The 72,089-nt window shown below is 45.7% G+C and overlaps 1 protein-coding gene across 1 annotated transcript; it reads left to right on the top strand.

The window, feature by feature from the left end:
* Positions 1-16,336: 16,336 nt before the first annotated feature.
* Positions 16,337-71,079, top strand: LOC143990238 (ribonuclease H1-like). Its single transcript, XM_077490329.1, has 7 exons — positions 16,337-16,488; positions 31,407-31,519; positions 31,885-31,984; positions 39,587-39,641; positions 39,900-39,984; positions 59,237-59,361; positions 70,748-71,079. Exons 1-7 carry the CDS (start codon positions 16,439-16,441, stop codon positions 70,823-70,825), a joined length of 606 nt encoding a protein of 201 aa, XP_077346455.1. The 5' UTR covers positions 16,337-16,438; the 3' UTR covers positions 70,826-71,079.
* The last annotated feature ends 1,010 nt before the right edge of the window (positions 71,080-72,089 follow it).

Raw genomic sequence — 72,089 nt, 5'->3', positions numbered from 1 at the left:
TTAGCTATACTTCTCTTTTAAGTCACATGTCCAAGTTTCACTGGTGCATGCTAATAGATGGCGATCCAGAAAACGCATGAAAAATGCATATGAAGTTTTTAAGCTTACCACTGGGAAAGGGCTCTTACGCATTTTTCCCAAGCTGAAACTGAACTTAAAACTATGAGTGCATAATCGCTTGTAGTTTTCAGAGACATTATTGAGTAATTAGCTTATAATACACTCAGAGGATGAAAAAGGTTCCCAGAAACTATAATTAATTGCTGACAACTATTGGACCAGAGCAGGTCATTTCCTGCAGCCACCACATAATTAAATACAAAAGTATTTTTCTAGGCTTATGGCCTCTGGGATTTGTCCAGCCCTGGTGCTTTACAGATCTTATACACCTTATGGCATTTTTATTTCTTTGTTTATTAAAATCATGCAAATGCAGAAAAAAATCTATATCCCAATCATGAAAAGCCAGAATTATGGAATTTACTTTTTTCTCCCCCGGTGGAATCTGGCACTTCAATTCCTCATTACAAATACATTTCAGGGACAGGGCTACAAAATGCTATACCACTGGTACAGGGTCCCCGCTTCCCTATACAAAATCTATAATCAAATCTCAAAACTGTTGAAGATGTGAGCAATGCCCATGAATTATATTCCATATCTTCTGTGGGATATAAAAAGTCAGACCTTTTTGATCCACAATCAGAGATGTTGTCTGTTGAACATCTGTTTGATGAGTGATGATTCAGCTGCCTACTTCAATGATCTCCCATTCTTCACATAAATAAATCTGTAAAAATCAATTTACTTAATGCTGCTAGGCAGGGGTCAAGTCCTGGGGAAAAAAGTGTGGGAACTCCCACCCAAGATCCACTCCTGCACAACAAAAAAAGAAAAAAATAGGACATCGGGGCACATTAGGGCACGGAGCATATCAGGGCATGGGACACATCAGGCCACATGGCACATCAGGGCACGGGCACATTATGGCACATCAGGGCACATTATGGGGCATATCAGGGCACATTATGGGGCACATAGCACATCAGGGCATGGGGCACATTATGGCACATTATGGGGCACATCAGGGCACATTATGGGGCACATAGCACATCAGGGCACATTATGGCACATCAGGGCACATTATGGGGCACATAGCACATAAGGGCATGGGGCACATCAGGCCACATGGCACATCAGGGCACATTATGAGGCACAGTGGGGCACATAGGACATCAGGGCAGGGGGCACATTACGGCATGGGGCACATCAGGGCACATAATGGGGCACATAGGACATCAGGGCAGGGGGCACATTACGGCATGGGGCACATCAGAGCATATAATAGGGCACAGTGGGGCACATAGGACATCAGGGCAGGGGGCACATTATGGTATAGGGCACATAATGGGGCACATGGGACATCAGGGGGCACATTGTCATCTTACTAGCCAGTATGCAGAGTAGCGCAGGAAGCGTTTGGCTGTAGTAAGTTCTTCACTTCACACAGCACTGTTTTGCTCCCCCCAGCGGCCCCTCCTCTCTTCTCGTCTATCCCCATTGGCTTGTGACATCATCTGGCATAGACCATAGACGAGAAGAGAGGAGGGGCCGCCGGGGAGCGAAACAGTGCTGTGTGAAGTGAGGGAGAACTTAGTACAGCCAAACGCTTCCTGCGCTACTCTGCTTACATCTCATTCGGGCGGCTCGAGTCCTGCAAAGGGAACGGCGTTCCCGCTGTGAAAATAGTGCAGGGACACTGTTCCCACGCGTTCCCGCAGGACTCGAGCCCTGCTGCTAGGGCCTCCTTTGGAAGCACACCATTTCTCATTCAGTAGCCCTTTGGTTAGAGATAGTACAGGAGATTAAAAAACTTGAGGAACTCACTACATCCCTCAAAAACAGAGAAGATAAATTCTGAATAATATGGTCTACCTGGATCCACTTTATGGGTATGGCATAAGTTCCTCTAAACCTCCTCTAAAGTACTTTTTTTCCCCATGTTCATTTTTAATCAACAGATGGCATGGCCTGCAAGTTTTGTGTGCTTTTCAGCCCCCTTTTCTCACATCCTCTCCCCCAATTTTGTAGCCTCCTGCCCATACTATGCCTTTCCCTTTTGACCCTCTACTGCCTCGGTCTAGCTCCGGGTTTCATTTCACTTTAAATAGTTTGTATGTGCCAAACACTCCAGAAATAACATTTTGCATTACTAATACATGTGGTTGTTGTCAGCACTGTATAATCTGTAAGTAACATCAGCTCCATATAGCATGCGGCGCTGTATTCCAGCAGTGGTACATGGACTACCTGTCCAGTTCCTGGAATAAAATTGTCAGGCTGAGCACTGCTTTGCCATTCACAAGACACTTTGTATTTTATAAATGAATACTGAATAAATGGATTGGCTGAGGTGGAGAGGCTGGTGTTTGATGTCACCACCTCAGCCAATCAGAGACTGCCTCGTATTCATTCATAAAAATACAAACCTTTCTGTGAATGGTTGAGTAGCACTTGATTTTGTCACAGGAATGGCATAGAAAGACCCTGTACCAGGGTGGATTTTATTTAAACCGAGTTGATTTAAATCCTGATTTAAATCACTAGTAAAAAGGCTTGATTTAAATCAACTTGATTTAAATCATAATTTTTAAAGAGGAACTGTCATCTCTGTCCCACAGCGGCTCCTCCTCTGACCCGCTGTTGACTCACCGACAGTCCCATTCACTTTGATGGGACGGCTGGTGATATGGCAGTGACACAAAAAGGTGAGGAACGTGGTGGTAGCAGGTGAGTGGATGCCTGCTAATTGGCGCTGCCATGATGGATCTAAAATGACAGGTGCTCTTTAAATGTAAGGACTTATTCTTGTTGGTAGTTAGAATCTTTAATATTTGCAAAATGAAGGTTTCCTATTTAGAATAATAAGCTGTCAGGTTAGTAAAACAGCGATATCAGAACTGATTCAATCATACAGTTTGAAGTGTACATAGATTTTCAAAACAATGGGATAAAGAAATGCGTTTGATAAAAATAAATAAAAAATCAGATTTAAATAAAAAAAAATCTTATTTAAATAAAAACAAAATCAGATTTTTTTTATTTTTTTTATTTTTAATTATTGATTTTTTATCCACCCTGCCCTGTACTGATTGAGCACAGTACTGTATAATGTAGGTAACTAATGCTATAAACTGTAAGTCACCCTACGTTCACACCTATGGGTTTTTTAGTGCGTTTTGCAGTTTGCAGAAACGCACTACAGTCCACTTAACCTGGTTTCCTATGGTACTAGTTCACATCTTTGCGTTTTGCAGCTGGTGCATTTTTGGAAAGGGTCAAGGACTTAGCAACCAATGAGTCATCAGCTGAAAGCTGAATGTAAAAAAAAAATTGCCTGCAAAAAAATTGCAAAAAAAACAGTGTGGGCTCCCCCCTGGTCCATACCAGTGTACATACTAGTACATTATGGCATAAAGCTCCTAGGGGCCATTTTTTTTTTCTTTGGGCTTACCGTGTCGTAGAGCTGCACAATTTTGGCCAAAATGAGAATCACAATTTTTTCTCTTAGAATAAAAAGCTCATGATTCTCATGGCATAAAATCTTTAACATTATACAAAAAAAAAAAAAAAAAAAAAGGGCTAACGTTACTGGTTAGTTTTTTTTTATTTATTATTTATTATTTATTCATTAAAGTAATTTTTTCCCCAAAAAATGCATTTGAAAGACCGCTGCTCTACTGCTCTACTAAAATTATATATATATATATATATATATATATATATATATATATATATATATATATATATATATATATATATGTTTGGGGGTTCTAAGTAATTTTCTAGAATAAAAAAACAAACATTTGGGGAATTTCGATCCCCCGCATCTCTGGACCCTGGGATAGGTAAGTGTCCGATTATTAAAAGTTCAACTGATAAAGAATGTTTTTATTCTTGGCAGACTGCCCAGTTTTTCTTTTCCTTTCTTTTGAGGGCTGTGGCTTCAGAAGAGCAGAGAGAATTCTTTGCATAGAAAGAATTGTGAAACACTTTAGTCAATGCGATAACAATTCTTGACAAATAATTTTGAAGCTCTACCGTGTGGTTTTACTGTCTCTAAACCTCTCATGTGAACAGACCACCCTTGGTTCACATCTGTGCAGCTGCCTGCTGTGCACAGGGCAGAAAATGCATTTTAGTGGGCTGGCCCACAGATACACAGGGAAAAAAATACTTTTTAAGGGCACGCTGATTGTAAAAAGGTTGAGGAACACTGATATAGGGGAACTGATTTCTCCATTTTCTCCTGCAGCCGCTGAATGCCTGCGAGTAGGAGAGGAGGAAAAGCGGGGGCAAAATGGAGAGATCGGTTTCTCTATATGCAGCCGCCCCTGCCGCCTCTTACTGTGCCCTCAATCTAATTTCTCTGTCTCTAAGGTGGAACATTGGAGGTCTGTTTAGACCCCTGATATCTCACCAAAGCCCCCCAATGGGGCTCCTATAAAAATATGTAAAAAATAATAAAAAAAATCTTGTAAAAATAAATAAAACAAATGGTTAAAAAAAATAAAAGCCACTGACACCAGTTGCAGAACTACCAGGGACACAAACATTGCACTTGCGACTGGGCCCTGGCATTCCGCCACCAAGCTCAGAGGAAAGAGGGGGCGCTTCATGGTTTCTTGCACCGGTCCCCTGAAGATTCTAGTTATGCCATTGCATACCTTTACTGCACCTACAGTATACTGAATGTAGGCTACCTGGGACTGTCGTTAGCTGCAGAAGCGCTCTTAAAGGGCCCCAACCGTAGCCAGCAGAAGAACAACTCAAAGGACTGCCCATCCCATAATATCTCTATCTCTATCATCTTCATTTTCTTTTAAACAGTGCATACCCAGTTAGTCTAGGATCAGCATCACCACCATAAATGTAGTCTGGCAGTATAGTCAGCACTCGGTTTTCACTTGGTTCGGGGTTCCCCATGCCATTTTTATCAATGAATGAACTTTTATGTGTATTGCGGACCGACAATTCATTGTAGCCTCAAGTACTTTTAAATTACTTTTTTCCTTTAGAAATTTCATTTTCCTGTCAGACTGTTCTAAACACAGGAAACATGCGCCCCTTTACAGGCATACTATAGATACCCTCCAGGTACAAAATTTAAAGGAATATTACACTTTTATTGTTTCACTTTAAGCATTATTAAAATCACTGCTCCTGAAAAAACGGCAGGTTTTTAAAACTTTTTTTGCATTGATACATGTCCCCTGGGGCAGGACCCGGGTCCCCAAACACTTTTTATGACAATACCATGTATATAAGCCTTTAAAATTAGCACTTTTGATTTCTCCCATAGACTTTTAAAGGGTGTTCCGCAGCTTTCAAATTTGCTGCGGCGAACTGGCGAACAGCCAATGTTCGAGTCAAACTCATGTTCAACTCGAACATAAAGCCCATCCCTACTTACCAACCATATTGGGTGACAATATATTAAAGTTATTGTAAAGGTAATAACAAACGTGTCTATACTTACCTGCTTTGTGCAATGGAGGGGGGATACGGACACCTAAACATTTTAAGTTTGCCTTTTAACCTGATTTGGTGCCTGTCTTCTTTGATGTAGTGCTAGTACTGGGGACCAGGGGGGGCCCGTCCATTAAGGGCGCACGGGTGGCGCCTCCCCTATCCTTGCTGCCGCCACCCCTTATCCAATGCGTCCGGCCCCTTTCAGGACACCAGGCGCATTAATTACAATGACGGGGTTGTTTTTTTTGAAGCACCCATTAGAACCAGAGGCTCTAATAGGCTTAAAAATAGGGTGGACTCCGGGCACAGAGCATTGCACTTGCAGCCCACCCAGGTATGTTAGAATAGAGAATGAATATTCACTATTCTCACACTGAATCGCCTCTCTGCCAATCAGGAACTGTGGGTCTGAGACACGTTTCCCGATTGGCCGAAAGGAGAAGCATTCCAATTGGCCTAGGAGGAGGGAGGAAACGCATGGTGGAAGTCGCTATGATACTGAGAAGGAGAGCAGGGGAAGATGCCTTTAGTCAGGAAGTGCTGCCCTCCATAGAGGGGAAGGAGAAGCCGCTGTGATGCCAAAGAAGAGAGTAGGGGAAGAGGAAGCACTGCCTGCCATAGATGGGTTAAGTGCCAGGCTCCTTTGTTCGTACACTTAACCTGGTGTGTTAGAGGGGTTATGGTGTTGAGAAAAGGTTGAGGCAAAGAACAGAGTACCCATCCAAAAAGCAAAAATGTGCATTAATTTTTTTGCATTTGAGCCTGAAAAGCATTGCAACTATGATCAGTGAATTGTAGGAGCAATACTTTGGCTCCTGCAAACTATTCCTCCACCGTCTGGTCCGTACTGAGCTTACAGACCTTCAGTTATGCAAGAAATATCACTGTACTCAAAGTATGGTGGTGCACTTGTGCTACATTGAGAACTATGAGTCCCTCTGCCGCAGTGGAAGATAGGACTTGTAATTTTTTCATTAACAGCTTTCTGTGAATAAATCACATGGCTGTGCAGGCTGAGACTTGCACATCTGTGCTAAACTCATTTTTTGACAGCCAGGGAAGAGAAGAACTCCCAGATTCTGTAATGGAAGGATGGTGTTATGGTGTGGCTGTGGACTCTGACCATGTTTCATGTTAGCTCCCGCATATGTGTGTAAGGCAATTTTCACACGATTGGTCCGATTTTTCAGGCGGATCTGAGTAGGCCACCTATTGACTTGTATGGGCAGGTGGATATCGGTGGAGATATGTCCGCTGACACCCGCCTGCCATTCGATTCGACAAGATCTTCTGAAAACAGACGGATGGTGATATGTTTGCCATCCGTCCAGCAGATCGGATGAAATCAGAAGAAAACAGACATGCTGTCCATTTTCATGCGATCTTCCCATAGAGGGCTCTGACAGGTCCGTCCCTGCACAATGAGCGCAGACAGATCTGTCATCATCTAAATTAGTGAGCTGAGCGGATCCACCATCCACCTAACAAGAAACAAGGTCGAAAAGGTGGAGTTAACTGTGGGCAAAGGTGGCATATACAGTCCAAAGCCAGGTCAAAATCAGTGACAGGCTGAAATTCACGGCAGCTGTATGCTGAACAAGAGAAACACAAAAATTGTGTACCAATAACTAACTAGAGTCTAAAAACTGTAAAGCTTAGTTATATAAGCAAATGCAGTGTCCTAAGTGATTGCTGACTCACCTACATAAGTGTGATCCAGGTAAATCATAGAAGCATAAAACTGGTTGGTGATAGATGATTCCACTCCAACACCATGTGAGAAATAAAATCCGTGTTCCAAATAATATTTGTGACTTTTCCCCCCGAAGTGATAACAAATTGCGCTCACCAGATGGCCCTGTCCAGCAAATGACCATGAAGTACCTCCTTGAATCCTGGAAACCATTCAATGATCTTTTTCCAATAAATCATCAATCAAGAAATCTGACCAGTGGTGTATACTATGCATTAGGCTACCCCCCATAACAAAGATTTGATCTGGCTGTTCCTGGGCTCATTCGACCAAGTTCACCATACAGGTGAATGATTGATTGGAAAAAGATCGTTGAATGGTTTCCAGGATCCAAAGAGGTACTTCATGTCTTATGGTCATTTGCTGTCCATGGCCATCTGGTGAGCGCAATTTGTTGTCACTTTGGGTGAAAAGTCACGAATATTAATTGGAACGCGGATTTTATTTCTCACATGGTGTTGGAGTGGAATCATCTATAAAGAACTTTGGAGCTGTTTTGAACTTTTCATGATATATTTGTTTGAGTAGTCAGAAATATATGAATTACAATTTTTTTCCTGAAATATTTGTGCACATGTATAAAGCGAAGCCATTCACTAATACACGTTTATACATGGTTTTGAATGTATACATACTATTTGTATAAATCACTTTTTGTATTTTTAATGATTGCATTGGGAGCACCCTTTATCACAGCATTCATTCCTTATTAGTCTTCACTAATTTCAGGTGCAGCAACCCTTCTTTCCTTTTTGTTTCATTATTGGCGCTAGTTCCATTTATTTATTATTGGTTGGGGATAGAGGCCCCTGTAACAATAGGACCATGCACCTTATTCACTGCATATTCAAAAATTATTATAATACAAAGGACTGGATAAAAAGTTCCACCACCTTTACCCCTGTTGTGTTAAAAGACAACGTTGTCCTGGATGGTGCAGCTGCAGGCACATGTATACACAGGTCACACATATACCCTGATATGTCTATCTGAACTTCTGGTATTTGGGGAATAAATATAAGTATTAGGCAAAAATGTATGTAGGTAATAGACTACAATTCCCCAATCCGGCTCAAAAAGTAGAAAAATAAAGTCATCAGATAGATCTGCATATCTTCAATTGCTGAGAAATAAAAAGTTCCTCTGGTTAGGTTCAAGGTAGAGTTGCTAGTGTGACTAGGTAGATAAACCGATTGAAGGACTTAATTGCATGTCAATGGAGTCTCAGGGAGCAAGCATCTTAATCACTTCAGCCCCGGAAGGATTTACCCCCTTAATGACCAGGCCATTTTTTTGCGATACGTCACTGCATTGCTTTAACTGACAATTGCGTGGTCGTGCGGCTTATACCCAAACAAAATGTATGTCCTTTTTTCCCACAAATAGAGCTTTCTTTAGGTGGTATTTGATCTCCTCTGCGGGTTTTAAAAATGTTTCCTTATACACAAAAAAAAACAATATTTTTTAATTTTTGCTATAATAAATATCCCCCAGAAAAATAAAAATAAAAACAAATTTCTTCATCTACAAATCACAATAAGCATGTATTTATTGGTTTGCACAAAAGTTATAGCATCTACAAAAAAGGGGATATATCTATGGCATTTATATTATAATTTATTTTTATTTTTTCACTAGTAATGGATGTGATCAGCAACTTTTAGCAGGACTGCAACATTGTGGCGGACAGATCAGACACTTTTGACACTTTTTTGGGACCAGTGACATTTATACAGCGATCAGTGCTAAAAATAGCCACTGATTACTGTATAAATAACACTGGCAGGCAAGGGGTTAACACTAGGGGGCAATCAAGGGGTTAAGTGTTCCCCAGGGAGGTGTTTATAACTGGGGGGGGGGGGGTGTACTGACAGGGAGTACAGAGAGATTACTGTTCATGATCACTAGAAAAAGATAATCTCTCTCCACTTCCCTGTCAGAACGGGGATCTGAACAGCATACATTGACAGATCCCCATTCTGGCTCTCTGAGGAGCAATCGCGGGTGGCCGCGGACATTGCGGCTGCTGGCGACGCTAATCGGCTCTGGTGCGGTGGGCGCGTGTGTGGTTGCTAGTGTTCTTAAAGCGTCTGACGTAACCTACGCCAATTCACGCAGCCGTGCCAACCTGCCGCAGTATAATGACGGTGGCTGGTTGGCACCTGGTTAATGTTACAGGGGGTTTGCCATATGTTTCTTATATGAAGCAAGGAGAACTGTTATAAACCAGATCATTCACAAATTTGTGTGATGAATATAAAGTGCACTAGCAATGTAAACAAAATTGGAGACTGACAGGTCCACTCACCCGACTGTTGTAGAATGACCCATTTCCTGGATTGCCCCAAATTCAGGGAGGCTGTATGCTATTCTGAGTACTCACATGCAGGGCAGTGTGTGTTGAGGGAGGTATGCCCGGAATTTCTGTTTCTGAGGCATACATGCCTGAACACATATGGTCCTGAATATGATCACCACTCAGAACAGTGTATAGCTGCTCTGTAAATTTCAGCCTGTCATTGATTTTTATCTGACGTTCTGTATGTGCCACTTGTGCCTCTCAGGGTCCAGAATATGCCCAATTTTTATGCCACACCAGCAAAATAACCCATGTTCTGGAGCCCTAAATACACTTGCCTGTATGTGCATTTATATGAGATTAGACATGTTCAGCATATCTAATGTGCCCCTGGATATACAGAATTCTATTTTCTCTGAATGCACTTGTAGCGCCAGCTCCTGAAGAGCACGTGCTATGTGTTTTTGAAATTTAATATTTAACCTAAACAGCAGTTTGGTTTGGGCAGGATTACTCCAAATTTTGACCTCAGCATCAGTCTGACTAGACTACAAGGTGTTCTGCCTGGCCATGGGGAGGCACTGTCACTTCTGGCAGGCATGGTAACACAGTCTGGTTGGGTGCTTTAAGGTTGCTTTCTCTCGGAGTCAGCCCAGTGGGAGTGTCACTCTCGCTGTGCCTTCTGGGAGAGGGTACTTAAGATGCGGACGTCACGTGTTTCGGTGTTCCGGTCCAGAAGTATGTTCTGACTGCATGGTCCTGGTCCTCCTGACCAGCCCCCAGGACGCCTATGGCCTGGGGTGTGGAGCCATCCGACTTTGCATCTCGGGCTGGCTAGCCCGAGCCGAGGAAACTAAAGGAGGGATTCGGAGGTGGTCCGGTGCTGTCTCAGGTTGTAGAGAGGCCCAGCAACTTCAAAGTTATCCAGAGGAGGACTCTTCGGGAGAAGGCCACGCAAGGTTTGGCTTCTCAACAAGAGCCTGGTAAAGCTGAAGGACCTAAACAAATCCAATTTCGTGCGGTATCGCCAGACCGGCTGCAAGATCCTGGTACCAAACAAGTGTTCTACAAGTTTTAAAGTTTCCTTACACGTCTCCTATCATAAAGTCTGTGGCAGAGACTTGTTCCTGACTCAAGCACCCTGTTGGCTGCTAGGCCTGGTGAGAGAAGGACTATCCAATTAGGGTAAAGATCCAGCTGTGAATGGCTATTCTCTGGATTTATTCAAAGTAAGAGAGTTCTCCTATACCAGTGATGGCGAACCTATGGCACGCGTGCCACAGCTGGCACGCAGAGCCATCTCTGTGGGCACGCGAGAGGGTCCTGTTTCACGGTGGGGAGAACATGGCAGCAAACTAACTAACATGGCAGGAAATTAACTGCAGGAGTGAGTGGGTGGCTCCGCAGCCTCCGCGCGGAAGGCTACAGACCTGAGAGCACGTGAGGGAGAGAAGCAAGCAGCGGCGAGGTGCAGGAAACTATCTGCATGAGTGAGTGGGCGGCTCCACATTCTCCGTGTGGTAGGCTACAGGTCTGACAGCACGCACGGGAGGGAGAGAAGCGCTTCACTGCTTCATTGTATGGCTGAAGAGGGGCGCAGCATCCCTGGCGCCTTCCGGAGCTTGGACTCCTCAAACCTCCTTCAACAGTGAGGCCCAGAGAACAGACTAACCGTGGGCCCAGAAGACAAGGACAGGCGAGAGGCGCAGGCTGTGAGGGAGCCGCTGGATGGAACAGGGATGGAGACAGGTACCGGGCACAATTATACACTGAATACCTGCAGACAAAGACTGGGGCAGGGAGGCAGAGCAGGGATTGCAGATAAGGACAGAGCTAGAGGTCTCCCTTTCTCTCAGCTCTCCTCTTTTTCGGCCCCCATGCCCCCCTCTCTCTCTGTCCCCTCTCTCTCTCTGTCCCCTCTCTCTCTCTGTCCCCTCTCTCTCTCTGTCCCCTCTCTCTCTGTCCCCCCTCTCTCTCTCTGTCCCCCCTCTCTCTCTCTGTCCCCCCCCTCTCTCTCTCTGTCCCCCCTCTCTCTCTCTCTCTGTCCCCCCTATCTCTTTCTCTGTGCCCTCCCCTTTATCTCTGTCCCATATCTCTCTCTCTGTCCCCCCTCTCTCTCTGTGTCCCCTCTCTCTCTTTCTCTGTGCCCTCCCCTTTATCTCTGTCCCATATCTCTCTCTCTCTATCCCATCTCTCTCTCTCTGTGCCCTCTCTCTCTCTCTCTCAGCATCTCTCACACTCCTCCCCCTCTGTGTCCCCCCTCTCTCTGCCCCCCGTGTGTCCCCCCTCTCTGTGTGTGTCACCTATCTCTATCTATCTGTCCCCCCCTCACTCTCTGTCACCCTTCTCTCTCTCTCTCTGTCCTCTCTCTCTCTCTTTCACTGTGCCCTCCCCTTTATCTCTGTCCCATATCTCTCACACCCTTCCCCCTCTGTCCCCCCTCTCCCTCTCTGTCCCCCCTCCCCCTCTCTGTGCCCCCATCTCTCTGTCCCCCCTCTCTCTGCCCCCGTGTGTCCCCCCTCTGTGTGTGTCCCCTATCTCTATCTGTCCCCCCCTCACTCTCTGTCACCTTTCTCTCTCTATGTGTCCTCTCTCTCTCACAAACCCCTATCTCACAACCCCCTCTCTCTCTTACACACAACCCTCTCTCTCTCTTACACACAACCCCCCTCTCTCTTACACACACCCCCATCTCTCTCACACACCCCCTCTCTTTTGCTCAGCACCCCTCTCTCGCGAATTGCCGTGTTGGCACTTTACAACACAAAACCAACTTATTTATTTCAGTTTGGGCACTCAGACTCAAAAAGGTTCGCCATCACTGTCCTATACTGTCTTTGACATTAAGAGTACCTGGACTTTTCACCTAAACCCTCTGATCCTTTACTGAGAGACTGTTTGGCAACTACGTTTTTTGCAAATAAAAATCCCTTTAAGTGGATCTGTCGTCAGTCTCTATAGTTCTTGGGCCATCTACCACGGGAAACCCCTAGACGCAAATCGAGGTGAAGAAGGTAACGGTAAGCCCAAAAAAACAGGGGGTCAGTGTTACACACTTAAAGCGGACCTCCACCCTGGCACCTTTCGGGGGGGGGGGTGCAGATACCTGGATAATCCAGGTATCTGCACCCACATCCGGGACAAGCTAGCCACAGCTAGCCGCAGATGCCCCCACCGTTGTATTCTGGGAAACACACAGTTCCCAGGACACAGCGGGGACCAGTGGAGATGCGCAGCGCGACTCGCGCATGCGCAGTGGGGAACCGGGCAGTGAAGCTGCAAGCTGCAATGCTTCACTTCCCGATTCACTGACAGAGGATGGCGGCGGGGGCAGCGGAGAGACGAGCGACTGCTCGTCATCTGCTGCCGACATCGCTGGACCCTGGGACAGGTAAGTGTCAATTTATTAAAAGTCAGCAGCTGCAATATTTGTAGCTGCTGGCTTTTAATATTTTTTTAAAGGTGCAGCTCCTCTTTAAACACATAGTGAAGTATATAATATAGGGCTCATTCAGATGGGTGCTGATACCTGTCCTGTGATGCCTGAGCTGCTTCTTATTGCACATATATTCACCACAGTACTGCATGCTTGCAGCCCTTGGAAGTCAATGCAGACACAATGACCCAAAGCACCCCTCCATGTTGAGGGCATGGGGCGCATGTTTCCCGTGCTTAGAACTGTCCCTGCACAAAGTGTCATTTCTGCAGAAAAAAAGTCATTTAAAATCACTTGCGGCTATAATGAATTGCCGGCTCCCGTAATACAGAGAACACTCATTGAAAGTCATTGATAAAAAAAAAAAAGTGTGGGGTTCCCCCAAATTCAATTACCAGGCCCTTCAGGGGAACCCCGCGTCAAAAAAAACAAAAAAAAACGCTGCGGGGGTCCCCCTAAAAATCCATACCAGACCCCTTATCCGAGCACGCAACCTGGCAGGCCGCAGGAAAAGAAGGGGGGACGAGAGAGCGCCCCCCCTACTGAACTGTACGGGCCGGTTCACACTGCAGGCCAGGCGAGGCGACTCCGACTTGCCTCGCCGCGACCTGCCGTGACCTCAGCGGCAACTTGCAGATGACTTCTGTATAGAAGTCAATGCAAGTCGCCCCGAGGTCGCCCAAAAGTAGTACAGGAACCTTTTTTCTGAGTCGGAGCGACTCAAGTCGCTCCTCTCAGAATGGTTCCATTGTACAGAATGGGGGCGACTTGCGAGAGCGAGGCGAGGCGAGTCGTGTCGCCTCGCATCGCCCGCTGTGTGAACCGGCTCTACCAGGCCACATGCCCTCAACATTGGGAGGATGCTTTGGGGGGTCTGTGACCCCTCAAAGCACCATGTCCCCATGTTGATGGGGACAAGGGTCTCATCCCCACAACCCTGGCCGGTGGTTGTGGGGGTCTGCGGGCAGAGGGCTTATCAGAATCTGGAAGCCCCCTTTATCAAGGGGACCCCCAGATCCTGGCCCCCCCTGTTTGAAATGGTAAGGGGGTACCCTACCACTTCACAAGAAAGTGTAAAAAATAGTTAAATAAGACAAACACACTTTTGAAAAATTCCTTTATTAAAAATACAAAAAATAAAGAAAAGATAGCAAGGGTGGTAATCCACTCTTGCTATCCAGCGTCAGATGATCATCTCACCGGGGTCCAGCGATGGCTGATCTGATCCAGCGATGGGTGATTTCTCAGTCCAGCGCAGTCCATCCATGCATCCTCTGTCTCCACAGCCGCTATGATCGTTGTTATGGTGCAGGGAATCCCCGGCTGAAAACGCTGATATCTGAATGATGTCTGTGGCCTCAGGCATCATTCAGATATAACCACCGAAAGCCCATGACGTCAATAGATGTAGTATGGGCGCCAAGTGGTTAAAATCAATGCTCCTGAAAAAACTGAAGTTTTTTAAAGTTTTTTTTGCATTGATACAAGTCCCCTGGGGCAGGACCCAGGTCCCCAAACACTTTTTAGGACAGTAACTTGCATAGTAGCCTTTAAAATTAGCACTTTAGATTTTGAACGTTTGAGTCCCATATACTTTAATAGGGTTCTAAAGTTCACACAAAGTTTAGGTCTGTTTGCAGGTTCTGGGGCGAACCGAACCTGGGGGTGTTCGGCTCATCCTTAGTCCCCAACCTTTTTTGCATGTGGGACCGGTTTCATGGAAGGGGGGAGTAATGTAGTCTCTGGGTTTGACAGGGAATTCGGCGGCAGGTGATTTGTCGGGTGAATGGCTGATGTTAAATCATCCTGACACCATGCTTGATATGGTGTCAGGATGATCAAATCACATTACTACATTGTAATATATAATGAAATAGTTCAACTCATCATAATACGGAATCAGGGAGAACCCTAAGCTTGTCACTTGCCACCAGATACAGCATGCCACTGTCACCTGCCCCCAGATGCAGCTTGTCACTTGCCACTGTCGTCTGCTGCCAGATGCAGTGTGTCACTTGCATTCCGATACAGTTTGTCGCTTGCCACCCGTAGCCTGCCACCGGATGCAGTGTGCCACTTGCCACCTATACCTATAGCCTGCCACCAGATGATGTGTGCCACTTGCCACCCATACCCTTCCACCAGATGCTGTGTGTCACTTGCCACCCGCAGCATGCTACCAGATGCAGTGTCACTTGCCAGCCAATAGTGAGGGTGTCTAGTGAAGGGTGCAGGGTTCTGTAGAGCGGTGCAGGGTACTATGAGTTGGGGCCAGGTTGTATAGTGAGGGCTGCAGAGTTCTGTAGAGGGGTGCAAGGTACTTTTTGGTGCGACTCCATTGAAGTCTATTGCAGGAAATTTGCTGCGGTAAAAAAGTCCCTGGCCCTTTCCAAAAACACACTGGCTGAAAAACACACAGATGTGAACATGTACTGTAGGAAATGTTAAATGGACTGTAGTGCTTTTCTGAAAAACATAAAACGCACAAAAAAGCGCATAGGTGTGAATGTAGGGTGAGTGATGTGCAGGTCTGGATGACACATCTCCACACTCTTCTCACTCTGTCTTCTTATATACAGTATATGTATAGTAATGCCTGTGAGCATTTTGTGAGCAAGTCTTCGGCTTGTCTTTGTTTCAATAAACTTTTTCCTTATGACGTATTGCACTAGGCCTTTTTGCGCTGTTTTCTTTTTTGCATTCAGTGTGAGCGAGGCCTGAGGTATGTGACAATTCTGACCCATGATCTGAGAACAATGGAACGCACGCAGCATGATGTGTGATTTAGGCCCCTTTCTCACTTGTGAAACCTGGTCTCCATTTTGCCACGACATGAAGCAATGCTTGTGTAATCCTGAGGTGTATGGACTTCAAGTCGCATTAAAGTCGGACTAAAGTAGTACAGGGACTACTTTTGAAGTCTCTGCGACTTGAAGTCACACAGATAGCAATGGTACTAATTGGAAATCATAGGGTACGATTTGTCATGCGACTTTGCTGTCTCAAGTCACAGAACAAGTCGCATAAGTGTGAGAGGGGCCTTGCATGTGTGTAACAGTAACATCTCTCCTGTATAAAGTACAGTTTGCAGATAGGGTATTCATAGCCATTGCAACCCTGTCTATACACACTAGACCCTGTCTATACACACTAGTGTAAAATGCTTCTCAGTAACACAGGGATCTGAGCACGTGTTTTATTTCCTGACTGAAATCATTTATACACCATACTGCGGCGTAGGCCTGTGTCCTGCACTCTGTATGTACACTATTCATAGGCGTGGCCAGGGCTGTGATGCTCCTCCCGGGCACGTGAAACTCCGCTTCCCGCGCGGTATTTATAAGAGCAGGGTGGGGCGGGGATCTGCCTATTTGCCTCAGGAAGCCCGGTGGTGTCTTTGATCGTATTGTCTGCCGTCATGCCGTACGCTGTGCGCAGAGGTCGCCGTGCGGGAGTCTATGATAACTGGTAATTCTCTTATGTACACTGCAGGCCTGTATTCTGATAGAATGGTCGGCATGGAGCACCCTATAGAGGAGAGGAGGTTCCTTGTTCTTATCTATCTCCATTATGCTGTGTGGGAGGCTCAGGCCCAGATCCCTGCATTGGGAATACAGCAGTTGCCCATAGCAACCTCTCCACGGATGTGGACTGTGAGCACATGGGGCTTCTGGAAGTTTCTCACTGCCTCTATGGGGAATGGGCACACGTGGTAAAGTGTACTTGTAGGCATTTGTCTTTTACATTTTGGGTAAAGGAAGGATCAGAAGTTCTGCCATGGTAATTTTGCCCTAGTCTCTGTGCCACTGGGGAAATGTGCCCATGTTTCCAGTTAGACAGCCAACAGGAAGTTAATGGGAATTCCCAAAGGGAGGGGTAACTACCTCCTACACTGTAACGTGGTTAAATGCAAAACTTTTTGGATTGAGTAAAGCCAGATTTGTATTGGTGTGCTGGGTTTTGGCTATAGCATAGTTTCTAAGTATTTTAATCCTCCACCCCCCGCCCCCAGCAGTTCCATTGACTTCTTAGGTCATGCGTTTTTTTTTTTTTTTTTTTTTTTGTGGCATTTTCTGAAAGCACGCCAACAGTCCTCTTGCTGCATCTTTGGCGCGCTTTCAGAAAACCTGGCATTACACACGTCATAATTGGGGCTGTCACCTCATCCCTTAAACACATGCATTGCACAGGTTTGACTGCTAATTTAAAGTGATTGTAAAGGTTTTTATTTTTTATTTTTTTTTAACATACTTGCCTCCACCGTGCCGCTCGTTTTGCAACATCCTCTTCTGAAGTACCTGGTGGCTAGGGATGAGCTCAGGCGTGTTTGCATGGTCCACGTGTAGAACCCACAAGGAAGTCGGCGCAGCGATGCGCTAATCACAGGCAGTGAGACATTTTCCGTTCTCTGCAGCCACGCATCGGGGCAATGTCTCACTGCCTGTGATTAGCGCAGCGCTACGTCGATTTCCTGGCGGGCTCTGCACATGGACCATGCAAACACTCCTGAGCTAATCCTTACTGGTGGCTCCTCCCCGCATCAGATAACTTCCTAGAAGTTCTCCCAAGGGGGTTACCTTGTGGATGTGATCCCGAGTCCAGCATTTGCATCCAGACATGAATGTCGGACTTGGCTCTGGTGCCTGCGTTATTGGATTTTATTGACAGTAGCAGGAGCCAATGGCTGCTCTGCTATCAATCTATCCAATCAAGAGCTGTAGAGAGACAGCACATTCCTGCCGAGGAGATGAAGGGGCTCAGGTAAGTAAAATGAGGGGGGGCTGGTGACTGCCAGGTGTTTTTTCACCTCACTGCGTAGGATGCATTAAGGTGAAAAAAAAAACAAGCGTTTACAGCCCCTTTAATGCAGATAAGGCACCAAGTGAGTTTAAGTATCACCTTAATCAGCCACAGAACCTGTCTAACCACTTGCCGACCAGCCACCGCAGTTGTACTGCGGCAGAATGGCACGGCTGGGCGAAACAACGTTGTATAACGTCCCTGTGGCCACTAGGGGTGCTCGTGTCCATCCGAGCCAATGTGAGTACACGGCGGTCACGATCGTAGCTGACATACTGAGAACCAGGATCTGTTAGTAAACTGTTTCTGGTTCTCTGAGGGGAAAACAGACAGCTCGTCTGTTCATACAGAGTACGAACAGCGATCTGTCATCTCCCCTGCACAGTCCCATCCCCCTTCAGTTAGGACACACTAGGGAACACATAAACCCCTTGATCGCCCCCCTAGTTAACCCCTTTACTGCCAGTGACATTTTTACAGCAATCAATGCATTTTTATAGCATTGATCGCTGTATTAATGCCAGTGGTCCAAAAAGTGTTAAAATTGTTGGATGTGTCCGCCATAATGTCGCAGTCCTGATAAAAAATCTCAGATCAGCTGCCATTACTAGTAAAAAAAAAAGCCATAAAACTATCCCCTTTTTCAGTGTTTTGTAGACTCTAACTTTTGCGCAAACCAATTAATATATGCTTATTGCATTTTTTTTTTTACCAAAAATATGTAGAATACATATCGGCCTAAACGGAGGAAAAAAAACTTTTTTTTAATATATTTTTATTCTATTAATCTAATCTTTTAATCTATTATAGCAAAAAGTAAATTGTTTTTTTCTAAATTGTCGGTTTTTTGTTTATAGCGCAAAAAATAAAAAACGGAGAGATGATCAAATGCCACCAAAAGAAAGCTCTGTTTTTTGGAAAAAAGGACTTAAAGTGGGGTACCCCCTAAAAAAAAAAAATTAAAAGTCAGCAGCTACAAATACTGCAGCTGCTGGCTTTTAATAATCGGACACTTACCTGTCCCGGGTTCCAGCGATGCGGGGGAACGAAGCCCCCCCCTCGCTCCCCGCTCCGCTCGCGGCGCCGTCATGCATACTGTGGGCACCCGGCTGTGGCTTCACAGCCGGGCACCCACTGCGCATGCGCGAGCGGCGCAGGGCGCCGTGATACGCCGTACAGTCACCTGGGACACGTGACAGGTCCCAGGTGAATGTGCGGCGCGAGGGGAAGTGATGTCACCAGCCCGGGCAATGAAGAAGGCAGACTACGAGGGACCCCCTAGCAACCGGTATTTAGAGGTGAGTAAAAATTTTTTTTTTTGCCAATTATTTTTTTTTGATTTTTTTTAAGATTTTTAAGTAGTTTTATTTTTTGGGGGGCAACTCCACTTTAAATTTTGTTTAGGGTGCAATGTCACACGACCGCGCAATTGTCAGAGATGCAGTGCTGAATTGCAAAAAGTGCTGTTAGGAAGGGGTAAAAATCTTCCGGGACTGAAGCGGTTAATGGGCCTTTGGTTTTAAAGGGTTGAGGTGGCAACCCTAGACCTACATTACCCTGTGTGGTGCTGATTCCCCCTGCTGCCTACCACATTGTATTAAGCTTCAGTTTGTGAATAAACAGGAATCCACCCAGCACAGGGCACTAGGGAATGCCATCAGTCTGTCTCAAAAGTGAGACATCAGGGGTCCATTCAGAGACCCCCTGATATTTTACCAAAGCCCCCCCATTGGGTCTTATAAATGGTAAAAATAATGAAAAATAGCTTTTTTATTATTTATTTCTTACAATTCTAACATGTCCACTGCTCTACAGACATCCATGTTTTATTGCTTTTTAAAATGTTTGGTTACGTTTGTGTATGTTCTGGGGTGCACACCCTAAGGCTGCATTCACACCTGAGCGTAGCGGTTTCAAGCAGAATATCGCACGAATTTACAGTAATTTTGCAGTGTTTTACCGCAATTTCGCTGCATTTTTTACGGCGTTTTGCCGCGATTTTATGCAGGGCAAAAGGTCACCAATGTAAAAAGAAAAATGCCCAAATCTGCTCGATTCGAGCGACAAAAAAGGGTCCGGAACTTGTTTGAGCTTCAGGCAACATGGAGTGGAGATGTGAACCATCTCCATTGAGAATATCTTTTTTTCCCCTCTAGCGTTTTGTAGCTTCAGGCTTCAAGCTACAAAATGCTCAGGTGTGAATGGGGCCTAATGCAGCAGGCTGCACACCTATGACCTAATGAAAGTCAATGGAACTGTGCCTAAAAAGTGTGAAACTGCATATGAATCTGCTATGGCCTAAATGCAGCCTAACAGTGTGAACCTTGTCTTGGGGCTGGTTCACACCACAAAAAATGCACACTCCAGATCCATTCTGCATGTGTGTTTTTGATGTGTTTTCGGATGCATTGCAGATGCGTTTTTTACTGTACTGGGGTCCAATGCATTTTTAATACATTCAGTTGTGTTTTTGAAGCTTTTTACTGCGTTCCAGTACAGGAAAAATGCAGCATATTCTACATTTACATGTGCGATAAAACTGCACCACAAGCTCCTGTCCTGGGTAAGGAGCCACGCTATAGGCAAGGACCCTCCTTTTCTGCTCAAACGGCTTTTTCACCCACCTGGGACGACAGGTAAGAGCTCCCAGTCGACAGGATGTCTGCTGATGGACAAAAGCGTCCCTGATTCTGCAAGGCCAATAAGCCTGCAAGCAAAAATGCTACCATCCCCTTCCGACACTTGGGTGCGGGGTCTCCTTCGGGAGTTTGCAGCTCGGTGGACCTCACTGCTGTCAGACCAATGGGTCTGCAAACTGGTTTCATCGGGCTAAAAGTTTTTTTTTTTTTTTTTTTTCTTGTCCACCAAACTGATTTTTTTTTCCCCTCCAGCATACCTTTACTCCTGGCTTGCCGGGATTCCCTGTTGGGGGCGGTAAAGGACCTGCTCCTATGCAGAGTGATAGTGCCTGTTCCGAAGCTGGGAAGGTTTCAGGTATTCTACTCTGATCTGTAGTCCCCAAAAAGGAAGGGGTACGTCCAATCCTGGACTTAAAAGCACTCAACTGCTTTGTGAGTGCAAAATTTCAGGATGGAATCCGCTTGCTCCATGGTCGCTCAACTCCATCAGGGGAATTTTCTGGTATCTCTGAATATCCAGGATGCATAATTGTACATACCCATATGTCTCAGGCATCAGAGGTTTCTGTGCTTTGCGGTTGGGGAAGAGCACTACCAATTCTTAGCTCTCCCTTTTTTGCCTGGCATCAGCACCCTGAGTCTTTACCAAGGTGTTGGCTCCGGTTCTGGCACTATTGAGGCAACGTGGGAACGAGAGTGCTTCCGCCTCAGAATTAAGGGAGGATGTGACGATCACCATGCAAACTCTACAGAAGTTTGGTTGGGTGCTGAACCTAAAGAAGTCACAGTTGATGCCGACTCAGCGCATGGAGTACCTGGGCTTACTGCTGGACTCCGTGGAAGCAAGAGTGTTTCTACCTTCAAACTGCAGACTCAGCCGCAGTGAAGTTGATGAACTGCAGGTGGTTGTCGCTGCGTTTCTGCATGTGAGTTCTGGGCCTCATGGTAGCCTCCTTTGAGGCAGTACCATACACCCAATTACACACCCGAGTCTTGCAGAGGGAGATGCTATCCAAATGGGACAAATCTCAGTTATCCCTGGATTGTTGGATTCAGGTGAGCCAGTTAGTCAGGAACTCCCTTCTCTGGTGGCTGAGGTCTCTGGCTCTCCAGTCTGGGAGATAGTTCCTTCCTCTTCATTGGACGGTGATCACAACGGATACCAGCCTGACCGGCTGTGGTGGAGTGCTGGGGGTACGGTCGACCCAGGGCCTCTGGTCGCAGGAGGAATCCCAGTTGCCGATCAATGTGCTCTAACTTCGAGTGATCAGGCTGTCTTTCCACATGGTCAATGAGGCTACAAGGGCATCCGATCAGGATTCAGTCAGACAACGCCATGTTAGTGGCATATGTCAACCATCGAGGAGCTTGGCTGCAGCACAAGAAGTCTCGCATCCTCCGGTGGGCAGAGCGACTTACTGGCCCTGTCAGCTATGTACAACCTGGGCGTAGAAAACTGGCAGGCAGATTACTTAAGTCAGATGCTGGACCCAGGAGAATGGTCATTGCATCCAGAGGTGTTCAGACTTTGCCTGCAGTGGGGCACACCTGATGTGGATCTCTTGGCCTCTGCTCAATCGAAAGGTGTGTAGGTTTGTGTCCAGGACTAGAGACCCCTGGGCAGATGCGTCAGACGGGTTGGCTCCATGGGAGCGATACCGGCTAATTTATGCCTTCCCTTTGCTCAAACTATTACCAGGTCTGCTTCGCGGAGTGGAGGCCGAGGGGATTCCAGTGATACTGATTGGCCCCAGTGTCCCTGGTACTCAGACTTGGTACGCCTGGTAGCGGATGCTCCTTGGCAGTTGCCTATGTGAGAAGACCTCCTAATGCAAGGTTCGATACTCCATCCTGCTTTACCGGCGCTGGTTTTAACAGCATGGCTGTTGAAAGCCAGGTGCTAAAGCGCCAAGGTCTGTCTGGCTCTATAATTTCCACTATGCTGAGGGCACGGAAATCTCAGATTTACCATCTTGCATGGAAGGCATATATCTCAATGTGTGAGGTGGGGTGGTGTCCGCACCTATTCTGTTTCCAGGATCCTGCTGTTTTTAGGAGTGGATCTGAAACTTGCCTTAAGCCAGGGCTCGACAAACCCCAGGCGCCAGGTCTCATTGGCGACTAGAAATAACGGCCTGGCGCCTGGGCTACACTGGGTCAGGTGTCTTGTTCCCAATCCGGCCCGCGGGTGCGTGGACTAAGATGCCGCGCCAGCTGGTAATTGAGGCCGCGCCTTTGAGGCCTACATCGGGTGAACTGGTGCCCTCTGGTGGTGGCCGGGCTCTTCATCTCTTTCCATTCCACCAACTCTGCCTCCCCAGCTCGCCCACTCTATCTTCCTGGAAACCAACTCCGCTTCCCCCATCTCCTTCCATCACACAAGCTACGCCCACCTCAAGCTGCACTGACTTCATAAACATGTGACCGAACCAAAATCCATGTGCTGAGAAGTGACAAAGGAAACCAGGTATGTGATATCTGTATATACCCTCCCCGGACCCATATATACACTCCCCCACCCCATATATAATCCTATTGTATATACCCTCCCCCACCCCATATATACCTTCCCTAGTGAGCTGCTGCCCATCACACATCAAGCCTAGTACACATGGGCCGAATGCCGGGCAACATTGGTTGGTCTAATAAACTGGCTGCCATTTGGCCTGTGTATGCCAGCTGGTTCAACAGAAGCCAGCCATTGGGCATGCTGGGAAAAAAACCTGGCTCCTAACTTTTCTAGCTGGCTGCTAGATTTCAAGCAAATTTGTCAATCCCCGCCTTAACCACTTCAATACAGGGCACTTTCACCCCCTTCCTTCCCAGCCCAATTTTCAGCTTTCAGCGCTCTAGCGCTTTCAGTGACAATTGCGCGGTCATGCTACACTGTACCCAAATGAAATTGTTATCATTTTGTTCGCACAAATAGAGCTTTATTTTGGTGTTATTTATTCACGACTCCGTTTTTTTTTTTTTTTTGCGATATAAGCGCAAAAAAAGCGGAAATTTGGGAAAAAAACAATATTTTCTTTTTTCTATTTGAAAAGAAATCCAATAAAATCAAATTTTGTCATAAATTTAAGCCAAAATGTATTCTGCTACATGTTTTTGGTAAAAAAAATTCCGTTAAGTGTATAATAATTGGTTTGTGTGATCACGGACATATGTACGCAAATGATCATGTACATATGTGTGCAGGTGATCACGTACATATGTGTGCAGATAATCATTGGGACATGTGATTTTAGTGGGACATATGTGGGGGACATGTTTTTATTATTAGGGACATGTGTTTTTATTATTTGGGGACATGTATGTTTTGGGGACATGTGTGTTTTGGGGACATATGTGGGGACTGTGTTTTCACTGTGTGGTGTGTTGTGTGTTTACACTACACTGATGATCAGTGAGTAAAAAGCTGTGAAAAGCAGCCCATACTCACTGATCATCAGCCAGCTGCAGCGTTCTGCTCTCCTCTTCTCAGCGGTGACTTCCGTGTGAGGAGAGGAGAGCCGATTGCCTAGCAACCGGCTGTTTGTTTACATCACATGACGGCCGTGATTGGACACGGCCGTCATGTGATCAGGAGGGCCAATCACAGAGCCCTCCTGCCGATCTGAGATGTGCCGTGTCCGGGTGACACGAGCACATCGGGATCGCGCCGCTGCGCGGGCGCGCGCGCGCGCGATCCCGCTGCTCCTGAATGACGTTCCTGAACGTCCTATCAGGAGCAGGCGGCTCCCACCCGCCGTATATATACATTGGCCGGGTGGGAAGTGGTTAAGCACCATCAATCGACAGATATTAGCTTTGGCTGTCTTTTCCAATGCCCCCTCGCATCTCACTCATTGGTAAACACCTTTGTGCAAGGGGTTCGGCATGTAGTCCCTCCGGTTCGACCGCCTCTACCTCTGTGGAATCTGAACCTGGTGCTATCGGCGCTTCAGAAACCGCTGTTTGAGAACATCAGGGAAATTCCCTTGTTGACCCTTTCCCAGAAAGTTTTTTTTTTTTTTTTTCTCTCTCTTTTCTTCCAAAGGTGGTTTGGACTTTTCATTTCAATGAGGACATTGTGTTACCATCCCTTTGTCCTGAGCTAAAAGATCCAAAACAGTTTGCCCTACGCTACTTGGATGTGGTGCGGGCTCTGAGGGTATATGTCTGCTTCGGCTCCCTTCTGGAAGTCACTCTTTCGGCAAAAAAGGTCTGTTGGGCATGTGGATCAGACGGATCGTGGTCCAGGCTTATGTCTTGAAGGGGCAGGTGCCCCCCTTTCTTGTCATGGCCCATTCCACCAGGGCAGTTGGGACCTCCTGGGCTTTCCAACATCAAGTGTGTTTCCCAGGTGTGTAAGGCGGTGACTTGGTTTTCCGTTCTTCACACTTTTTACAAAATTCTACAAAGCTGAAGTAAGAGCATCTTTGGGTACTCGCTTTGGCCGCAAGGTTTTGCAGGCGGCTGTGTAAAAGGTGCAATTTACACTTTTTTTATTTTTTTCTTAAAAGCTTTGTGTACATTTTTTTTGATGCATGCGTTGGCTGCAAGTTCTGATGTGGTAGTTTCAGATGGCAACACTGTTGAGGCATGCCTCTGGTTGTGGGTGAAGTTATGTATTGCTGTTTCCACCCCTCGTTTTGATACTGCTTGGACGTCCCTACGGTCAAGATTTAAAGGAGCTGTGTCTGAAATCCTTTTCTCTGAAGTTCATTGATGGACACACCCACCCCTCCTATTTTTACGTTGTACCGTCTGTTGATGTACTGAGCTACAGGAAGCAGGCTGAGGGATTATAGCTAGAGGGACCGCCCCCTGGGCGGTGCTATGCAGTTTTGCTATTTTTACATGTTTTACCTAGTCCTCTCCTGAAGGTGGCGTGACAACCCTACGGTCAAGATTTAAAGGAGCTGTCTATGAACTTCAGAGAAGGATTTTACGGTGAGTACAAAAATCCTATTATCTCTCCTTCACTGTGTACATTACTGGTAGCAGCTATCGGTACCAGAGGAAGCTTTGAATGTGCCTGCAAATTTCTCAGCACTATTGAGGTGTCTCACATGAGCAGTGTTAAGCACTCCCAATAAGCTGTCTTGGGCAGCTATAAAAAGGTTTACAGGCATTCAGGAGGCTATGCTGCTGCCTCCTATATGCCTGTGTTTTAGCTATCACACAGATTTTGCGTGGGAATTTTTCAACACAACCATGAGCCAAGCATTTGGCACTTGGTTGTGGCATGGGTCCACTGACTTTAATAAGCAAGTTTCAAGCATATAAGCCTGTCAACTTTGACAAGTTGATTTAAATTTGCGCCCACAGAATGTGTGCTTAACCCAACTAGCTGCCATATTGGCTGTATACAAGGCTTTCTCTGACTGAGGTGCAGAGGCAGGTGTCCCAAACGCTACCTTAGCCAAACAGAATAAGCCTTATATTCATAAAAATAATACAAGGCATCCTGTGAATGGCTGAACAGCCTGACTATTTTGTCCTGGGCACAGCAGGTTGCTGTGCTCCTGCCAGAACGCCTTGATGTATACTGTATGTAGCTGATACTTTTTAGATTGCTGACAGCGGGCTTGTATATTGGTAATGGTTCGTTTGCACCAAAATAAGTGAAATAAAACCTGTAGTTTGGTTTTATTAGCTTTGATTTGCTGTTGGAGAAAATGGTAAGGCAGCCATCTTGGATGTGATCAGGAAAATATCACTGGCAATGGAAACAGGTGCCACTCTAAGTGCAGTAATAAGAGTGCTTTAATAAAAACTTAAAATTTGGTACTCATAAAATTACACTAGCAATAGGCCTGTAAACAATGGGCAGTGATTGAACTGGAGTTACATGGCCAGGAAAAGGCCCCGATTTGCTTTTTGGACCTTTTCCTGGCCATATAACTCCGGTTCAATCACTGCCCACGTTAGGCCTGAGGAAGGAGCGTAGCTCCGCAAACGCGTGGCCTATTCGTCAATCTGCTCCAGCACCTGGAAGTGATGTCATTCCCCTGGTTGTCGGTGTGTGTTCCACCGACTGGAAGTGTCAGCAATGTATGTTTTTCAGCTTGCTCTACTGAATGCCACCATCCTCCAGTTCACAGAATGATTCCACTCCATGGATGTTTGGCAGTTTCTTGTTTACACGCGTATTGCTAGTGTAATTTTGTGAGTACCAAATTTTAACTTTTTATTAACCACTTCAGCCCGGACCAATAAACACCTTAAGGACCAGAGGTCTTTTTCCAATTTCGCACTGCGCTGCTTTAACTGGTAATTGCGCGGTCATGCAATATTGCACCCAAACGAAATTTGCGTCCTTTTCTTCCCACAAATAGAGCTTTCTTTTGATGGTATTTGATTGCCTCTGCGATTTTTTTTTTTTTTTTTTATTTTTTTTTTTTTGCGATATAAATGGAAAAATAGCGAAAATTTTGAAAAAAATATATTTTCTTCTTTTTATATAAGTGTTATAAGAAAAATCGAATAAACTAAATTTTAGTCATACATTGAGGGCAAAATTTATTAGTAAAAAAAAATGTCAATAAGTGTATATTTTTTGGTTTGCGCAAAAGTTATAGCGTCTACACACTAGAGTACATTTTCTGGAATTTACACAGCTTTTAATTTATGACTGCCTATCATTTCTTGAGGTGCTAAAATGGCAGGGCAGTACAACCCCCCCCCCCCCCCCCCCCAAATGACCCCATTTTGGAAAGTAGACACCCCAAGGAAATTGCTGATGGGTATGTTGAGCCCATTGAATATTTTTTTTTTTTTTTTGTCCTAAGGGATTGAATAATGACAACAAAAAAAAAACGAAATGATATATTGCTCACACATGCCATGGTTATATGTGGAATTGCACCCCAAAATATGTTCCGCTACTTCTCCCGAGTATGGGGATACCACATGTGTGGGACTTTTTGGGAGTCTAGTCGCGCACGGCACCCCGAAAACCAATCACCACCTTCAGGATTTCTAAAGGTGCAAATTTTTGATTTAACTCCTCACTACCTATCACAGTTTCGAAGGCCATAAAATGCCAAAATAGCACAAAACCCCCCAAAATGACCCCATTTTGGAAAGTAGACAGCCCAAGCTATTTACTGAGAGGCATGTTGAGTCCATGGAATATTTTATATTTTGCCACAAGTTGCGGGAATATTACAAACTTTTTTTTTTTTGCACAAAGTTGTCACTAAATGATATATTGCTCACACATGCTATGGGCAGAAGTCAAATTACACCCCAAAATAAATTCTGCTGCTTCTCCCGAGTACGGGGATACCACATGTGGGGGACTTTTTGGGAGCCTAGCCACGTACGGGACCCCGAAAACCAAGCACTGCCTTCCGGATTTAAATATAAAATGCTACCAAAAAAACTGTTAGTGATCGCAGGGATCAGGCCTGACTCTGCGATCGCTGCAGTTATGTGTTTAGTGTTTTGTAAGTGACAGTGATAGATCGATACTGCACTTGGGTGGGCTGGGCAGAGGGGCAAAACGCAGGTGCTAGCAGGTATCTGGGCTGATCCCGCTAACAATGCGTTTTTTTGGAACCCTGAACTGCTGGGGACGCTAGTATAGATCTGATCAGATCAGATATTGATCTGTTCAGATTCTATACCACTACGGGAGGTGTATGCTTTGCGTGTGGGTGTTAGCGGTACTGGCACTAACCTAGTGCTGCCTGGGGCGACGCAGACCCTGACCCTAAAACCTAATTGATATCACCCGCCGGGTGATCAGGGGGTTAAACCTTTATTGGGTAATAAATGGTGGGTGCCCTGATGCTATAAAAAGCAAACTAACCAGAGTCACCCGTAACACTTATATGGTGATCAGTGGTGAAAGGGTTAACTAGGGGCAATCAGGGGGTTCAAATTTTTATTGGGTAGTACAGGGGTTGACAAATTTGCTTGGAATCTAGGAGCCAGCTTAAAAAGTTAGGAGCCAGGTCCGTGACGGCGATCCGGACCTGTCCCTGGCCTGACATGGAGACGAGTGAGGGGAAGATAGCAGCGCCGTCGCCGACCCCCCCGTCCCTGCCCCCCCCCCCCCCCCCCCACCCCGTCTCCAAGTCATTGCCCATAGCTCTTAGAGGGACATTTTATATATTTTTTTCAAATGACAATTTTTTTTTCAATTGCATTTTAGTGTAAATATGAGATCCGAGGTCTCTCTGACCTCAGATCTCATATTTAAGAGGACCTGTCATGCTTTTTCTATTACAAGGGATTTTTACATTCCTTGTAATAAGAATAAAAGTGACACAACATTTTTTTTAAAAGAACAGTGGAAAAAAAAAAAAAAAAAGTTAAAATAAGAAGAAAAAATAATAATTTTTAAACGCGCCCTGTCCTGCCCGCATATAAAATCGGTGTTCGAACCACACATAGGAGGTAGCGCCGTGATCGGTAGAGCGAGAGCAATAATTCTAGCCCCAGACCTCCTCTGTAACTCAAAACATGCAACCTGTAGAATTTTTTTAAACGTCGCCTATGGAGATTTTAAAGGGTAAAAGTTTGTCGCCATTCCATGAGCGGGTGCAATTTTGAAGCGTGACATGTTGGGTATCAATTTACTCGGCGTAACATTATCTTTCACAATATAAAAAATAATTGGGCTAACTTTACTGTTGTCTTATTTTTTTATTAACTAAATTATTTTTCCCAACAAAAGTGCGCTTGTAAGTCCGCTGCACAAATACGGTGTGACAGACAGTATTGCAACAACCACCATTTTATTCTCTAGGGTGTTAGAATAAAAAATATATATAATGTTTAGGGGGTTCTAAATAAAGGGAAGAAAAGGCAGGTAATATAAAACACTCAGAGGAAGCTTCATTAGAATTACTGGTCTGTCATACCAACGGCGACCACAAGAGGGCGCCAGATTCCATAAGGAATCATAGGACCGCAGAAGGCCTCAAAGCCGCGGCCTAAATTTTCGGCCGCCGGCGGAACGGCCCGGCGCGATCGCGCTGGGGGGGTCCACAGAGACAGGATACCCCCAGCTGTGCTGCCCCAGGCGCGAGGTCGCTATTTCTAGTCGCCAATGCGACCGGGTTTTGTCGAGCCCTGGGGTAGTATATGGGGGTCCCTGGCGCTATATAAAAACCTGACGGGGAACCTAAATAACTAACTGGCTAACCAGCGTCACCAGTGACACTTATACTGTGATCGCTGGTGAAAGGGTTAACTAGGGGCAATCAGGGGGTTAAAACCATTATTGGGTAGTATATCGGGGTACCTAGCGCTATAAAAACCTGGCGGTGAACCTAAAAAAAATAACTAGCTACCTAGCGACACTGATGCAGCGATCAGAAAAATGATCGCTTAGTGACAGTGGCAAAAGGGGGTGAAAGGGTTAACTAGGGGCAATCAGGGGGTTAAATCTTTATTGGGGGGTGATAGGGGGCTACCCTGGACCTAACACTAACTGCCCTGACAGTTTTTACTTTTACAACTGACACTGAATGCATTGATCAGTAAAGAAATGATCAATGCAATCAGTGACACTGTGACTGGTGGGGGGGTGGGCTTGTGTACCTATGTGTCAGTGTAGTGTTTTGGTGCACTTACTTTTAGTCTTCTCCTCGTAGTCCGGTCAAAAAGACCGCCCCGAGGAGAATGACATCACTTCCTCCTTCCTGTGTAAACAATACACAGTGGGAGGAAGTTCGTCATTGGCCAGGAGCGATCGAGAGGGGGTGGCCAGAAACCAACGGCCATCCCCTCATCACGGATCGCTCCTGGAGGGAAACGGACCGCCGTATCCAGCGGGAGGGGGTCTGATCGGACCCCCCACCCGCTGGAAGGCAGGCACGTACATGTACGTGCTTGTGCCTGCCTGTGCCATTGTAATGACGTACATTGGCAATACGGGGTCCTTAAGTGGTTAACGTACTTTTAATACGGCACTTAGAGTGGTGCCTCGGTTTCCATTTCCAGTGTTCGTAGAAGATTGCTTTGCTGCTTCTTGGTCTTCAAACGGGGCTGCCTTCTACAGTTGCTGGTTTCTTTAACTACATGATGTGAACTTTCATATGCTATGGCTTGTTTTCTTGTCATTATTCCTATTGTGACTGTTAATGCTATTTTAATTTGCCCTTTTCCCCCGCCTTCCTCCTTGTTTATGAGCAATCTGGTGAAATGTACAGTGTGGGAGTTAGCGCTCACCTTAACCACCTGTATGTCAGGAGAATATCATACTATGGCAAATTTTGGATGGGGGCCAATTGACTTTCCAGAATGTTGGTGCTTCTGCACTTTCCCTTTAGTTCCCCTGCAAAGGTCCACAAATACCTGTTGATCCTGCCAGTTAAGTCTGGCTATTGCAGCACCATGTGATAAAGGTGATCACATCAATGCACTGCCCTTGGGTTTTCTGCAGAGACCTTCAATCAACAGCCGGGCTGAACGGATTAAATCCTGTGGCCACCCCAGTCCTGCCAAGTAGTGCATGCAGACCGTCGGCTGTGACAGGCCAATCCTGGACAGCCAGCAAGTATGTGGCTGAACTGCTTATGAGAGCTTTTTCCTATTGAAAGATTATTTTTTTTAATGCCTACAACTGGTCAGTAAAGTAAGACTGACTCTCCCTTGTCAACATAATCTTGTTCTGATTGGATCAAAAAGCCATTGTCCCTCAGCCTTGATTCACTTAGAGGATTCATGAGTGGCTGAAAAAGATGGCCCATTTGCCTGCCTTGGGATTTGGTGATCTCTGCAAGCTGTAATTCTGAGGTGTAACTTAAAGTCTTTTACAAAGACCTTTCCATGTGGGCCATTTGAAATTGTATAAAAAATGTAAGATGCACTCAAGCATGGCTTCTTGGGGGGCAGGCTGTAGGGGCCAGCGCTTGGGTTGTGTGATGAAAAGAGCAAGACTTGAGCGGAGACATGCATATATTCATTGACATGAACTAAGACTAATGAGCAATTTTATAATTCCAGGGATGAATGCAGAGAGCAAGTGGACCGATATCCATCCGCAAGATACAAGAAGTTTTCAACAGACAAAGAAGCCCAGAACTTTGTAGAAGAGCGTGACTACCCTCTAAAAAGAGGTACACCTATTCTGAATTTGCAGGCTGGGGAAATACTGTTGTGCTGTGTATGCAGTCTCCATTTGAAACAAACAATTGTGCCATAGAATCCCTTACGAATTATAGTGTTGTGTTTAGGGGTTAAAGTGTACTTCTGTATATTTGTACTCCTGTACATGTGTTCACCTGCTGTGCACTCAACATGCCATTTGTACTAAAGTAACCTCTTAACCAAGGCTAGTCCTGAACTAACAATTTCTATACAACTACACTAGACAACAGTTATGCACAAATATACCAGCAGCAAGTATTATTCAAAAGTACCTGGGAAATCTACTGTCAGTTCTCACTTGTACTAACCGAATATTTGGTATTTCCTTTTGCAGAGAGGTCAGCAGTGGTTTACACTGATGGATGCTGTTCCCGCAATGGTAGATATGGAGCAAGAGCTGGAGTTGGAGTTTACTGGGGTGATGGCAGTTCACAGTAAGTCTTATTTGGCTTTGGTATTGGACCATATGAAGAAAATGGTTGCTTGGGTCTAGTAGCTAAACTCTTTAACCACGTCATGACATCCTCCAGTTGAAGTAACTTTACTGGGATGGTGCCTTATCCTGGTATCAATTTTCAGCCAGTGATTCTTTTTAGTGGAAGTGATTCAAGCAGCTATACAGCCACTCAATCACTTCTACAGGCGGTGGAATGGGGGTTTGTTCCCCCCCCCCCCCAGCTTTTATTGGGCTATCCTATCAGGAAATGGTTTTAAAGCCCCCCCACTACACTTGCCTACATAAACGCATGCATTGGGTGTGGTTACAGTTGTGCTATACATATACAACTTGTGTGCTGGAATTAATACAATAATTCTAGGGACATTATTCAGGGTTAACTCTTTAACTGCCTGTAAGGACTTTTAAAGCATAGCTGATAGAGCTGGGCAATCTCTTATATTCACCGACCGACACAGCTTCTCTTAGCCATTGGGTTGTTTGCCCTATTACTAGGAGATTCTAGGCATTAGTTGTAACACAACACTTGGAACTCTTAGTTCCGCCCAGAGCGCGGTCCCTTGGGCAACGACCCTCCAGCCTGCCAGGCAGACCTCAGTTTTATTTTGCTTAGTGAAGGACCTAGGAACCATCGGCCCTATCGGTCCTTGCTTTTTTTATGCAGAAGCGTGACTTTTTGCGCAAGATGAATGATCCTGTGATCTATCAACAGCCGGCTGGGTGACAGGCTGGATACCCTTATCTTTGTAGTCTCCCCAGTCCAGCCATTGAGTGTGTGCAGGCTGCAGCTACGCGCTCAGCAGGCCACGACGAAACCTCAGCTCCATGTGATGGAATGTCTCCCAGCTCTTCAGGACTGGTAAGTACAGCTCTCCCTGCCTCGGCGGGGCTGACCAGCTGGGCATTCCCTGGGAGGTCGATTTGGGGGTCCATATCTTCCCTCTCCCCCGTCCCCTCTGGGGAGATGCTGCATGTGGCTGCTGAGTGGTGTGTCTATACAGGGGCTCTCACTTGGGTTAGGGGCCTGCGCTGGCTAGCGGTGTCCTGGGTCCTTCTTCATGCCCCTGGAAGGTGTCTGAGGTTTTACTGATGTCTTGTACAGCGCTGTGTTCACGGCCATCATTTTCTCCCTGTACCTCATGAAGCTGCTTTGGCGGCCGTTTTAGGTGTGGGCAAGGGCAGCATGCTTTCCTAGGCTTCAGCGACCATTTTCCTAGTGATCTATACAGGATACTGGTGGCCATTTTCTGGAAGCCTGAACACATTTTTCAGTGTTCTCTAGCAGCAGCATGTGCTACCACTGACACAGCTTTTGTTCCTCTGCACCTGGCAGCCCACAGGGACTACAGGCACTGCTTGTTGGATAGCGCAGAACTCCTCAGGGTGCTGAGTCCAGCAGTAAAGAGCCCCTCAGCCAGCGGCAGCAAGGAGGGTGGGACTGTCACTGTCCCAATTTCCCTTTGGGTGGGAGACGGGGTAGGGTCAGCATTGCTTCAGAAACTGGTGTTTCTTCCCCCGAAATCCAGGCAATTGCAACTGGGTCACCTGCAGACTGCGCAGTGCCCTTGGACACCCTGATGGCGGTCCTCAATTAGTTTGTTGCCAAGATGGAGGCAGTGCATGGGAAGAAAGGGGCACTAAAGTGGAGGCTGCCCCCCAGTTCCCTGGGGAGAGCTCTGACGCAGACTCGGGTCCTACTGAGCCTTGTGACACCGGCTCTGTCTTGTCAGACACTGACCAAGACAGTTAGGATGGGTCCCCGTCCGGGTGCGACAAAGCGCTTGTTGGAGCACTTATCACAGCTGTGCGTGATACCCTGAAGATTCAGGAGCCAGCAGATCCCTCTGCTGATGTACCGGCCCCTTTTGGGTCCTGTAAGCCAGCACGTTCACCTATGGTGTTCCCGTATCTGACTTATTTTGACAAGTTCATTTACAAGGAATGGGGTCGCCCGCAACTGACCTTTTCGGTCCCCAAATACATGGTGGTGCATTACCCTTTTGAGGGGGGCCTTCTCAAAAAATGGTGGACCCCCCCCCCCCCCCCAGTATCCAGGTTAAATAAAGTAACCACGATCCCAGTTGAGGGGACTGCTGCGTTCAAGGATCCCACAGACAGGAAGGCCGAGGCAGTGGCTCGTTCCTTGTTTATGGTTGTGGGGGTCAGCCGTGTGACCAGTACTGGCATCTGCACTTGTGTTGCAGACACTGACTGGGCAAAACTTTTGCACCGCGAATTGGGAGAGCAACAGGCTTCTCCTGTCTGTGTGTAGAACTAACAGACCAACTAGTGCAAGGCCTTAAGTACATCTGTGACTCGGCCCTGGATACTCTCCCTCTGTTATCTAGGTCTTTAGTGTTGGCTGTGGTGCTGAGGAGCCTGATTGGGCTAAAATGCTGGTCTGCTGACCAGGCATCCAAAAAAGCCCTGGCAAGTCTTCACTTCCTTGGCGACCAGCTCTTTAGAGCCTCCTTGGATAAAATTATTTAAAATGCCACCAGTGGTAAGAGTACCCTACTCCCACAGGCCAGGAAGGCTAAGGAGCCATGCCATAGCCAAGGGCCCTCTTTTCCACTCACAAAAAGCTTTTTCGTCTGCGAATAAAATTTCTACCGCATGAAGGTTTGCCCCCACCCATGTCTTGGGTGGGGGGTCGCCTTCGGGTGTTTGCAGCCCGGTGGTCTTCTTGGTTATTCGATCAATGGGTCTGCGATCTGATCTTCACAGGCTACAAGATGGTTTCTATCTTGGCCGCCAAACAGATTCTTCCCTCCAGCATACCCTTATCCCCGGCTTGCCGGGAGGCCCTCTTGGGGGCAGTAAGGGACCTGCTGAATCGTGGGTTGGTTGTACTGTTTCCAGAATCGGAACGCTTCCAGGGATTCTATTCAAATCGGTTTGTAGTTCCCAAGAAGGAAGGGGTATGTCCAATCTTGGACCTAAAAGCCCTCAATCACTTTGTAAAAGTGCAGAGGTTCAGAATGGAATCAGTTCGCTCAGTAGTCGCTGCACTCCAAGTAGACTCCCTGGCGTCCTTAGACATCCAGGATGTGTACCTGCACATATCCATATCCGTCTGAAATCAACAATTTCTGCGGTTTGCAGTCGGGAAAGCCCACTACCAGTTTGTGGCTCTTCCTTTTGGTCTGGCATCAGCCCCCCCGAGTCTTTACCAAGGTATTTGCTCCAGTTTTGGCATTGCTTTGGCAATGTGGGATGGCGATCGTGGGATACCTAGACTATCTCCTTCTGAGGGCCTCTTCTGCCTCAGAATTAGAGGAAGATGTGGCGATCACCATGCAGACCCTGCAAGTATTTGGGTGACTGTTGAACCTGAAGAAGTCAGTGATTGTACCGGCCCAGCGTCTGGAGTACCTAGGCTTGCTGCTGGACTCCATGGAAGCGAGTTTTTCTCCCTTCAGACAAACGCGGATCCGCGGTGAAACTGCTTATGAGCCGCAAGTGGTCGTCGCTCCGTTTTTGCATGCAAGTTCTGGGTCTCATGGTAGCCTCCTTCGAGGCAGTACCTTATGCCCAGTTCCACACCAGAGTCCTGCAGAAGGAGATTTTGACAAAATGGGACAAATCTATTGTCCCTGGATCGACAGATCCAGGTGAGTCAGTCACTTGCTGAGCTGGTGGCTGAGGTCCCAGGTGATTCAGTCCGGGAAACCGTTCCTACCTCTGAAGTGGACAGTGATCACAACGGACGCCAGCCTATCTGGCAGGGGTGGAGTGATGGGGTTGACGGCACTTCAAAAACCACCGTTGGAAAATATCAGTGAGATTCCCCTGTTGACTCTTTCCCAGGAAGTGGTCTTTCTAGTGGCCATCACATTGGCCAGGAGGGTTTCAGAACTGGCGGCCTTGTCTTGCTAGTCGCCCCATCTGGTTAGCCACAAGGATAAGGTGGTGTTGCGTCCGCAACAGTCTTTTCTACCGAAGGTGGTCTTTGCTTTTCATATCAATGAGGACATTGTATTACCATCTCTGTCCTAAGCCGAAGCACCCTAAGGAGGTGGCCCTTCACGCTCTGGACGTGGTTCGGGCTCTGTAATTTGTATACCACTGCTCCCTTTCGAAAGTCAGACTTGCTGTTTGTTTCGGTGGCTGGTCCCAAGAAAGGCATGGCGGTTTCGTCGGCCACCATTTCCAGGTGGATCAGACAGATTGTAGTACAAGCCTATTCCTTGAAGGAGCAGGTGCCCCCCTTTCTGGTCATGGCCCACTCCACAGGGGCATTCAAATGTCTTGGGCCTTCCGACACCAAGCATTTGTCGCTCAGGTGTGTAAGGTAGCGACCTGGTTGTCTGTTCACACTTCTACCAAGTTCTACAAGGTAGTTGTCAGTGCATCGGCTGATGCCTGTTTTGGCTGCAAAGTTTTGCAGGTGGCTGTTTAGTTGCTATTGAATGTGCAATATATTTCCTTTTTTTTTTTTTTTTTTTTTCCTGGTTTTTTTCAATAAAAAACACACACTACTATTAAGTTTTAATGCGCTGTTGCATTACATTCCGCAGTTTTTGGTGCGCTTATGGGTAGTCACTCCTGTTTGAGGGTACCCTGGTTTTTGTGGTGGTTTTTTCCACGCACTGTTTGTCTAGGGCTGAAACAACTAATCGATTATGAAAAATAGTAATCGATTAATTTCATAATTGATTAATCGGCCAGTAATATAATGGGGATAAAAAAATAAATAAATAGAGCCCTTTATAGTACAGAAAAGAGCAAATCACTACTGTAAATATTACTTTCACTGTTCTACAGTAAAAATGAACCCCTTAGGGCCGGTTCACACAGGGGGCGATGCGAGGCGACACCGACTTGCCTCGCCGCGACCTCAGCGGCGACTTGCAAATGACTTCTGTATAGAAGTCAATGCAAGTCGCCCCGAGGTCGCCCAAAAGTAGTACAGGAACCTTTTTTCTGAGTCGGAGCGACTCGAGTCGCTCCTCTCAGAACGGTTCCATTGTACAGAACGGGGGCGACTTGTCAGATCGCGGTGAGGCAAGTCGTGTCGCCTCGCATCGCCCCCAGTGTGAACCGGCCCTTACAGTAGTGATTATCTGCTTTTTTTTTTTTTTTTTTTTTTTTCTACTATACAGGGCTAATTTTAGTTTTTGTTAACTCCATTATGTTACTAAATGTCTTGGACCTGGTTCACATCTATGCGTTTTATGGTGCTTTTTGCAGAAATGTACTACAGTTAATTTACATGGTTTCCTATGGGACACGTTGACGTCTGAAAGGGTCAGGGACTTTTAACGCACAATGGTGCTTTATTGGTTCAATATACTTCAATGGAGAAGCTGCAGAAAATCATGTAATGCAGTTTTGCAGCAATTTGTTTTTTAATCTGCCCAAAAAAAATGCAAATTGCAGTAAAATCACGTGCGCAAAAATCAAAACCTGCATAGGTGTGCACCAAGCCTTATGTTGGCCTCGCAGATCAATTTTCAGATGAGAATATTCAGATGAAAAATCTTTGTACATTCGCTGAATGAAAGAATTTTATTTGAAATTTTCACTTGTTTTTAACATTCTGTTTTTAAAAATGAATAATTTCTGAATGAAAACCACATACTGTCTGAACATTCCTTTAACTAAGACGTTTTCTATTTCCAAATTTTTCCGTCACTGTGGTTAAAAATGAACAACAATTTGATCCACTAATAGATTATGAAAATAATCGTTAGTTGCAGCCCTAGTAAAGTCACTAGTTCCCACTTGCCATGGTGGATGAAGTTTTTATGCTGTTCTCTCACCCCTAGTTTGGCACTACTTGGGGACGTCCCAATGGCTAAGATGAGCTGTGTCGGTCGGTGAATATAAGAGAAAATAGCATTTTTTTGTACTCGCTGTAAAATCCTTTTCTCTGTAATTCACCGACCGACAGCACCCGCCCCTCCTTTTTTTTATCTTTGCGTTACACTGCTTGTTGGCGTACTGAGGTCTGCCTTGCAGGCTGGAGGGTTGGCGCCCAAGGGACTGCTCCCAGGGCAGACCTAAGTTCTGAGTGTGTTAAAACGAATGCCTAGTAATAGGGCAAACAACCCAATGGCTAAGAGGAGCTGTTGGTTGGTGAATTAGAGAAGGATTTTGCGGTGAGTACAAAAAATCTATTTTCTCAAACTACGATTGCTGTTTTTTTTTTTTTTTTGACACTGCGCTGGTCCTGAGGTGCTGCAGGCAGGAGTTTTTAGGCAAGGCCGTAGCTTGTGTATAGTCTGCTGCATCCGGCCTCGCTTAAACTCCTGCCCGCAGCACCTCAGGACCGGTGCTGTCAGCGCCTGTCCTGGTGAAAAAAAATCTAAAATCAATTTGCTGAAAGTTTTTTTTTTTTATTTTTTTATTTATTTATTTATTTTTTTTGCCCTAGCTGATAATTAGGGGTATTAATGTTTCGTGGATGAACGCAGCTTGACATGATGGGTGTCCGTTTACGTGGCACAATCTGATCTGTCATGTTTTGCCCAAAAATTGCTTGATAAACTGTTTAACTAATGTGTAACATAAAAATAAAACTATCACCATTTTATTCTCTAGCGCCTGCTTTTAGAAAATGTTTTGGGAGTTTTTAACCTGTGGAAAAACACAAATGATTGGCAGCAAAGGTTGCAGTTTAAAATTAAACCTATAGATTTGTATTTACAGCTAGCTGGACTTGGAACTGGCTGCATTTGTCTTTACACTGACTAAATGCATTCCCCCAGCACAGCAGGATTTTATTTGGTACTTGGGAGCAGGGCTGCTATCAGGGGGATACAGCTGGTACACATGTAAGGGGCCCGCCCATCCGAGGGGCCTAAATCACAGGCCATATCCCGGACTAGCCTTAACATGAGGCAGCTGCTGTCAGAGTGGGCCGACTGTCAGGATGCAGGATAGGTGGGTGGATCCCACGTGTGTGCAGGTCGGGACCGGTGGAGGTGGGACAGGCTCGGCTTCCCCTTCTGGCACTGCTGGACAGGAGAGCTGGGAGGACTGGTCCTTCCCTAGGTGTGTGCGACTCTTCCTCTCCTGTCCCACTCTCCCCAACCTGAGACACTGCCTCTAATGTGATGCTTCCCCCTCCAAACTTTTCCCGCTGCCCCCCTTCTGTCCTGCTGACCTCCTCCCATGACATTTCCCCCTCCAGTTCTGCTGCCAGCTCCTGTCACACTGGTCTACTGTGACAATTCCCCATCCTAACCCACTCGGACACCCGCCTCTTATGTGGTAGGAGATGGGATTGCAAGAGAACATGGGATGGAGTAGGGTGTGGGATGCCCAGTGGGCGAATTTGATGGAATGGCAAGTGAGCAGGCCCTGGAGAATGTTATTGGTCGAGGGGGCGGCACCATTTCTAGTGGCTGCCCTGGTTGGGAGGGTCAGCTCTACAAGCCAGCCTGGTTCTGCAGTCCAGTTGAATTCAGGGAGTTTGCAGACAGAGGAAATTGCTTATGTCATTACTCCTATGTGGCATTTGCTTAGAGGTCAGGATCCTTTGTAACCAGTGATGAACGCATTGTACTTTAAGTGATCTGTAATGTGTTGATCTACTGATCTGTGCTGTCAAATTTTCTGCCTTTTATTGCAGCAATGTTTCTGAAAGGTTGGATGGACGGCAGACAAATCAAAGAGCTGAAATACAGGTAGAACCCTTTATGCCATGTTTATGCTGGTGCCGTAGTACTTGGCATGTAAAACTGTTTAAACTGATACAATTTTCAGGATGTTATTTTAGTTTAGACTTTAGTCTTATCTAGTTCACTGAGGTAATCCTTTTTAAACTATTCAGTTTTTTGCCTCTCATGCTGCATTAGTATATATTTATATGCAGTTAAGTTTTTGGCTGCTATAGTCTAGAACTGTTAACCTAAATGTGCATTATTGGACTTCTCTCTCTCCAGGCAGCCTGCAGGGCAGTAGAGCAGGCCCAGAGTCAGAATATTACCAGACTTAATATTCGTTCAGACAGTGAGTTCACTATAAAAGGTGAGACAAATCGCATACTTGCATTAAGCTGTCATTGTAGTGACTAATGTTTTAACATGAAATGTAGAAAGCATACAAGAATGTAAGGGTCGAAACAATTTCAATAATATCTTGGAACTAAACCTAATTTGTAAGACTGCAAGCAGGCAGCTTTTATTTCAGAAGACATGTTATGTATTGGTTTTCTACAGGATAACTGATCTTGCAGATAACTGGAGCAAGCCTTGGAGGTTGTAAACCTACAGGGGAAAAAACCCCACAAGACGGGCATAATGAGGTAGTATGCATCGCATACTACGGTAGCTCATTATGAAATGCTTACCTTAAAACGATGCCCTGCAGTGCCGCTTGCACTCTGCTCCTACTGCACACCTCTTTCACCAGAATTCCAGGTTTGTGGGCTCCGAAGCTGTGACTGGAGCCGTAATGACGTCACTCCCGTGCATGGTTGTGCAGTCATGGCAAAGGTACTGAAGAAACTGCACGATTGGGGCCCTTCAGTGCGCATGTGCCGATGGCAGCAGTGACTAATCTCCTAAACTGCATCTCCTAAACTGCATCTCCTAAACTGCAAGTTAGAAGGTATTTACAGTAACTACAGGTAAGCCTTATAGGCTTACCTGTAGGTACAAGTGGTCTAACAGTTTACAACCACTTAAATTGGAGGAGGCTATAGAGTTTAAGATGCAGGGAGCAGAATACCATGTCTTTGCTAAAGCCAGCCATAGAAGGTTTGAATCTTGGCTGGTTCAGCAGTGACCGGCCCAGATTCGAACCATGTATGGGCAGGATGATTCAACAAAGTTGATAAACTTTGGTACAAGCAGCATGCTGGATTTTTTTTACAGAAGGGGCTGGCAGTTATTTTTTTTTTTATCTTGGAGTATGCTGGCGGGGGGGGGGGGGGCTGTGGAATGTAAAGGGGCTGTGCCATTTAGGCTGCTTTCACGCTTGAGTGTTTCAAAGTGGTATGATTTGCCACAATTTTATTCAGGTCACCAGTGTTATAGGCATAAAAGCACCTGTAATCTGCCCCAAAGTTTGTTTTTTTGAGCTTGGGGCATTTTTCAGGCGTTGTGCTTCAGATGACAAAACGCTCAGATGTGAACTGGTGCCATTGAAATGGCATTTTGCTTACTTGTTTTTCAGGTGTTTAAAGAGCAGAAAATGCTCAGGTGCAAATGCAGATTTAGTATTTCACTGTTTAAAAAAAATACTGTTTGCTGTGTTCAGACTGCTACATGCAGGGAGTGTCCCAGGATAATCAAGTCCTTAGACCAGTAAAGATGCGCACCTCGTATGCACTTCCCTTAAAGAGGAAGTAAACCCTGATGAGTTTACTTCCTTTCATTCTCTGCAAAGGTAAAGCATAATGGACTACTATGTAGAGGTCGACCGATATATCGGCCGATATTTGCCGTTTTTTAAATAATCGGCCGATTTTGCTGATAAAAAGCCGATTTAGAACTACAGCGTGACTTTGAAATGACTTCTGTAAGAAGTCAAGTGTAAGTTGCCTGAGTCGTCATAGCAATACTTTCCTCCACTCTGGGCAGACTGCCAAGAAAAGAACTAAATGATACAATGTTTACACTGAATGAATGAAGTCATCTCAGTGTGTAGAAGTTCTCAGTTTAACCATTTAAAGACGAAATCTTTTCTGACACTTGTTGCTTACAAGTAAAAATCCTGTATTTTCTGGCAGAAAATCACTTGGACCCCCCAAAAATTATATATATTTTTTTTAGCAGAGATCCTAGGGAATAAAATAGAGGTTGTTGCAATATTTTATGTCACACGGCATTTGCACAGAGGTCTTTCAAATGCATTTTTTTTGGGAAAAAAATACACTATTTAAAATTAAAATAAAAACAGTAAAGTTAGCCCATTTTTTTTTTTTTTCGTCCAAAAGTTTTGACTACCTGTTTTTATTTAATACATAGGTTTTTTTTTTTTTTTTTATATCTAAATCATACATACAAGTAAACTGATTGGAGGTTTGTTTTGTTTAATAAATGTAAGAAATTTTCTGTATCCCTTATGAAGACTGCTTTCACACTGGAGCGGGCAGGCGTTGATGGTAAAACGCAAGTTTTAGCGGCTCTTTACCATCATTTTAGCGGTGCTATTTGGCTGCTAGTGGGGCACATATAACCCAGCTAGTGGCCAAGGAAGAGGTTAAATGCGCCCATGAAGCACCGCTGCCAAATCGCATTGCATGCGCTTCGGCAGTGGTGCCCATTCATATCAATGGGCAGGAGTGGTGGAGGAGCGGTATACACCACTCCAAACGTGCTGCTTGCAGGACTTTTTTTTTTAAGATCCTGCCAGTGCATCGCCTCAGTGTGAAAGCACTCTGTCTTTCACACAGACTGCAGGGGAGCCATTTTGCAGGCACTTTACAGGCGCTATTTTTAGCCCAAAAGCGCCTGAAAAACGCCCCAGTGGGAAAGGTGTGTTAGATCAAGGGGGATTAAAAAAAATAAATAAAAAAGGAAAAAAATAAATAAAATAAAATCGGCCTAACATATCGGCCCAAAAAATCGGCATCATATATCGGCTATCGGCCGCCATGATTTCTAAATATCGGCATCGGCCAGAGAAAAACCCATATCGGTCGACCTCTACTACTATGCATCGCATAGTAGTCCATTATGTGTTACTTACCTGAGACAGGAGCCAGCGAAGTCACCGCTGTCCCTTAGACAGCGGTGCCTGTCTTTCGGCAAGTATCTCTCCTAAACCGTGTAGGTTTAGGAGATATTTCTTGGACCTACAGGTAAGCCTTAATCTAGGCTTACCTGAAGGTCATAGTTGGTTGTAAGGGTTTACAACCACTTTAACCCCTTGCTTACTGGGCACCTAAACCCCCCTCCTGCCCAGGCCAGCTTTTAGCGCTGTAACTCTTTGAATGACAATCGCACAACACTACACAAATCCCCCCCCACACAGCTTTCTTTTGGTATTTGATCACCTCCTGGGTATTATATATTTTTTTTTAAACCACTTTAGCCCCAGACTATTTGGCAGGCCAAAGACCAGAGCACTTTTTGCGATTCGGCACTGCTTCACTTAACTGACAATTGCGCAGCCATGTGACTTGGCTCCCAAAAAATGCGTCTGCTTTTTGTGGGGGGAAAAAAAAAAAAAAAGACGCAAAACGAAAGCCCATTTTGTAGACTCTATAACTTTTGCTCAAACCAAACGTTTATTATGGTGATCAAATACCAAAAGAATGCTTTTTGTGGGGGAAAAAAAAAAAAAATTCTTTTGGTATTTGATCACCATAATAAACGTTTGGTTTGAGCAAAAGTTATAGCGTCTACAAAATGGGCTTTCGTTTTGTGGCTTTTTTTTTTTTTTTTTACTAGTAATGGCAATGTGCGGGGTTTTTTTATATCGTAACTGCGACATGGCGGACACATCAAACTATTTGGACTCATTTTTGGGACCATTACCATTTTTACGCCAATCGGTTGTATAAAATTGCACTGATTACTGTAAAAATTACACTGGTAGTGAAGGGGTTAACCACTAGCTGGATAGGCATGGTCAAGTGTGTCCTAGGGAGTGGTTCTAACTGTTAGGGGGTGTGGCTGTGAGTGACACGTCACTGATCACATGGAACTATGATCAGTGACTGTGTCACTAGGCAGAACAGAGAGATGTTTACATTAACATCTCCCATTCTTCCTCTCCGTGAGACTATTGCGGGAATCCCCGCAAACATCGAGTCCATGGGTCCCACTTTAATACTCGGAGCTTGCGGCAGGAGCATGCACCACATGGTGGCAAATTCAAAGGGACAAACGCATACACCCATTAGCCCAGCCATGCCATTCTGATGACTTATATGTACATGTGGCGGTCGACAAGTGGTTAAAGATCAAATCAAATACAAGGCAGTTTGTTTTGTACACAGATAATTGTTCTCAATTGATGACCGCTGATTAGGGGTGCATTCGTGGGCATTGATAGGTGGCACTGTGGGCACATGAGGCGGCTTCACCTCTCCCTGCTCCGTTCAACAGGAGCCGGTGATCACAGGAGGTGCGGCCAGCTTGCAAAGGAAAGGAAAGCAGATCTACCCTGTAGCGTTATTTGACTATAGCGTGAAGTTAAAGTGGAAGTCCAGTCAAATTATTTTTTCTTATATTCACTGACTGACACAGCTCCTCTCTTAGCCATTGGGTTGTTACGCCACCTTTAGGAGAAGACTAGGCATCACATGTTATGAAAAACACAACTTGTAGTTCCACCCAAGGGGCGGTCCCTTGGATAACAACCCCCCAGCCTGCCATGCAGCCCTCAGTTTTATTTTGCCTAGTGCAGGAGGACCTAGGAGCCCTGCGGCCCCATTGGTCTGTGTGTTTTTCTGCAGAAGCTTTGCTTTTTGCGTAAGATGAAAGATCCTGTGATCTGCTATAAACAGCCGGCTGGGTGACAGGCTGGATACCCTTATCCTTGTAGTCTCCCCAACCTGGCCAGCTAGTGTGTGCAGGTCAGAGCTACGCGCTGGGCTGGCCACGCTGTACCTCAGCTCCAGAGGTGGTCGGTGAGCTTTAATGCTCCGGGGCACACATGACCGGGCTACTGATGTCTGTGTCAGTGTGCAGTGGCCAGCAGCCACCCTGTACTGATTGGAGAGTGGGTTTGTGGAATGTCTCCCAGCTCTGCAGGACTGGCAATTACAGCTCTCCCTGCCTCGGTGGGACGGAGCAGCCGGGAATTCCCTGGGAGGTCGATTTGGGGGTACCTCACCTCCCTCTTTCCCTGTCCCTATCTCCCCTCCCCCCCTTCCTATGGGGGATGCTGCATGTGGCTGCTGACTTTTTGCACAAGATGATCCTGTGATCTGCTATCAACAGTCGGCTGGGTGACAGGCTGGGTACTCTTATCCTTGTAGTATCATCAGTCCAGCCATCGAGCCTAGGCCAGCCGCAATGAAACCTCAGCTCCAGAGGTGGTCGGTGAGCTTTTAAGCTCCGTGGCATACATGTCAGTGGGCTTCTAATGTCTGCGTCACAGTATGCCGGGCCAGCAGCCACCCTGTACTGATCAGTGAGTGCGTCTGTGATGGAATGTCTCCCAGCTCTTCAGGACTGCTAAGTACAGCTCTCCCTGCCTCAGTGGGGCAGGCTAAGCAGCTGGGCATTCCCCAGGAGGGTCTATTCAGGGCTCCCTCACCTTCATCTCCTCTCTACTTTGATTAATACAAGGAAACAAACTTCCAGAACTATACATTAGTCTGGAAGGCTTGTGTTTTCCTGGTGTGACGCCAAGGGTTGACATCCTTGGAGATATAGCAGAGGCAGAATTCTTGCCTTTCTACAATTAGGTGTAGAGATGAAGTTGGCCTTGTACTATTAAGGGCCAAGTCTTAGCCTTATTGCTTTAATTTCAAAAACTGCATTTAGTCCGGGGTTTTAAACAAGGGGTGATGTGGATCTGCCAGTTAAATCACCTTTAAGGCCTTGGGACTTGATTTTGGTTTTGTCAGTGTTACAAAAACAGCCATTTGAATCAATACAGTTTGACAAGGAAGCTGGTATTTTTGGTTATATCCTCGGCAAAGTTTTTTCGGAATTGGCTGCTCTCTTGTAAAGAGCCATATTTGATTCATGAGAACAGAGTGGTGTGCCCTTGTCCAGGCTTTTGCCAAAAGTGGTTTCAGGTTTTCACCTGAACCAAGATATAGTCCTGCCATTGTTTTTCCCAAAACCATGTTCCAGGGAGGAAGTCACTACATTGTCATGATTTGGTGAGAATCTAAAGACAACTGCTCAGATTCTTAAGACTGATGTCTTGTGTATTCTGCCAGAATGTCCTAAGGGACAGGCAGCGTCAAAATCCACTGTCACTAAGTTATAATTAAAACTTAAGGGGTAAGATCCCCCTTTTCAAGTTAAGGCATGCTTCTTGGGCAGTGCATCACCAGGCCTCCATGGCTCAGATCTGTAAGGCTGCAACTTGGTCTTCAGTGCATACATTCACAAAAATTTATCAGGTGGATGTAAGGAGTTATGAGGCTATCACCTTTTTAGTGTAGTGTGCTGCAGGCAGCAGTATAAGTCCTTGAGTCTGGCGGTACCCTGTGGGTTGTCTCTCCCTCCTCTCAAGTAGCATTGCTATGGGATGTCCCATTAAGTAATTAATGCCCTGTGCCCCATGATGTACAGTAAAGAAAATGGGATTTTTATTACAGCTTACCTGTAAAATCCTTAGAGTACATCATGAAGGTGATTGTGACCGCTGGGCACTCTCATAGGCTCGAGGGCGAGCAGCAGGCGCAAGACCCTAATATGCGAAGCGACATTACAACGCTTCACCCCCGCCATGCTATTCTGTTGCAGTACAACTGTGGCGGCTGGTCGGCAAGTGGTTAAGGGCCCCTGTCGCGCCACTGTAATCTCTTCAGACAAGTTTTGCTAAGAAAAATGGGATTCAGTTGTTGGTTAACATCCATCTTCTGTTTTATTTCTGTCCTATTTACTTCCATTTTTAAAACTGAACAAAAATGATTTTCCGTTTAAGAAAAACATACCGGAGCTCACCTCCCTCTCTTCTCCAATGTCCCATTCCCCCCGTGGGGGATGCTGCGTGTCTGTTCGGGGGGGGGGGGGGGCGCGCCTCTCTCCTGGGGGGGGCCTGCGATGGTTGCCGGTGTCTTGTGATGTGTTTATTTCCCTGGAGGCCGTCTGATCTCTGCAGCGCTGATCGCCGCCGTTTTCAGTTACTGTCATGTTTTTTTCAGTGGCTATCTTGGGTATGCGCAAGGGACAGCATTCTCTCCTGTTTCTCGGTGGCCATTTTCCCTGTGGTTTTGTCCTTTATACTGGACACCTGGCGGCCATTTTCTCTAAGCCTTAGCATGTTTTTCAGCGTTCTCTAGAGACAGCATGTGTCCCTGTAGTCCGGCGGCCATTTTCCCAGCGCTTTATGGCCTTATGCTGGACGCTTGGCAGCCATTTTCTTGGACCCTGAGCACATTTCAGAGCAGTTTCAGCACCATAAGCAGCAGCTTTGAATGACAGAGCGAATTCATCTGCACCTGGGAGCTATCGGAACATGGGCACTACTTGCTGGACAGTGCAGAACCTGTCAGGGTGGCGAGTCCTGTGGGAAAGAGCCCCTCAGCCAGCAGCAGTAAGGAGTAGGGCTGCAACTAACGATTATTTTCATAATCGATTAGTTGGCCGATTTATTGTTTTGATTGGTTAATAACCTTACAAAAAAAGTGGGTCAAATTGACGTTCATTTTCAACCACAGTGATGGGAAAATTTATAAATAGAAAACTTCTCAGTCAAAGGAATTTTTTTTAGACAGTGTGGTTTTCGTTCAGAAATTACATTCATTTTAAAAAGTCAAAATTTCAAACAATTCTTTCATTCAGCAAATGTACAAAGATTTTTAGTCTGAATATTCTCATCTGAAAATTCATCTGTGTGACCAGCATAGGGCTTGGTATGCAGTTTGCCTTTGATCTGTTTCTGCAGTGCCTTTTCCTGTGAGTCTTTTTTTTTTTTTTTTTCAGATTAAAAAAACAAATTGCTGCAAAAACACATTACATGATTTTCTGCAACTTCTCCATTGAAGTATATTGAACCAATAAAGCACCATTTTGCGTTAAAAGTCCCTGACCCTTTCAGATGTGAACGTGCCCCATAGGAAACCATGTAAATGAACTGTAGTGTATTTCTGCAAAAAGCACCAAAAAACACATAGATGTGAACCAGGTCTAAGACGTTTACTAACAATGGGGTTAAAAAAAAAAAAATTAGCCCTTTATAGTAGAAAAAGCAGATCACTACTGTAAGGGTTAATTTTTTTACTGTAGAACAGTGAAAGTAATATTTACAGTAGCGATTATTTGCTCTTGTATTATAAAGGGCTCATTTTTAGTTGTTTTAACCCATTATGTTACTGCCCAATTAATCGACAACTAATCGATTATGAAATTAATCGATTAGTTGTTTCAGCCCTAGTAAGGAGGGTGGGACCATCACGGTCCTTAGTCTCCAACAGGTGGCAGACAGGGTAGGGTCAGCATGGCTTCAGAAACTAGTGTTTCTTACCCAAACATCCAGGCAATTGCAACTGGTTCGCTTGCAGAATGCGCAGTGCCCCTGGACGCTTGGTCTGCAGTCCTCAATTTGTTCGTTGCCAAGATGGAGGCGGTGTGGGCGCAAGGTGCTATAAAGCGGCCCCTGCCCCCTGCCCATAGGGGGAGAGCTCTGACAGACTCAAAACATGTAGTTTCAGACCACGCTGACAGGATGAGTCCGGGTCCGTGCGCGATAAAGCACTTGTTAGAGCACTTATCACAGCTGTGCATGATACCCTGAAAATTCAGGAGCCAGCAGATCCCTCTGCTGATGTACCAGTCCCTTTTGGGTCCCGCAAACCAGCACGTTCACCAAAGGTGTTCTCGTATCTGACTTATTTTGGCAAGTTCATTTACAAGGAATGGGGTCGCCCGCAACTGACCTTTTCGGTCCCCAAATATCTGGTGGTGTTACCCTTTTGAGGAAAGCCTTAAGTGGTCGGCTCCTCCGGTCGTGGACCCCCCCAAAGTATCCAGGTTAAACAAAGTAACCACAATCCCGGTAGAGGGGATTCCAGCATTTAAGGATCCCACGAACAGTAAAGCTGAGGCAGTGGCGCGTTCCTTGTTTACGGTTGTGGGCTCAACCATGCGACCAGTACTGGCATCCGCACTTGTGCCACAGACACTGAGTGGGCAAAACTGTTGCACTGCGAATTGTGAGAACAGGCTTCTCCTGTCTGCGTGGAACTAGCAGACCAACTAGTGCAGACCTTAAGTACGTTTGTGACACGGCCCTGGATACCCTCCCTCTGTTATCCAGGGCTTCAGTATCAGCAGTGGTGCTGAGGCACCTGATTTGGTTAAAATGCTGGTCGGCTGACCAGGTATCCAAGAAAGCCCTGACGGTTCTAGCCTTCCTTGGTGACCGGCTCTTTGGATGACTTTAAAAATGCCACAGGTGGTAAGAGTACACTATTCCCACAGTCCATGAAGGCTAAGGAGCCATGCCGTAGGCAAGGGGTCTCATTTTCTGCTCAGACAGCTTTTGTCCGCTCTGAGCTTCGGGCAAACGTCCCCAGCCCGACAGGGTGATTTCTGAAGGACAAAAGGGTGCCTGGAACCACAAGCCTGTGAGCAAAAGTGCTACTTCATGAAGGTTTGCCCCTGCCCGCAACTTGGGTGGGTGCTCGCCTTCAGGAGTTTGCCGGTCGTCTGTTCACACTTTTACAAAATTCTATAAGGTAGATGTCAGTACATCGGCTGATGCCTGTTTTGGCCGCAAAGTTTTTTGCAGGTGGCTGTATAATTGCAATTGCACATACAATTTTTTTTCCTGTATTTTTGGGTAAAAACGCAGTACCTTTGAGTTAAAGCACTGTTGCATTTGTTGCCACAGTTGTACGGTTCGAGGGTAGTGCTTCTCTGAGGAGCACCCGGTGTGTTTTTTTTTTTAATTTTTTTTTTTTTTTTGTGTGGGTAAAGATTGTACTAGCTCCCACATGCCATGGTGGATGGTTTTATGCTGTTTTCCCACCCCTCGTTTTGGCACTGCTTGGGGAAGTCCCAATGGTCTAAAGAGAGAAGCGGTGTCAGTCAATGAATAATAGATAATAGGATTTTTTGTACTCACTGTAAAATCCTTTTCTCTGTAATTAACCGACTGACACAGCACCCGCCCCTCATATTTTTTTCTTTACGTCATACTGCTTGTTGACATACTGAGGCTGCAGTAGCATGCTGAGGGATTGTTACCTAAGGGACCGCCCCTTGGGTGGAACTAGAAAGTTCTAGTTTTATTATCACATGTTAACATGTAATGCCTAGTCCTCTCCTGAAGATGGCATAACCCAATGGTCTAAAGAGAAGCTGTCAGTCGGTGAATTAGAGAACGGGATTTTACATTAAGTACAAAAAATCCTATTTTTTTTTTTTTCTTCTAATGCTGTAGCCGAAAGCCTGCTTCTAATCTCCCCACCAACATTCAGCTTCTACAGGAGGATAACACACGGGATCAGTTTTAGTAAATGCTGCCCCTCCTGCCCAGCTTTCCCACCCTTCTGTTGCCTGGGTCCCCCATCCCTCGCAGCACTACTGGCTTTTCTCCCTCCCTCTCCCACTGGCTCCTCCAGGGATAGTTTCAGGACAAGTGGTGAAGGGGCTGGTAAGTGTTGTTCACTGGCCTCCCTTAGTTCATTTAAAGATTGCTAGCTTTCACTGTTAACTGAAGCATAGTAAGTGTTTACTGTGTTTCAGTTTGTGAATGAACAGGAAGCTCTTCCTGTTCACTGTGCAGTTGAGGCTGCAGAGATAGCTTGAGGACTGTCCTCAATATTTTTCTAAGTGAGACATCGGGGTCTGTTTTAGACCTCTGAAATTTCACCAAAGCCCTCCCAGCAGGGCAGCTAAAAAAAAAATTGTAAAACATGAAAAAATGACAATGTCCTCTGCCCTTACAGTTTTGCAGTGACATTTGTATTGCATTTTTACTTGATATTTAGTTAGCCCTTGCTAGTAAAATTCTTATCCTTGCTATACAGAATGTCAATTTGCAGTCCATGTTGGTCAACTTGTATATAGCATTAACCTGTTAAAGTTAATTTGCTGAACAGGGGAGTAGTCTGAATGTATTTGTCATGTAACGTTCAACTTTCTGATTGCGTTTCAAAATCTGCAGGTTTTTCTTTTCAATGTAGTTGCTCATGGTTATAAACATATGAAATATGAACAAAGCAATATCTGTCTATAGTGTGTACTTGTTTTAATTAAGAGCATCAAGTGTTCCTGAGACCAAGAGAAATGGTGACGGGAGAAACATCCAGCAGATTAACAGCCTCAGCTCTGCTCCTGTGTGCTGTGTGGAGGGGGGTGTATCTCTTCCAATCATCTCTCTGAGCTTTGCAGTGTGCAATTTCTGCTCTCCACACCCTCAAAGCTTTTTATAAATATAACTATTATAAATTACTATACAGGATTTATATATCACCACCAGTTTATGCAGTGCTTTACTACTTGAGTGTATACAGTACAAATTCAAGACGCCTTAATACAGAAGGAATCAGAGGGCTGTGCTTGTTAGAGCTTACAATCTAAAAGGGAGGGATTCTGCACTTTGAACAGATTTGGAGAAGACTGCAGGTAGAAAGGTAAAACTTTTATGTAGGATTGGCTCATCTGTATTACCTGAGGGCAGTACTTCACTGGGTATATAAGGATTTACAACCACTGGCAATGTTCATTGAGGATATTAATTAGGGCTGAAACGAATTGGTCAACAACTTATTTATTATGAAATCGCAATTTCTCCTTCGTTCATTGACAGACACAGCTACATTAAATCTTCGCCATAGGGTTATCATGCCACCTTCAGATGAGGACTAGGCAGACTATGTATTACATGTGAAAACAGCAGAATTGCAGAGTTCTGCCCAGGGGGTGGTCCCTCAGCCTGCCTCCTTTTTATTTTTTCAGCCTATTGAAGTAATGTAAGCGCATCCTCAGATGCTTGCTTTGGCCGCAAAATTTTGCAGTTTTACAATTTACACGCCTTTCTTGTAAGAGTTAAATTTTGGTTGTAAATCCAGTTTTGATGCATACGTTGGTTGCAAGTTCTGATTCGGTCGTCTCAGATTGCCACTCCTCCATTGCCTCTGGCTGTGAGTGAAGTTGTTTGCTGTTTCTACCCCTCGTTTTTACACTGCTTGGGGACGTCCCTACGGTCAAGATTTAATGGAGCTGTGTCTGTCAATGAATGAAAGAAAATAGGATTTCCCAAGTTCGTCTTTCAGGACAGCCACCTTAGAGAGACACTGGCTCCTCCCCTCTTAGGAAACACCACCTTCAATTTCACAATTTAAGCCTCCTCCTCCCTCCGTCCCTCAGTTATGGTGTTTCCTCCGGTGGGGAGACACCGCTAAGGAACCTTAACTAAATCAGTTGGCGAGACTGAGGCTACGTATCTGGAGTGGAGCTCTGACTCCGCTCGGCAGTCCGATCATCTATCGGACCACTTCGGCAATCCGGTCGGCCGGGGAGCTGGATTTTCATACTGACCGTTTTACATGCACTCTAAACTTCGCTTGGGGAAAGCAGGAAGTTTGGGAGGTTCATCCGTTCGTTCGCCCAGTCCGGTGTTACAACAGGATCGGCAGTCTGGTCGGCTGAGGAGCTGGATTTTCGTACTGACCATCTTACACGCACTCTAAACTTCGCTTGGGGAAAGCAGGAAGTTTGGGGAGGTCCATCCTTTTGTTTCGCCCAGTGGGGCGCTGCAACAGGACGTCCTAGGTCCCCCCTGTGTTTGCAGTCGGCTTGGAGCTGGAGGCCGGACCAGATGACGGGCGACATCAGTTCTGGTGGGGGCGGACATCTTCGTTGGACCCGCGTCTTCCGGTTCCGGACGCGGTCGTAAAGGGGGACCAAGCGTTCGGCTGGTGCAGCCTCTTTCTAAGTTGTACAGGCAGCTGTTGGAGGCACGTTCGTACCACTCTTCCTCAACAGAATGTCCGAAGCAGAGGCTTCAAGAGCTCCTGGAGTTAACAGCACCAGCCACTTAAAGGTAAGGAGAACCCTGGGGAGGTGTTCCCTTACTTTATAACCAGTAGCTCCACTGGTGTTTTTTTCCCCCTAGGTGGTCGGGGGGAAGGGCAGTGCGTCTGGGATCCAGGTGGTGATTGATCCTGGGGGGAGGGGGCACTCCCAGTGGTCCTCTAAGTAGCGCTGGTGTTTCTTTTCTTTTTAAATTTTGTGCTTCTTTTATTTCTGTGTCTCAGACACGAGTAAGTCCCCCTTGGTTCTAGGAGGGAGTGTCCTTCATGTAGAGCCTCTTTGGGGAATTCCTGGTTCAAGGCACTTTGTAAGGAGTGTATTGAAGGGTTGGTTAGGGAGCAGGCAGCAGAACAGGGTGCAGATCTGGCGGCTTCTGTGAAGGTTCCCTCAGCCCCAGAGCACTCTTTCACCAGCGCAGCAGTGTTCCACCTAGCCCAGTGGATGTTCCTCCCGCAGGATGGGGAGAATCCAGAGGGTTCCAGAGAGGAAGTTGACAGTGCCGTCTCAGACTCCCAAGGGGAATCTGATGGTGAGGGCTTGGATGGGGAACCCAAAAGAACCTCATGGTATAAACTTCCCCTGGATGAAGTGGATAAGCTCTTGGGAGTTATTCATACCACTTTAGGCATACAAGAGAAAAAGAAGGCATTGTCACTCCACGATCAGATGTACTAGGGCCTGGGGGAAGCGGGTGTTCCCGGTTCATGACGTCTTGATCGATGCCATCAGGAATGGCAGGATCCCGAAAGGAAACCCTTTCTTTTCTGGTGCATTAAAACAAAGGTTTCCTTGGGCGGAAGAGGAGGCTCTTGTCTGGAATAAAATCTCCCAGGTTAGATGCTGCCTTTTCTCAGATGTCCAGGCACACTGATCTGTCCTTGGGGACATGGGGGGGGTACTTTCAGACCCTATGGTTTGAAGGATGGATTCTCTTCTGAATGCCTGGGATTTATCATAAGAAAATCTTTAGCCTGTCATAACAGCCACAGTGGTGGCTCGTAATATGAAGTATTGGCTTACCCAGATTAATGCGTGAAGCAATGACGGCAGAGGAGACTTTTTCTATCCCTTTCCCATGCTGCTTAAGGAGTTGGCATACACTGCGGATGCTTTGGCTCAATCCATGCGAATGTATGCAAGGTCCTCGGCTCTGACCAACTCAGCCTGGAGGGCCTTAAGGCTGAAGACATGGCAGGGGGACAATGCGTCCAAAGCTCTGGAATCCTTTTTACAGGAGACCTGCTGTTTGGGCCAGGTATTGAAGCAGTGCTAGATCGCACGACTGATAAGGAAAAGGCCTTTCCCGTTAAAAAGAAATATGAGGAGCAGTCAAAAAGGGGCCTTCCTCCCACAGTGGGAGATGATCACCTCCAATCAGTTTGTATTGGGGATCATCGTTAGAGGTTACCGTTTGGAGTTTTCAGAGCTCCCCCCTTTTGAGTCTCCTTGTCACCAAGCTGCCAAAATGTGCCCTTCTTTCCTCTTCAGGAAGTGGTAGTACGGGTCCCAGCAGGATAAACAGGCAAGGCTTCTATTCTAACATTTTTGTGATTCACAAGCCTTCGGGAAAGTTCAGGCTCATCCTGAAGCTTCTGTGTGTCTTAGTCACCTACAGAAGGTTTCGGGTGGTTTTAGCTACTTGGTGAGGGCACCTCTTCCACCAAACTGTTTCAGGGCATCGATAGTTTTAAGGATGCATACCTGCATATTCCCAGCGCAGAGAGCCACCAGCGTTTCCTCAGGGTGGCAGTGATGACCTCTGTAGGGGTGCTACACCTTCAGTTCAAAGCACTTCCGTTTGGGCTATCCCCCCCCCCCCCCCCGTATCTTCACCAAAGTGATGGTAGAAGTTCTGGCATTCCCGCGTCTCAGGGAAGTCTCGGTGATCATGTATCCTGACGATCTTCTCCTGTTTGCCCCTTCTCCGACGCAGTTGATTCGGGATCCACAGGTAACAAAAGACCTGTTAGTGAGCCTGGGTTGGCCTCTGAACCTAAAGAAACCCAACTTAATTCCTTCCCAAGGGGTCACTTTCCTGGGGTAGGTGTTGGACTCAACAGAACAAAAGGTCTTCCCTCCTTGGAGAAAATCTAGAAGGTAGACAAAGCACTGTTGTTTCTCCAGGGCAACCGTCAGAACTCAATGAGGAAGGTCAGGTTGGGCTTACTGACATCCACGCTCCCAGTAGTTCAGTGGGCGGGGTTACATTACCTTCCTCTGCAAACTCTTCATTTTGAAGGTTTGGGACCACAGCCAGGGGTCTTGGGACTCGTTGGTTTCAGGTTCCAACTCGGGTAAAGAGTTCCCTTTGGTGGGAAAGGGAGCAAGTTTATCACAAGGCTTAGACTGGATTTTGCCAATATCCAGGGTGGTTACAACCAATGCGAACGGCTCAGGTTGGGGTGCACACCTAGACTCCCGTTTGGTACAGGGTACCTGGGAGAGGAAGGAGTCAAAGAGATCCTCGAATTGGAGGGAGCTGAGAGCAGTAGATCTGGTTCTCAGGACCTTTTCAGAGTTCTCCGGGGACATCATGTAAGAGTCAGGTCAGACAATTCCTTGGCAGTGGCCTACGTCAACAAGACGGGGGCTCCTGGAGCGGATCCTTATGGGCCCTAGCGAAAGCCATCCTCAGATGGGCCGAAGTTGAATTCCTGTCCTTTCCAGTGATCCATTTGAGAGGAGAGCAAATTCAGGTATTGGATTTCCTCAGCAGGAGAACACTGAGAAGGCAACCAGGTTCTCAAGCAGGAAGTTTTCGAAATGATCACCCAAAGATTCCTTCGATTGACCTATTTTGCCTCAAGGGAAAACGCGAAAGAAGCCATCTTCTGTTCCATAAACAGGGGAGATGGGACGTTGGGGGTGGATGCACTAGCACAGAGTTGGGGATTCTCTAGGTGCTATGCTTTCCCCCTCCCGTTCTGATTCCTGCAGGGTTAAGGAAGTTTCAGGTGGAGATTACTACCCTTATTCTAATCGCACCTCATTGGCACAGGAGGCCGTGGTTCTCCATTCTGAAGGGCCTGTCTGTGGAACCCCCCTGGATTTTCCCAGTCTAGGAGTGTCTCCTTTCCCAGGGTCCAATCTGCTGTCCCCAGGTGGAACCTTGCAGCTTGGCTACTGAGGAGGAATTGCCGAAGGGCAAAGGGGTCTCAGATCATTTAGTAGCCACTCTCCTGAATTGCAGGTAAATGGAAACTCAGACCATTTTCTTGAAGGTATGGAGGCGGTTCAATAGCTGGTGCTCAGAGAACTCCTTCAATGTGCACAGCTCGGTAGCCATTCTAGAGTTCCTGCAGTCAGGGGCAGATAAAGGTTTTGCCCCTGAAACATTGAAGAGTCAGGTATCCGCTTTAAAGCGGGAGTCCACCGGGACTCCGCGTTTTTTTTTTTTTTTTTAAAGCCAGCAGCTACAAATACTGCAGCTGCTGACTTTTAAAATAGTGACACTTACCTGTCCAGCGCGCCCGCGATGTCGGCACCCGAAGCCGATCTCTCGATCGTCTCTCGGGTGCTGCCGCCGCCATCTTGGGTATAGGAATCAGGAAATTGAGCCTTTCGGCTTCATTTCCCGGTTCCCTACTGCGCATGCGTGAATCGCGCTGCGCAATAAGGACGGTCCCCGCTGCCTCTGGGATCTGTGTGTTTCCCAGCAGGCAGCGGGGCACTTGCGGAAAGGGGCGTAATATACGCCCCTTTCCGCAGAGAGCTATCCCGGAAGTGGGTGCAGAATACCTGTACTGTACAGGTATCTGCACCCCCCTCCCCCCTGAAAGGTGCCAATTGTGGCGCCGGAGGGGGGGAGGGTTCCCTTGAGCGGAGGTCCACTTTAGGGTGGACCTCCGCTTTAAGCGTATTTCTGGAAAGGCATCTAATATCAGACCCTTGGATAGTAAGGTTCTTTAGAGCCTTAAGTAGGCAAAGACCAAGCCTTTGGTCGCCCCCTTCCCAGTCGGGATCTTTCATTCGTTTTACAGGTTCTCACAAGAGAACCTTTTGAGCCATTGGAATCTTGCTCGTTAAGTTTGATCACTCAAACAGTTTTTTGTGGCGATCACTACGGCAAGGAGAGTGAGTGAACTCAAAGCCCTTTCTGTTAGGGCACCCCTTTTCCGGACCATTCAGTTTTTAAGACGGATCCGGCCTTTTTACCTAAGGTAGCCTCTAGTCTTCAGAGTCCAGGAGATTTTGCTACCTACTTTTTGTTCAAATCCAGTGAGAGAACAGGAACACATCTTTCATAAATTGGATGTTAGAAGATGTGTCCTTTATTTATTTAGATTGCACAAGTCGGTTCAGGAAGTCTGATTCACTTTTTGTGTTATTTTCAGGGGCTAGGAAGGGTTCCAAAGCCTTTAGACGTATGATAGCCAGATGGTTAAGGTCAGCCATTGGGCAGGCTTACGTGGTAGGGGTGTTGGAGGCCCCAGTTGGAATTGGAGCACACTCAACCAGGGCAGTGGCAACTTCTCAAGCAAAGTGGGCTGGTGCGTCTCCTGAACAGATCTGTAGAGCTGCAACGTGGTCCAGTTTTTCTACGTTCGTGAAGCACTATAGATTGGATCTTCTGTCAGCCAAAGACCAAGCCTTTGGTCGTAAAGTGCTGCAAGCAGTGGTCCCACCCTAAGACAAGGTACTCACTTATCCTCTCTAAGGTGGCTGTCCTGAAAGACGAACTTGGGGAAAAATGGAGTTACGTACCGGTAACATCCTTTTCCGGGAGTCTTTCAGGACAGTACCGGTTCCCACCCAGGTTTTTGGAGATCTTCGGGAACTCATCACATGAGACCGTCAGGTAAGATTAAAAGTTTGGTTGTTTGACTTGTTCTTGTGTCTCCCCAGTTGGCCGGAGGTACTCTGGAAGAACTGAGGGACGGAGGGAGGAGGCTTAAATTGTGAAATTTAAGGCGGTGTTTCCTAAGAGGGGAGGAGCCATTGTCTCTAAGGTGGCTGTCCTGAAAGACTCCCGGAAAAGGATGTTACCGGTACGTAACTCCATTTTTTTTGTACTCGTCAAAATCCTTTTCTCTGAAGTTCATTGACACAGCACCCACCCCTCCTTCTTTTTTAACTACTTGACGTACTGAGCTGAAAGGTTATAGCCAGAGGGACCGCCCCCTGGGTGAAACTGCAATTCTGCTGTTTTCACGTGTAATGCATTTTCTGCCTAGTTCTCTCCTGAATGTGGCGTGATAACCCTACGGTTAAGATTTAATGGAGCTGTGGCCATCAATGAACCGCAGAGAAGGATTTTACAGGGCCATACAAAAATCCTATTTTTAATAACCAATAATCGACCAGTAACATAATGGGGGTTAAACTAAAGAGTGATTTTATAGTACAAAGAGAAAATCGCTCCTGTAAATATTACTTTCACAGTTCTACAGTGAAATGAACCCCTTACAGTAGTCTATTTTTATACTACAAAGGGCTAATTTTAGTTTTAAACTCTTTGTTACTAAACTACTTTGACCTGGTTCACTGCTAGGTGTTTTTTGTTGCTTTCTGCAGATGCACACTACAGTTCATTTACATGGTTTCTTATGAGGAAATGTTCACATCTATGATTTTTCAGCCGCTGTATATTTGGAAAGGGTCTAGCTTTTTTAACGCAAAACTGTTTTTTTTTTATTTATTTTTTTTCCAATATACTTCAATGGAGAATCTGCAGAAAAGCATGTAATGCGTTTTTGTAGTAAATTGTTTTTTTTAATCTGCCAAACACGGCAGAAATGGATCAAAAGCAAACTGCATAGGTGTGTACCAAGCCTTATGCTGGCCACATGGATCAATTTTCAGACGAGAATATTTAGACAAATCTTTGTACGTTCGCTGAATGAAAATGTTTAACATTTATTTTTAAAATGAATGTCGTGTGTGTGTGTGTGTGTGTGTGTGTGTGTGTGTGTGTGTATATGTATATATAATTTTTTTTTTTAAGTTTATTTCACAATTTATATAGCGCCAACAGTTTACGCAGCGCTTTACAATGTATAGGGGGACAACACAATTACAGTACAATACAAAAGGTACAGGAGGGCCCTGCTCGTATCGCTTACATTCTAAAGGGAGGGGGTGGTGGTACAAAAGGTAATGGCTGCAGAGAATGATTTGATGGGGGTTTGGCTCGGGGACAGTTAGGTGGGTGTGGGATAGGCTTCCCTGAATAAATGAGTTTTCAGGGAACTCTTAAAGGTGGACAGGGTAGGGGCTGATCTGACAGACTGGGGTAGGGAGTTCCAGAGGATAGGAGAGGCTCTGGAGAAGTCTTGAAGGCGAGCATGAGAAGAGGTAACAAGGGAGCTAGAAAGCAGGAGGTCTTTGGAGGGGACGATTATCTATATCCGGGTCAGATATTTAGCAGATTCACCCTTTAATATTATACACTATATCTCCTCTAATAGTATATTCAGTATATCACTTCTGTCTGTTCTCAGAGTGTATTAGATATTTTTCTCCCTAGCCATATAGTTATTTATATTTACCACTACATAGAGATTTAAGAATAAATTGCCTTTTTTTAAAGTTGACATATTAACTAAATTATACACCACACTTTAAGATTATTAATCGAAACAATTGGCCAACTAATCCTTAGTTGCAGCCCTAAAGTGAAGCAGGCTGTACAAAGCCTCATGTTGCTATATTTATTGTAGGTGCGACTGAATGGATGCCTAGATGGAAGCAAAATGGCTGGAAAACGTACAATGGCGGGGATGTTGTCAATAAGGAGGACTTTCAGAAATTGGACAAGCTCTGTAAAAAAGTTGATGTCACATGGGTAAGATTTTGAAGATGCAGGGTCTTGAAAATAAAATGGAGCGGCTTGTGTGGGTAACTGCTTAATAACATGGGGAGAAAGTGGTGAGGTGTGGTGTTTTTTTTTTTTTTTTTTTTTTTTTTTTCCTCTCTTGTTTTCGTGGGGCGGGGGTGCTGGAGAGAATAAAAATCCCCAAAGACGCATATGCTCAGTGTGACAAACGCTTCCTTTTTTTTTTTTTTTCCTTCCCTAGGACAAATGGAAGGGTTTATGCATTCCTTATTGTACTTTGCCCCCTGTGTTCTGACCTAAACTATGGCCCTGTAGACATCAATGGGACGGTCTCCTCACTGGGAGTTGAAGGTAGACTAGCTGTAACCGCTTCAATACTGGCACTTTTACACCCTTCCTGCCCAATCCAATTTTCAGCTTTCACAGACAATTGCATGGTCATGCAACACTAGGGGTGCAACAGATAAAAAAACTCACGTCAGATTGTTCCTTAGATCAGTCACGGATCGGATAATTTTTCGGATCAGCAAATAATAATTGAATTTGAAAAAACATGTGAAAATTCCACCACCATATAGTCCCCACTGTAATATTGGGTATTGCAGGGTATTGGCTGCTTCCATCCGATCTCTCCCCTCCACTGTACAGATTAGTACAGAGAGGGGAGAGAGAAACCGTTAAAGCGATCACATTGTAAACGGCCTGGGTGTAGAAAGATGGCCGCCGCTTCGGAGCTAGGCCGAAGTTGTGGCCTTGCCTAAGGCTGAGACCGCGGATCGCTCCGTGGATCGTGGGGTGACCCGTTCGGCTCACAGATCGGTGATGATCCGTTGCACCTATGCAACACAGTACACAAAGTTTTGTTCAACTAGATTTCTTTTGATGGTATTTACCACTGGGTTAATTTTTTTAGATATACTAAAGACTAAGAATTTTGACAGGAAAAAAGCCTTGTTTCTCTTGTTCACCGACTGACGCAGCTCCTCTTAGCCATTGGTTATGCCCACCACTAGGAGCATACTAGGCATTAGTTGTACAACACTCAGAACTCTTTAGTTCCATCCAGGGAGCGGTCCCTTGGGCAACAACCCTCCAGCCTGCCATGCAGTCATCGGTTTTATTTTGCCTAGTGAAGGACCTAGGAACCCTGCGGGCCCATCGGTCTGTTTTTTCTGCAGAAGCTTTACTTTTTGTGCAAGATGAATGATCCTGTTATCTGCCATAAAACAGCCGGGTGGGTGACAGGCTGGATACCCTTATCCTTGTCTCCCCAGTCCTGCCATCGAGCGCGTGCAGGCCGCAGCTACACGCTAGGCAGGCCACAACGAAATCTCAGCTCCAGAGGTGGTCGTGAGTTTTTATGCTCCAGTAGCCCAGTCATATGTATGGCCTGATGTCTGCGTCACAGCTATCTAGAACGAACAAAAAGACCCATTGGTCTCTTTTGCAGAGCGCTGGCTAAGTACAGGACCACCCAAGACACAATGTCCCACATGGGATCTGTTGGTGGTACTAAGGGGGATCATCAAAAGCCCCTTTGAGCACCTACATAAAACATCTTTACGCCTACTGACACACAACCGTTTTCCTCGTGGGTGGCTATCACTACAGCTTGTAGGATAGGCAAACTCCAGGCTCTGTCCGAGCCTTTTCTCAAAATTCAGGATGACAGAATTGTTGTCCAAACAGATCCAGGATTTACACCAAAGTGACATCAACTTTTCATAAATTCCCCAGGGTATACTACCTTCATTTTGTAGTTCACAAGCCAATAGCAAAGAGCAAGAATGAATTAGCCTGTTAGATGACTTCAGTACCTTGAAATCACCATTGAGTTCAGAGCCTCAGGCACTCTATTCATCCTGTATGCTGGAAAACAAGTAAACAAGCGTCCAAAAAATCTAGCTAGATGTATCAAGTCAGCAATCCTGGAGTGCTACAAAGTTATGGAAGAAACACTGCCAAACGATCGAAGGGCTCGTTCAACTCGGGCAACTTGGTCAGTTTTTTTTTTTTTCTCATTGTCGTCCAGAGCAGCATTCGAGAGAGGCATCTCCCTGAAACTGGAAATTCATTAGTCCACCATTTTAAATGTGGTAGTCTTGCGTGCATGCCTTAGTTTTATTTCCTCAGGACTCGCAGAAGCTGCAAAAATGTATTTTCCTTGTTTCTGTGCTTGTTGTAGGAAACTCCCATCCAGCCCAGTGGGCCTTGGGAGGGTGAGCAGGGGCAACAATTTGACCAAATTTCCTCTGCCTGTTTCGCCGCTACGGAGGGGTCTGCAACCTTTTTTGTGCTTTATTTCTTCAGGCAAGGACCCCAGAGGAAAGCAAAGCGAAATGCAAAGCGTGTGCTTTGTGCGGCCACCATTTTTTGCCTGAACAGAAAAAAAACCCTATGCCAAAAATGCTGACCCAAAATGGTGGCCAAAGAATTGCAAGGTTACCTGAAAGACCTGCTCAGCTCTTTCAAAAAAGAAATGGAGCACCATGGCACCCCTACACTCTGCAATTGGGAAGTTAGAAGTGCCAACTAGTGCCAGTCAGGCCAGTACCCCGTCTACCAGCAGGACATGTGTCCCTTCGAGAAACTGGCAGAGCAACAAGAGGAGGATTCTGACGATGGTCTATGCTCGCTCTGAGGAAGATCCAGCTTCAGAGGGCAACTTATTCCCCTCAGACACAGATAACCTTCTGAAAGCTATAGCTGACGTGCTGGGTATCAAAGAGGAAGAAGCCGCAGCGCTTACACTACATGACAAGATGTATGAAGGACTGCAGCCCAGGAAACCTACATTTCCTGTACACTCTCAAAGACATCGTCAAAAAGTGGGGAGACCCAGAGAAACTCTTCATAACAGTGGTCAAGCACAGTGATCCATTCGCAGAGACACCAAAACCTGGGCTAAATTCCCCAAAGTGGATGCCTTCTTAGCAAGTCAAACAAATCTGACTTGGCTTTTGATGATGTGGGTAACTTAAGCAAGGCTAAGGGGATAGAAGCCCTCTTAAAGAGGGCCTGGGAAGCAGGGGGTGGTAAATCTGAATCCAGCATTAGCTTTCACCTGTACAGCCTGTACTTTACTAATCCGGTTAACACAGATACAAAAATTACTGGAGAGTGACACGCCTAGAGATGAATTGGTAAAAACCATCCCAACACTGACCAGAGTGGCAGTTTTTCTACCAGATGCCTCAGCTGAAACCATGAGAATATCTTCAAGGGCCACAGCTCTATTGAACTCACCCCGAAGAGCCCTGTGGCTGAAGTCTTGAAGGTTATATCCCTAAGAACAGACTGTGGAACCCCATTTACAGTAGATCTGCTATTCAGGCCTGACCTAGAAACATGGCTAGACAGGACCGCAGCAAAGAACAAGGATTTCCCCAAACCAAAAAAAGCAAGGTAATGAGCCCTTTCGGCAATTCAAAGTTCAAGCCAGGCGCAAAGAAGCACTCGGGACAACAAAACAAAAAAGGCAAGGTTGTTTTCATCCTCAAGTCTCCTATAAAGAATAAAAAACTGGTTTTCAGGTGATTTGCAGCTTTTGCCCACCAATGGATGAAAGCAACGTAAAACTAATTCATCCGACGCACCATAGCGGAGGGCTAAGTGATAGAATTTTCTGTCCACCACCCCCCCAAAGTACCTAGTAACCATACTACCAAAGGACAAAGATTGGGCAAAAGCCTTTTTTAGAGTCCCTGGACAATCTAAGTCAAAGTGATTCGCCATTTACCTCAAGAGGAACTAATGTTTTTTTCTCATATCTTTGCAAAGATAAGTCAGGCAAGCTAAGGCTCATACTGAACCTCAAGCCACTCAACAGAGGAATAAAATACAAAATTCAGGATGGAGTTTCTTTAATCAAATATCCTCTCATGGAACATTCATGGCCATAATAGACCTACAGGATGTCTACCTACATGTCCCCATAAAGGAAGGTCATCAAATTTGAGGTTGCTTCTAGTGACTCTGGTATTGGCCAGAAGAGTAAGCAAATCCAAGCACTTTCCACGATGGAACCATACTGCATGATACAAATAGACAAAATAATTCTCTCGCCAGACCCAGCTTTTCTACGCAAGGTCAACATTCCATGGAACCCAAAATATCATCCCTTTGCTTCCAAAAGCTATGGACAGCAAGACACCACAAGCCAGATGTAAAATACTCTTAACATGCTTTGAAAGAACAAAGGGCTACTTCTTTTCATCCTCTGCAGGAGTCAATCAAGGAAAGCAGGCATCCAAAAATACCATCAGCAGATGGATAAGAATGTCCATACAGAAGGCCTATGAGGCACGAAACCTCACCCCTCCAAGCTGAATCGGAGCACACACAACCATAGCCTGGGCAACCTCGGTCGCAGAGAAAGCAGGGGCAACTCTGGAGCAAGATCTGCAGGACAGCAACTTTGCCTTGCGAAGGTACTGAAACTTGACCATTGTATAGACCAGCTGTCCAACCAGGCATTTGGTTGCAAGGTGCTCGTCTTTATCCCCACCCTAGTAAGTGTTGCTTAAAGTGGTTGTAAACCCTTACAAACCACTTTGACCTACAGGTAAGCCTAGATTAAGGCTTACCTGTAGGTCCAAGCAATATCTCCTAAACCTATATGGTTTAGGAGCTATTTGCCCGAAAACGGGCACCGCTGTCTACGGTGCACTGAACGCGGCAGTTCCAAGAATGGAGCTGCCGCATTTGTCGACTCCCGTGCGCATGCGCGGGAGTGACGTCATCGCGGCTTCGCCGAATGACAGCGGCGGAGCTGCGAGACGCCACCAGCAAGATGGATGCGGCGGACTACAGGGGACAGCGCGACTTCGCTGGCTCCTGTGTCAGGTAAGTGATGCATAGTAGTCCATTATGCTTTGCCTTTGCAGGGAAAAAGAGGAAGTAAACTCATCAGGGTTTACTTCCTCTTTAATATATCTTCTCGGATGCTGCCCTGGAAGACTTAGAGAAGGTACCTGGTAACTTTTTCTGTCTTCCAGGGCAGCACTAGTTTCCACCCTTAAGTGATAAATACCAGGTATAATGGGAAAGCTTTAAGCTTACTGAGGGTTCCTTCAGTGCTTTAATATAACTGAGGCATGCAGGTAAGGCTGTCAAATTTATAATGGTGAACTGTTTCCTGTTTCAGGGAGGAGCCTATCTCAGATGCTGCCCTGGAAGACCTAGAAAGTTATCCGGTACCTAACTTTCTGGTAGCCATCACATCCACCAGAAGTGTTGGTGAGCTTTAGGCCCTGGCAGTCACAAAACCCTTTCTAAAGGTTTTTTCTGATGTGGTAATCCTTAAAACGGATCCAACATTTCTGCCTAAGGTTTGGTCAATGTTTCACTGTTCACAGGAAATGGTTTTCTCCTCAGCTCCTACCAATCCAAGAGAAGCGTTCCACACACTGGATGTAAGGAGATGCTTGCTACATTTTCTAACAGTCACTAAAGAGTTTAGAAGATCAAATTCTTTGTGATTTTTCTCAGGACCACGTAAAGGAGAGCTTCCAAAAAGGACTCTGGGTAGGTGGCTTAAATTTGCAATCGGAGGCCTACAAAGCTAAGGTAGACATACCCCCCTCATATATTGATGCTCATTTTGCAAGAACGGCTGTGTCCTAAGCCTTTCAGGACAAGTTACTTCCCTTCAGTCTCCACTTCTATCGGCTGGGCAGTCTTTTCTCTACATTGCTATATTGTCACCGCAGTTGCTAGTCTCTTCTGGTTGGGAGGTGTGCTGGATCATTTCTCTGTTCAGGGCTTCCGATCAACATCCTGGAACTTCTGGTAATTGGTTTCAATTTCCAAGGGGGCACCAGGAGCCCAGCTGTAGCCCTGGATGGGTCTCATATTTTTGATTGGGCAGAAGTTTACGTGTTGGCCTTATTCATTCTGGGGATGGACAACTGGCAAGAGGATTGCCAGTTACATCTTGATGTTTCTCCAGATTTGTAAGCATTTGAGCACTATGGTGCTTTCTGAGCCAATCCTTGCAGATCTTCCAACCTACTTTACAGTTGCTGACTTTACTGGCTTGCCTGTTGTGACACAAGTGCTCTCAGGCAAGGGTCAATGTTGGAGCACAAAAGTCAACCTCTTCTCTTTCCGCACCTAGATAGACTATATTTGTGCAGTGAGTCTTTAAGTTTCCTTACCAAAAGTTATTGCTTACATCATGGTCTCTTCAAAGAGGTGTGGATTAGATGTTTGACCCTCGGTACATAGGAGCCAGGCTTCTGTTTTTTTTTTTTTCAAGGTCCCTTGGATTCCTTAGTTTGTATGTTTATCCAAGGGGATCACATGGGTAGTCCCTCCTTCTAGGCCACCATGGGAATGGACTCCTGTCTTAAAAGGCCCCTTTTGAAAATGAGATTCCCCGCTTCCCTTTTATTATATAGTGGCCATCAATGCTGCTCCTGGGTTATCTGAGCTTAATGCTCTCTCCTGTAGGTAGCCTTTGATTATGGACACGGTGCTTTGTCTTGGACTTTTTTTTTTTTTTTCTTTTTTTTTCAAAGGGTGCTATCTGCTTTTCATCTTAGTGATATTTTTGCTTTCCATCCACTGGCAGGTCAGCATGATCCTGTGAGCCTTCGCAGGCATGTTGGCTCGTTTTAAGCGGGATAGCAGGCCGGAGGCGTGCCACTGCTCTCGGGTGCTGAGGCATAACAGGGGTGTGTGTGTAAACACACAAATCTCTGTTCTGAGAGGAGATGCAGATCGTGAGTTTTCTAATGGCTAGGAACCATGATCTGTCATCTCCTATAGTCTGTCCCCCTCCCCTTACAGTTATAACAGCCGGGGAACAGTTAACCCCTGAAGGGACTGGGTGGCCATATCTATTCAAAAGGTTGCACTGCACACATTGTAGAGGTTGAACCTATGACCTCTCTAGTTCTGTGGTCACTTGACACCCTACTGGGCTATTGTGTTGTAGCTAGGCAACCTCCATTGTGGATGTGCCTATAACCCATGGTGTATGCATGTTGACTGTGCCCTATACTGTAATCCAAGATATGGATTTTACAGGTAAGCCAAAATTCCTTTATTCATGACTATTTGGGTTATGCTGCCACCTTTAGGTCAATGGGCTTGATCAAGAAAAGGCAGGAATCTCCCCAACCATAACCCTTTGCAATTCACATAAGCCTCATCCTTTCATGGGCTTTAATTCTTATTTTGCCTGATCTTTGCTAATACTCGTAATGGGGCAGAGGTGGGTTTTTTCTGGGGTGGATGTATGGGTAAGAGTGGGGGCAGCCCGTCTGCTTTTTAGAGCTGGATCCTGGGTAAAACTTATCTGAACTTGCTGGAAGGTGGCTTTACACGTCTGGGCAGGGATCCTTCCTGTAGACAAGTACGTACTGAAGGCCTTGAGGGGGGCACTCTTGCTGTGAAAGTTGGGCCTTCTGTGATGAGGGTTTCTGATTTGTCTTCCATGATTTATGTGCTTTTGGATGGTTTTTCTGGGCAGTTCCACTTAATGCACCATAAAGCAGCTGAGGTGCAAAACAGGTGGTCCAGCATGTGCATTGCAGTTTCTGAGCATACCCAACATGGAAGGAATACTGACAAACCACAAAGTGGCCAACTTTTCCGACCTTGTATCAATTCCCAACTATCCCAGATGTCGCAATCTACTGTTCTGGGTTTTTTAATTTTGCTCTTTTTGTAGATGTCCTCAGTTGGACTGCTCTTGGATGTCCCAACAGTCTCTTCCTGCCCCTCAGTGAGCCAGAGAGGAAATTTGAATTTTTTGCCTTTAAAAAATCGATTTAGTTGAATTTGAGGAACGCAAAGCCCATCCCTTTTGTTAATAATCATGCTGGAAATCCCACCCCCATATCTGCTCTTGGTTGTGTTTTTTTACCATAAGGCTTCATGCACACGAGACGCAGATGCAAATTCTGCTGGACACTTTTTTAAAAGCTGAAACCGGTGTTTAGAAACGCCTGTTTTTCCTCAATTTTTAGCGCAATTTATTGACGTTTTACTGCGTTTGCGTCTAGAAGCGTTTAGCTAAGCTAACATCATAAAGCCTCCGCAGCTCAAAAAACAGAATTAACCATTTCAGCAATTTTGTGAGACCAGAGTGAGTATCGGTAGCTGTGAGAGCAGCAGTGTACTTGTATTTAGCGTGTCACTTGCCACGGCACCTACCACAAGTTGTGGATTGTCCACCTGCCGCGTCAACTGCCATGCCACTTGCCATAAGTTGTGGATTGTCCACTTGCCATGTCACCTGCCACGTGTTGTGGATTGTCCACTTGCCATGTCACCTGCCACGTGTTGTGGATTGTCCACTTGCCCTGTCGCCTGCCACGTGTTGTGGATTGTCCGCCTGCAATTTTTTAAAATATTTTTTTTAATGGTTTTTCATCATTTGCAATAATTTTTGAGATTTTTAATGTAAAAAAAAAATAGGTCACCTTAAAAACGCGGCAGCGACGTTTTAGTGCGTTTTGCGTCTGAACCCATTTATTTATTTTTTGCTTCCGGAAAAACGAGGTTAAACGCAACTGCATAAAAACAGCAAAAAAATAGACTGTGTACATGGACACATAGGATAACATTGAATGAGTTCAGGGGCAGTTGGACACTTTTTCAACTGCCTCTGAACACGCGCTTAACCACTTCAGCCCCGGACCAATTAATAGAATAAGGACCAGAGGTCTCTTTACAATTTCGCACTGCTTTAACTGGTAATTGCGCGGTCATGCAGTGTTGTACCCAAATGAAATTTGCCTCCTTTTCTTCCCACAAATAGAGCTTTCTTTTGATGGTATTTGATTGCCTCTGCGATTTTTATTTTTTGCGTTATAAATGGAAAAATATTTTCTACTTTTTGTTATAAGAAAAATCGAATAGACTCAATTTTAGTCATACATTTAGGGCAAAATTTATTCAGCCACATGTCTTTAGTAAAAAAAATGTCAAGCGTATATTTATTGGTTTGCGCAAAAGTTGTAGCGTCTACAAACTAGAGTACATTTTCTGGAATTTACACAGCTTTTAATTTACGACTGCCTATCTCATTTCTTGAGGTGCTAAAATTGCAGGGCAGTACTAACCCCCCCCCCCCCCAAATGACCCCATTTTGGAAAGTAGACACCCCAAGGAAGTTGTGGAGAGGCATGTTGAGCCCATTGAATTTTTTTTTTTTTTTTTTTTTTCCCCCCAAGTGATGACACAAAAAAAAAAAATTACAAAAAGTTGTCACTAAATGATATATTGCTCACACATGCCATAGCTATATGTGGAATTGCACCCCAAAATATATTCTGCTGCTTCTCCTGAGTACGGGGATACCACATATGTGGGACTTTTTGGTTTTCGGGGTGCCGTACGCACCTAGATTACCAATCACTGCCTTCAGGGTTTCTAAGGGTGCAAATTTTTGATTTCACTCACTACCTATCAGTTTCGAAGGCCAAAAAATGCCAAAATAGCACAAACCCCCCCAAATGACCCCATTTTGGAAAGTAGACACCCCAAGCTATTTACTGAGGCATGTTGAGTCCGTGAAATATTTTATATTTTGCCACAAGTTGCAGGAATTTTACAATTTTCTTTTTTTTTTTTTGCACAAAGTTGTCACTAAATGATATATTGCTCACACATGCTATGGGCATAAGTCAAATTACACCCCAAAATAAATTCTGCTGCTTCTCCCGAGTACGGGGATACCACATGTGGGGGACTTTTTGGGAGCCTAGCCACGTACGGGACCCCGAAAACAAAGCACTGCCTTCCGGATTTAAATATAAAATGCTACCAAAAAAAACTGTTAGCGATTGCAGGGATCAGGCCTGACTCTGCGATCGCTGCAGTTATGTGTTTAGTGTTTTGTAAGTGACAGTGATCGATACTGCACTTGGGTGGGCTGGGCAGAGGGGCAAAACGCAGGTGCCAGCAGGTATCTGGGCTGATCCCGCTAACAATGCGTTTTTTTGGAACCCTAAACTGCTGGGGATGCTAGTGTAGATCTGATCAGATATTGATCTGTTCAGATTCTATACCACTACGGGAGGTTTATGCTTTGCATGTGGGTGTTAGCGGTACTGGCACTAACCTACCGCTGCCTGGGGCGACGCAGACCCTGACCCTAAAACATAATTGATATCACCCGCCGGGTGATCAGGGGGTTAAACCTTTATTGGGTAATGATGGGTGCCATGATGCTATAAAAAGCAAACTAACCAGAGTCACCCGTAACACTTATACAGTGATCACTGGTGAAAGGGTTAACTAGGGGCAATCAGGGGTTTAAATTTTTATTAGGTAGTATATGGGGGTCCCTGGCGCTATATAAAAACCTGACGGGGAACCTAAACTAACTGGCTAACCAGCGTCACCAGTGACACTTATACTGTGATCGCTGGTGAAAGGGTTAACTAGGGGCAATCAGGGGGTTAAAACCATTATTGGGTAGTATATGGGGGTACCTAGCGCTATAAAAACCTGGCAGTGAACCTAAAAAAATAACTAGCTACCTAGTGACACTAATGCAGCGATCAGAAAAACGATTGCTTAGTGATGCTGGCAAAAGGGGGTGAAAGGGTTAACTCTAGGGGCAATCAGGGGGTTAAACCTTTATTGGGGGGTGGTAGGGGGCTACCCTGGACCTAACACTAACTGCCCTGACAATTTTTACTGTTACAACTGACACTGAATGCAGTGATCAGTAAATAAATGATCACTGCAATCAGTGACACTGTGACTGGGGGGGGGTTTGTGTGCCTATGTGTTAGAGTAGTGTTTTGGTGCACTTACTTTTAGTCTTCTCCTCATAGTCCGGTCAAAAAGACCGCCCCGAGGAGAATGACATCACTTCCTCCCTGCCTGTGTATACAATACACAGTGGGAGGAAGCTTCTCATTCGCCAGGAGCGATTGAGAGGGGATGGCCAGAAACCAACGGCCATCCCCTCATCTTGGATCGCTCCTGAAGCGAAACGGACCACCGTATCCAGCGGGCGGGGGTCCGATCGGACCCCCCACCTGCTGGAAGGCAGGCACGTACATGTACGTGCTTGTGCCTGCCGGTGCCATTGCGATGACGTACAATGGCAATACGGCGGTCCTTAAGTGGTTAACAGCGTCTCGTGTGCATGAAGCCTAAAACTCAAGTGTCAAGGCCTCCTGTACATGGCAGTATAACCTGAAAGTATCTGAATTCATTTGTCAGTTGACTCAAATAAAATTTCAAGAGATTTTGACAGGAATTTAATTGTATGGGGAGTTGAAAATAAAACTTTATTTTACGGCCTAACTTTTACCTGTCATCTCATTCAAATGATGCCTTTTGTGTCCTTTTGTAAGTTTTAAAGTTTGTGCATTTGTTTTCATAATTAAAGTTTATTTACTTTTTTTTTTTTTTTTCCCCCATACAGAGCCATGTCCCAGGACATGCTGGCCATAAGGGAAATGAAATGGCTGACTGGCTGGCAAAAAATGGAGCAGAACAGTAAAATAATACAACATATATTGTAGTTCTGGGATTTCAAGAGTTATTACAAAATCCCCTGTGTTCTAGCAATGTAGTTCCATTTTTTTGTAAGTTTTTGGTTGTGAAAAATGTGCCTTTTCCATGTACTAAAAAAAAGTGAGTGTTTACATGCTTTAATTCATTTGTATTTAAATTGTATTTGTATTGCTGTATTTAAATGTGTAACTTTCAAATGTTTAGTGTTCTGCATTAAAGTTCAATATGGCAAGTTGTAAATTAGTATTTTTACTGTGGGGTTCAGGGCATCAAAGCGGAAACGTTTTTGTAAAACGATCAAGTGGCATGTTTACATAACTGTCTTTTACTAAAATTTTGGACTGACCTGCTGAATATAATTCTTTCCCGAGTAGATGAGCTTGGGCATACTCAATTTTTTTTTTGTCCTCTTACATTGAACTGAATCATTTCCACAGTTTGTGGGAGATCAGTCCACGACTCATTGGGAGTTTAGGAGGAGTTCAGAGGATACCAAGCTCATCTGTTACTGATGTAAACAAGGCCAAGGAAAAATCCCAAGCTTGCTTACCGACCAGTCGGACAACCGAATCCACTTCTCTAACAGTGTGTTAAAAACAGGGATTTAGTCTGCACACATTTGCAAATACATGCATAAGCTACAGAGCCTTGCCAAGGCACCCTGGTATTTGCCGTTCCTATCACTAGCTTATGAGTTACTCCAGTGGAAGCGCATGCATTTTGAGGAGTAGGTGGAGGGCAGATAGACTGAAGGGAGCCAGCCCCTTAAACGCACAAGCACACACTGAGCACCCAGCAAATCGCACAATGGTGCCAAAGGTGTTGGTGCATTGCCTGACCAATATAACATTGTTACAACAATGTTATATTGGTCATGCAATGTACAGAAACCTTTGCAGCAATTGTGTGATGGTCTTTTCTGCCGTCTTGCTTGCATGTCCTCCTTTTTTGGTGGTCCTATATGCCCAATTCCATGTGGTTTAGCAGAGGAATTCCTAAACAATGGAAGAACTCTCCTGCTGGACAACAAGATTCGTCTGGGTCTACCAACCAGGGCCTTTTTAGTGGCTTCAGGCTATCCCTCCGTACAGTTTTAGGAAGTTCTTACTCTACGGATCTGTGGTCATGACAGGTGCCAGCCTGTCTGGCTGAGAAGGGACTCTTGGTCAGGATCGGCTCGGGTTTGGTGGCTGTCGGAGGAGGCTCTGCTACCTATTGATGTCCTGGAGCTGGTGCCATCAGGCTGTGAC

Source organism: Lithobates pipiens, unplaced genomic scaffold (assembly GCF_037356315.1).
Source record: "Lithobates pipiens isolate NorthernLeopardFrog02 unplaced genomic scaffold, aLitPip1_a1.2 Scaffold_18, whole genome shotgun sequence".
Taxonomy (NCBI): domain Eukaryota; kingdom Metazoa; phylum Chordata; class Amphibia; order Anura; family Ranidae; genus Lithobates; species Lithobates pipiens.
The sequence above is the reverse complement of the archived record's forward strand: the minus strand, read 5'-3'. Positions and strand labels throughout refer to the sequence as shown.

Excerpts from the sequence above, each read along its gene's own strand:
- LOC143990238 (XM_077490329.1), top strand. The coding sequence starts at position 16,439 with ATGCCGTACGCTGTGCGCAGAGGTCGCCGTGCGGGAGTCTATGATAAC. Across the intron at positions 16,489-31,406 it reads GCGGGAGTCTATGATAACTG|GGATGAATGCAGAGAGCAAG; the intron begins GTAATTCTCTTA and ends TTATAATTCCAG. Across the intron at positions 31,985-39,586 it reads TGGGGTGATGGCAGTTCACA|CAATGTTTCTGAAAGGTTGG; the intron begins GTAAGTCTTATT and ends CTTTTATTGCAG.